Source organism: Juglans microcarpa x Juglans regia, chromosome 3D, assembly GCF_004785595.1.
Source record: "Juglans microcarpa x Juglans regia isolate MS1-56 chromosome 3D, Jm3101_v1.0, whole genome shotgun sequence".
In the NCBI taxonomy this organism is placed as follows: Eukaryota; Viridiplantae; Streptophyta; class Magnoliopsida; order Fagales; family Juglandaceae; genus Juglans; species Juglans microcarpa x Juglans regia.
This window is the reverse complement of record NC_054598.1, coordinates 21,935,991-22,008,079: the sequence shown is the minus strand read 5'-3', so window position 1 is coordinate 22,008,079 and position 72,089 is coordinate 21,935,991. Positions and strand designations below refer to the sequence as shown.

The 72,089-nt window shown below is 37.1% G+C and overlaps 1 protein-coding gene across 1 annotated transcript; it reads right to left on the bottom strand.

Annotated features, from left to right (window-relative positions):
* Nucleotides 1-11,975: 11,975 nt before the first annotated feature.
* Nucleotides 11,976-44,412, bottom strand: LOC121254542 (myosin-1-like). The gene is made up of 24 exons (XM_041154627.1): nt 44,018-44,412; nt 42,773-43,157; nt 37,943-38,044; nt 37,720-37,863; nt 37,464-37,614; nt 37,318-37,345; nt 34,165-34,330; nt 33,882-33,945; nt 33,742-33,755; nt 33,577-33,661; nt 33,110-33,213; nt 32,793-32,931; nt 30,364-30,482; nt 29,509-29,661; nt 29,321-29,410; nt 28,905-28,982; nt 18,500-18,658; nt 17,935-18,141; nt 16,179-16,384; nt 15,927-16,062; nt 15,386-15,515; nt 15,133-15,279; nt 13,441-13,508; nt 11,976-12,996 (listed from the first exon to the last, which is right to left on the bottom strand). Exons 2-24 carry the CDS (start codon nt 43,151-43,153, stop codon nt 12,343-12,345), a joined length of 3,525 nt encoding a protein of 1,174 aa, XP_041010561.1. The 5' UTR covers nt 43,154-43,157; nt 44,018-44,412; the 3' UTR covers nt 11,976-12,342.
* Nucleotides 44,413-72,089: the final 27,677 nt, after the last annotated feature.

Genomic DNA, 72,089 nt, shown 5'->3' with positions numbered 1-72,089 from the left:
ATCTCACCGGGCCTAAGAAGGGCGACTAAGAGGACAATAAGCAAAGGCCCAGCCCAAAATAGGTAGACTCTTCGGCCTAACCAGTGGGCAGGCTCTTCTAGACGCTACCTGCATGAGGGAACGTGCTGTAAGGGGATGAGACTTGCCGACCTGGAGACCCCTCTAATAGTGTCCAACTCTTGATTGTTTGTCCGCTTAATGGGCGGAAAGTACGAAGAACCCTCGATCCTCTAACATGGGAGGCATCAACAGCTCACCAAGGGCACCAGCGGGGTGAGGCAAATAGGGGAACCACGCCTCATTTATGGCACCACTACCCGAGCTAAACGCCACATTAATGACACCATCATAAAGCCACACCGCATTAAAGAACTTTGACAAAAGGAATAGTATGAAGGGCACAGACTCCAGGGGCTGACACGATCTATACCCCCAAACTCCTGGTATAAATAACATATCCCAGGTATGAGAAACTCTCTCTGATTCCTAGAATTTCTCACTTATTTACAAACTTCCAAGAGAATTTATTGATTTTGTCATTAGAGACTCCTCGACCCCAAGGCCACCGTCTCCCAGTTGCCTTCTTCTCTATTTCCGCAGGTCCAAGTTCTGAAGACCTTTGCAACACTTTCTATAATGGAGCCTCGGTTAATACTTTGATGAAGTAAGCCTTGAAGTATGGCCTCAATATGCGAGCGGCCGTTACTAGAGCAAAGGCCATCATGTCTATTCGTCGATAGCGAGTCTTGGCTCCCCTCAAAGTTCAACTCATATAATATACTAACTTTTGGACATTTTCTTCTTCTTTTACCAACGCTACTGATATTGCAACCGGGGAAACCAATAGAAACAAGTCTAATGTTTCCCCTAGTCTACCTTGACTAAGTGATTGAGCCATAATATTGTAATCGTTTTGCACTTTAATTCACGCCAATCACATTTTTCTCACTAGTAATTGATGAAATTACGTCGTGGAAAATCAACTTGAACTAAATTGCACCTTGTGGCAAAAGCATGTTTAAATTTGCATCCCACGAGACTACTGTGTTTTCTCTTGATTTTCTAATTTGTTGGAGTTTGAACTAGTTGTAAAATGCTTAGCACTTTTGTGATCTTAAAACTCAGTTTAGTTTTTTCTTCACATTTAAGTGGCAGAAAATTTCCTCCAAGCCCAAAAACAGCCATTCAAGTCCAATTAGTAGCAGCCTATCACTCCTCAACAAAATGCATTATATCCTTCTGCACTCTACGTCTTAAAACTCAGCAGTTTCCTCCAACAAACCGCATGATGCAGTTCCAACAAGATCTCAGGAAAATTGGGAATCAGACTCAATCAGTCGATCAACTGCCCAAGCTCAAGCATGAGTAGAGGTCAAGAATCCAGACCAGCAGCAAATACAAAGAAGCCACGGGTCCCAAATGGTTGGAAGGAATCCTGGCGAGTGGGAGAAAAGGAAATCAGAAGGGAAAAATTGGGTCAGCTCTTTTTGGTTCGCAGACTGCTCCCAATCGAACTCTCAAACACCCAAAATTCTTCACCATTCCCGTCTTTATAGTTTGGGCTCGAATCCAAATACCTGTTGGCTGGATTCGAGACCCACTATTGCGTCTTGAGCAATTTATCATTTCTAATTCAACAACTTTGAAATTCTGTGTTTTTTTTCACTTTCATTGTGTTTATGATTGTGATTCTGTTGAGACTTGTTTTAAGATTCATTGGTTTCATCCTTCTACACTTATTATTGGTTGTAATTCCTGATTAGAGTAATGTTGTTGGGAAGTTTTGAATCTCCATGGAATGGAGACTAAGTGGTTTACAAGTTACACACAAGGTGTTTGATAAAATGCCTCTTTGAGCATAGTCATTATAAGTTTCGGTTTATTGTCTGGAATCGTTGGATTAGATGAAATTGATGATTGTGGTTTAGCTTCTTAAGCAAGGATAACCATAATTTATTTAATGCACGTCAATGAATTCATTCAATTTATGGAAAAGAGTGATGTTGGTGCCAAGGTGCATTGGAGTGATAATTTCTTGTCTGTTAACTAGTTGTTTTCCATCTCTAAATTAAGTTCATCTTCATATTCTCATTTAGATTTTCTTTAACATACTTAATGCTCATTTCACTATTTCATACAAACAAACAAACAAAAAAGAACAAAAACATTTTCGGATTATGTCAAAAAGCCAATTTTCATTGTGAATGTCATTATAAATAGTTATAGGATATAACCTTCCTTTATTTTCGATGGTAATCAAATTTGGGATTTAAGCAAACCGTTCCTTGAGGAAATGACTTAGGACTTCCCTAATATTACTTGGCGTAACTCTTATATTTGGGAGTGATTTTCTAAACATTTTTAGAGTGAACCACTAAGGTGGTAGGTTAGATAGGTACTCCTTCAGCTTTTTACATGCTTGGTCGCACTCGTCATTCCAGGTTTGAATTTTCAGCAATACCTTAAAGGAAGGAAAGCATCTATCAGTTGACTTCGACATGAATCTATTAAGTGCTGCTATTTGCCGGATCATTTTTTGTATTTCATTTATATTCCGAGGCAGAGCTATGTCGATTATGGCCTTACTCTTTTCTAGATTGGCCTTTGTTCCTCTTTCTAAGACCATGAAATTGAGGAACTTGCCCTAATCCATGCCAAATGCACACTTTGTTGAGTTAAGCTTCATTTTATATTGCCACAGGATGCAGAAAACTTCCCATAGATCTGCTACATGTCGCTCAAGTTCCTTTGCTCTTAACAAGCAAGTCACCTACATAGACTTCCATATTCTAGCTAATTTGAACATGCAATTTACTAGCCTTTGGTATGTTGCACTAAAATTCTTTAGTCCGAAGGGCATCACTTGGTAGCAATCGGCCTTGGCCTGTTATGAAAGAATTCTTCTCTTGGTCGGCTTGGCTTATCCTAACTTGGTTATATTCGGAGTAGGCACTCATGAAGCTCAACATTTAATGGCCTGTTGTTGAATCTACAATCAGATCTATACAAGGTGGAGGAAAACTATCCTTCGAGCACGCTTTATTCAAGTTAGTGAAATCGACGCACATTATCCACTTGTTGTTCGATTTCTAGATCGGGACCACATTGGAGAGCCATTACAGGTGATGAGCTTCCCTAATGAACCCCACAATTAAGAGACGTTTCACCTCTTCTGCTATCGTTGTGTACTTTTTCATGCTAAAACTCCTTCGTTTTTGTCGGACTTTCTTCAATTGTTGTCTACTTCAGGCTTAATTTTGGTCTTGATCCTCACCATTGCTTCTAGGTGATCTTCGTCCAAGGTGATGTGTTTGAGAGGCTTGTCGACCTTGCCCTGCTTCATATTTCACTCATCCCAAGACTCAAGTTCACGCTCGATGAGCGTAGGGGGTTATGGTGGTGACTATTCATCAGGTTTGGATGACTTTGTTATCCGTACGTCTTTCTCCCCATTCTTGAGCTCTTGTACATAACACTCTCATGTCAATACCTATTCACCACGTACTTCTCTAACGCTTGCCTTCATTGGCAATTTTATCTTCAAGTGGCATGTGGAGATTACAGCCTTCGAGTTGTTCAAAGTTGGATGCCTAATTATTTTATTGTATAAAGAACAGGTCTTAACCACCGAGAAGTTTTTCATGGTGGTTGTTATGCATAGGTTTGCTCTGGCAAACACAGGTAGTGTGATGGAGCCCACATGTTGCATTGTTTCTCCTGAGAATCCCTTCAATGTCTATCCCCTCCCCCTCCCCCCCCCCCCCAATCTTAAAAAATGCATCACAGAAAAGGATTTCGGCCGAGCTCCCATTATCTATCATTATTCTCCTAGTGGTGAAGTTGGCAACCAACATTGTTACCACTAGTGCATCGTCATGCAAGTATGTTACTCTTTCACAGTCATCATCGTTAAAGGAGATGGCAACGGCTTTCTGGGTTTTTGCATGCTTCGTCGGTCTTCCAACGTTGAAGATTTCTTCATACCTCGCTTTTCAATCATGTGCTTTCCTGCCGGAAGATGTTGAACCACATTCAGCGAATCACCCTGGGATTGTTCGGATTTCTCCGAGGGGTGCGTTGTTCCATTTGGACTTTGGCTAGGTTTCAGAGTTCCCTCACATTGTCCTCCTTCTCTTTAGGCTTTCACTCCTACAGGATCCCTAACCTTATTCTTGCCCTCTTTTTGTTGTCAGCTTTAAGGGCAAGGAATGTTGAGCGACTAATTGCTCCAGCTTCCCATTCCCCTACATAGCCTCAATTCTTCTTTTTAGGAAGTGTCAATCTTTAGTTCGATGCCCCTCTATATTATGATATGCGCAATAGCGGTGAGTTCTCTAGCCATGATCACCATCACTTAAAGTCCATTCCTCACTCTGCACGCTCATGCTCAATACGTAGTCCTAGTGCATTGATTTCTTGAGGGCCTACCTCCATCCCTCCTTTTGTCGTATTGGCCTTTCCACACCTTCTACTCTTTTTCACTGCTTTTTCCATTGGTCGGTTTTTTGCTTACTCTAGTTTTGATTTCCTTGGGGCGATTAAGGTCTAGAAAGTGTCTTCAGCATTGACAAAATCAACTACTCAATCTATAAACTCATGTAATGTTGAAGGAGTTTTCCTCGCCAATTCCTTTATGAAAGGATTTATGGCCCAGATGCCTTCAAAAAGCAATGTTAACGTGATCTTTTCATCCTGATCATTTGTCGTCATTTGCTTTTTATTGAATCTTGTTAGGTATGCCTTTAGACTCTCATCCTCCCATTGTTTGACGGTGAGTAGGTATGCAATTGGTTGCCTCCTTCTCTTAGCCATGAATTATGTTAAGAACTGTCTTCCAAATTCCTCAAAGTTGTCTATGGAGCTCAGTTGTAGAACTTCAAACCACTCTCATGATGCTCCCTTTAGGGTTAAGGGGAAAGCTCGACATGAAATTTTCCCTAGAAAACCATGGAGTGTCATGTGAGCCTTGAATATCTCCAAATGCTCCACTGGATCCTTAGATCCGTTGTACATTTCGACTTGTGAAACTTTGAACTTTGGCGGGAGTGTCCCCGCCATTATTTTCACACTATAAGGCAAATCTGTACTTTTGTGCAGTTGATCAACGGATGAGGATGCACGTAACCTTTTAGCCATCTCCTCGTATTTATCCATGAGATTGCGTAAATCATTATGCATCTTCTTCTTTTCTTCGTCATTGAAGGTTGGTATGCCTACGCTTTGCGACTACGATTCGGTCTGCTCAATATGGCTTGGTACAGTGTCTTCCTCGGAATCAACGTTTTTTGTTTTAGAGCCTCATTCTCTCGTTGGAGGCTCTTCATCTCCAAAGCCATTTTCCTCAGCCGTTCTTCCATTTTTGCAAATCTTCCCTCCATGCTATCATTCGTTCATTTGCTTGTTGAAGTGGCTTATTGATCTTGGGTTGCTTGAGAACGTGTTGTTGCAGGCATAAGAAAAGCACATTGAATTCTCATAATCCCATAGGTGGCACCAACTATTGTGGACATGTTTCGTACTCCTACTAATGCCTCCAACAACCTACACCAAGAAGATAAGAGAGGCTAGGTGTGGTGAAAAATACCACTGATGCCTAAGTCAGAATAGAGTATATAAAGTATTTTGGTTCTGAGATCGTTAAGAAGTAACCTATGGAATGTGCTTTGACCTCTATTTATATAGTTTGAGTGTTCAATTAGTATGGTTTGTCTTATGGCTTGATTCTCCCTAATCATTGCTGGATTGCAGACTGTTAGGGCTTCAAGTCCGCTACCGTGCTAAAAGGAATTGATATACTTGGAAAATGTCATGGGCGAGTATCACACTAGAGATCATTAATTTACTTCTTTCCCATTATGTCGTTAAACCACTATTAATAACACTTCGATTCGAATTCCATATTAGCATGTTTTGGTGGTCATTGCATTCGTTTCTACTGAGCAGGCTTTTGGCTCTGGGTTCATGGGCCCTTGTGACATGGGATTTGGCCCATTTCCTTTGAGGGAATATTTGACCTAGCAAATATTATCCAAAATCATTCACTAAACCTTGACAGGCCTTAAAATAAACATTTGGGCCTATGGGCTTAATAAAAAATATCTAGCCAACCTCAATAAGTTAATAGCTCGTAGGCTTATCCAATATGGTCCATTAAACATAATTTTGGACCAATAAAATTATCATTATTCAATCTCTACTCATATTGGATTGGATCGTTACATCATATTTATTATTGTTGGATTTGTAATATTGATTTTATTATAGGTTAAAATCTTAAAAATGTTGATATTTTTTGTTAGAATGTAATTTTATTGTTTTTAAGACATCGTAGCTACTAATAAATATAGATTTTAACTTTTATGTGAGATTATATTAACCAAGTCAAATGAATTATGCGGGTTAGTTCAACCCGTTTAAATGATACAGGTTTAAATGAGTTGTGTCGTGTTAACTCGCTTCTAATTCATTATTGAATGGGTCAAAATGGATGACACGACACGACCCATTATTTAAATGGGTCGTATTAGGGTTTGAATGTCTAACTCATTTAGCTTAATGGGTCGTGTTCGGATTGACCCATATAATCGGATGTCCATGACTTGACACAACACGAACACAATCCACAAACACATATTGCCACCCCTACATAGAATCTATTCACAACTAAAGGAAGTGTTAATCATATGTGCACCATTCATATACAATGCATCATATACAATGCATTCACTACTCCTCCATATCAACATCTACTCTTAGAATTTGTGTTCCCTAAAATTTTCTAAAACTTAGAACTATTTGAAGAGATAGACACATAACGCATTTTTGTTTATGAGCACTCTTATCACATTTAAAGTATTATAATCTCTCCCACCAAACATTATACTACAAAAGAATTAACTGAATCATAAGTAAAACTACTTGAAAGACATATAACTAGTTCAACTTAGGCAGACTAGGCGGCCCCCATATCCTGTTCCCCAACCCATTTGCCCGCCCTGCTTGGGGCCAAGCAAGCAATCCATATATTTCATGTGAGCAAGCGGGCAAACCACTTATTTCATTTTATATGCAAGGTTGGGACTGGATAGAGACTCCACCAGCCCAGATTTTCACCCGCGCACCCGATTTATCATATAAAAGGAAAAACCCTAATTTCATCTGTGGATTTGAAGATTGGATCTATCGGTATGGTAGTTGAGAATAGGTTTGGGTTTCATTTGATGAATTACAAGCCATCCGCCAGCCCTATGTGGGGTGCTCGACCCCCACCTGTGATTTGGTAGGAGTCGCGACACCAGGGTGATGGCCATTTGGGTCACACACTCCATCACCAAGTGCAAGTGTGTGCGGACATGCAAATTATGTAAAGTTTATAAACGCAGCGAGAAATATTAAAAAAATATATAAAAAAAAAAAAAAAAAAGGCCTAAAACTAGTACTAGAAAATTTAAAATACAACCCAAATAAGAAATCTTCCATAAGGCTATTACAATCATCCAGCTGGTCAAAATAAGAAAAGAAATAGTCCATCCACTACAACAAAAATGAACCTAGGTCATCACTCCTCAGGTGGGATCGATCCATCATGCTCAACTTGTCCTCTGCATCAAAACCTACAGTTCTATAAAACAGAACCGTAGGTGGAAATATCACAATGAGATTTCGCAATCTCAGCAAATAAACCCACAGATCAACAACCAAGAATTTCAAACATGGAAGCATACAAACAAAACATGTGTTGCAGTCATAAGTGACTTTCCCAAAATACCCATATAGAGAAATACAAGAATAAATCATGCAATAACAACCACTCACTCCAAAAACTCCATTTATACCCAATTTACAACCATTTATTACAGTGTGCACCATGGACTCCCCTCGGGACCATCTGCACACTCTGACTCCCTTCGTCACACCACAGGTAACGACCACGCGTGTGACTTCGTAACAAGCGATGCCCAGCTCGGCACCCGGTGTGTACGTAATCAAGCATCCTCTAACCCCCACCAGCAGAAGGGCCACAGAGTCGTACCGAGAGCATTATCATCTTGGCTGAGCCTACTCTCGCCCGGCGACAGCCCAAAGGATGTTACTGAGTTTTACACACTCCAGAGTGACCAAAGAAGCTCCACCGAGATAATGCCCCATCTCAGCTTGGGGTCGTGATACGCACGCACCCACACAAAAATTAATTTTCAATGATACCAAAAGCCTAGTGTCAGATTACACCACATACCACATACCATAGAACATAGCACAATTGAATAATTCATGCAATTTAATGACATGCATTAAATAAAATGAAATTATGTAACAAGCAGTCATTTGATGGCATGGCATAGCACAAAACAGTCAACCACCAACAGCACAAAAGTCACAATCACAACAATTTCACAAATCCCAACCACCGTGTTTCCCAACTCTCCATCCGGCCATTGGCCCACATTTATGACAACAACTACAACATTAATATCCCAACACTTCACAGGGCCCCAGGTCACTTTTTAGGCGAGGTGTGGCGGTTGGCAGCAGAGCAAATCCCAAAGTGGAATTCTGGACTCAGGTTGGTGTGGATCTGAGGGGGAAAAAGGCCTAGCATAGGGGAAGGGATCGAACGACCACTGCAAAGCTGCCGAGGGAAAAAGTTGCCTAAACCTACAAGAAAGCAAAACAGAGGGAGAGGAAGAAGATGAGATGAGATTTGAGAGAGTGTGAGGAGGCTTGGGATGATTTTCGAAAGGGGGAGGTCTGACCTATTTATAAGCCGTGGAGTGGGGCTCGGGGGACGCAGTCGTGGCTGTGATTGGTGGTGTGGGACGGTGGGGGCTTCGTGAGCGTCGCACACATGGCATGCAATGAGTGGTGGGCAGCAACAGCGAGCAGCTGCTATGGCCAAGGCTTCACGAGGTGCCAGACGAGGAGGCGCGCGGATTGGGCAAGATTTAGGGTGAAGGCAGACGGGGAGGATGGTTGTTGCACGGGAACCACGTGGCGAAGGCGGGGTGGTGACAGAGGAGGTGCTGCAGGTCACGGGCCGCGGGAAAAGGAGGGAAGAAGAAGAAAAGAAAGAAGAAAGAAGAACGGTAAGAGGGTGTGCGACACTGAGGGAGAAGAAGGGGAGGAAAAGAAAACTTTAGGGTTTTTCTTCCTATGCCAAAACGACACCGTATAGGAGGGGAGGGGGAAAAATTCACCTTCTAAGCTAATCAAAACGACGCCGTTTAGGAAAAAGAAGGGTTGGGCTTGTTTCCAGATTTTGGGCTCTCATGCACACAGGCTGGGCCCTCCAAATGTACCCATGTAACACCATAACAAAAACCTACTTATACAACCACTTGGGCTCAGATTTTCTCTTAAAGAAAAAAGCCTACATACACAAATTAACTTGGGGCTTCACACCCTATGATCGGACGGGGAAACCCTCATGTGCAAGACGATGCGAGGTAGTGAGATTGGTAAGTGTTCCTTGCCCAAGGATGGGAGTAGCCCTAGTTCAGATGCCCACCCGCATAGGATGGGAGTAGCCCTAGTTCAACTTAATAAACATTCGACCTGAGTTTTGATATCCATGAATACTTTCATTGTTCATTTCATAAACCTGAGTAAAATCAAAAAGACACGCTAGCATGTAAAGAATTGAATATTACAACTATAGTTTTCCAGAAATAGAGAAATATCGTAATCTAGCCAGTTAGGAAATAGTATTCTAATGTTAAACCTGAGTAAAATCTACTTGGGCAATCCATATAATAAAATCGAGATAAAATATATGATGGGAGAAAATCCATATAATAGTATTCTTCTATCTTCAAACTAATACCGAATTTGCAACGTGCATTTAAATTACAAATGTTGAAGGCGGTGGCCTCCACACGTTGCCACAATCCTTGACAGTCGTCTACCGGTGATTCGGCTCATCTCTTATTTGCTATATTCCTATGGTTTTGCTTCTCCTAATCAAGAATCGTGAGAAAGAGGTAGTGGAAGTCTCCTGCAGCCAGTCTAGACCAGAGAAATGCAGCACAAAACACTTCACTGCGTCTTTCAGTTGTAGTAATACAATCTGTTTTTTATACTATATCAAAATCACTTCAAACGGCTTCCCATTGTGAGAAATGGGTAGGGGTTAAGTCATTGGCTCCAGATGTCTCTTTTTTTTATTTCTTTTGTTATACTTGCTGGTTTGAGATGAATGTTGGGGCCTCCCACCTTGTTGATTGTGGTATCATGTAACTGTTAAATATATCTATAATATGCTTGTCTAGAAAAAAAAATACAAGAGTTGAAAGTTTGAACCCAAAACTACCAAAATATTACAATTTTTTTTAGTACCACCGCGAATATATTTTAGTAAAATTAAACAATATTGGTGCACTTAAAAAAAAAATGTTGGCATAGATTTTTGGGATGCCTGTATGTGTAATACGCCAATTAAACCATATGGACTTATTAATTTTTTTTTTTTCAAAGAGTTGGCAAAAATGGCAACATATGCTTCCACTTCACTTACTTACGGTTTGCTTCTACCATCCACTATTCAAATAAATGATTTGTACTACTCTCAAATAAACAAATTTGGTATAAGTTTTTATAAAAAAAAAGTAGACCCTACCTTAAAATTGTAAAAAAAAAATTATTTTTTGTTAATGAAACCTATTTTTTACAAAAAGCTTGCGTGAATATACTATCAGAATATTATAACAATAAAGATTATATTATAACAATAAAGATTATATTATAATAATATTTTATTTAACTTTTAATAAAATATCTCATTTTATCTCATTTCATTTCATCTGAACTACTTAACCAAACGACACCAGTGACATTGCATGAATATACTATCAGAATTGAAGGGGGGAATAATCCGATCTTGGAGTCAAAGTACTATAGCATGCGTATCTTATATTTTTGTTAAAAAAAAATATTTTAACAAATGGGAGAAAGCATTTATAGGAGTTTGGGCCAAATTAAAATTTCTTGTAACAAGGATAATCATACCATTACACATTATTTACTATTACTTTACTATTTAAATATTTTTTTCTCTTTTTATTATTTGAATGCAAGGATATCTAATAAAGACGTGAAAAAGCTGATAGGATAACTTGACTCCACTTTACCATTTTCGTTCCTTCCTTTAAGCATTATTTCCTTTTTTATTTGTGGAAAGTACAAATAACTCAGCGTAAATGTCTGCATAATCTCGCACTCTATGCTTGGTAGCAGCTTAAACAAATCCCAAAATTTTAGAATCTTTGAAAGTTGGAATTCTAATATCTTGTCAATTTAAAACTGAATAGGAAGGGAATAAAATATCCCACACATAATGGGTTTTGAGGCACAGATCGAGGGAAACTCATCACCTGGACGAAAGTGATCAAGTAAAAAGAAGGGATAAAAGGTTGAGAAGAGGAAGGAGATGGTATATAAAGTAAGTGAGGAGCAGAAAATAAATGGGGATAGAAGAATGATTTATTGGGACTTTAACTTCTTCGGCTTCTTCAACCTCATGGTAAGAAGACCAACGATAACATTTTTTCACAAAAAGACAAAACTTCGATCTCTATTATACAATAAGGATTTGATATTATGAGAGATTGTAAAATAATCATAATATAGTAAATTCTCTCTCAAACGACCTGTGGACGTACGCATTATGCCGAACTATATAAATGTTTATGTTTTCCTCTATTTTATTTTTCTTACATTTATTTTATGTTCACTGTCATGAATGTACGCACGGATACCATACAATATCACCAGACCACTGTTGGAGGCTCCAAACCACACCAACCGAAGCTCGAATCGCCACAATGGTTAAGACTTGGCGTTTCAATGATGAATGAACTTATCTATTTAGGACTAATGCCTAACATTACACATGGTTAAGACTTGGTTTTTCTTTTGAAACGCTTACTACAGTTCATTCATCATTGCCAACCGTGATCAAGTTCAGTGATCTCCCCGGGAAATGCTTACACAAGTGGAACTCACCAACTATAATGTAAAACACCACAAATTCTATGACTATGGTAGACAACTTGGATTTCATTAGCATACCTCGAACTATATTCAAATTGATATACATAATTGAATTAGTAGGCTTTGTTGTACCAAATCGCTGGTAACACCAATACTCTTAACAATTACAACTCGTGATCATAAACATAAAAGAGCTACCAACATATGATGGGACAATAAAACCGCTAGAGTAACTGAGATTATCGTTGAGCAGTCGTTCCTCCCACACAACTTCCTCACATTGTAGACATTACCGTTGCGATTTCCAAAGATGGAAAACCAAAAGGGGCCAAAAATATTGACACGACTGTAATCCATCTAACTCATCCTCGAGCTGTTTCTCCTTCCCCACCATTTTCTTTTCACAACAGTACCATCTTCATTGCCAAGCTTATGTAAAATTACCTTTGTCTCTCGCAGTCTTGCTCCATAATCCTTTTTCCAAGCCTCGAACATCTGCCTCAACCGCCTAAGCTCGCGGTCTGGATTCAAACTTGCATCGACTTGACCAGATTTTACCTCCACCAAGAACTTGGCGTCATCACCAAATACTTGACTCCTCTGCTCAAATTCTTCGGCCAGCCGGTTTATTACACTCAAACCTGTACTCATTGGCCTCAAACCATTGCTCTCAGCTTGCTTATTATTACTTCCCATATCCGAGCTGTAGTCTCTGTCATCGCTTGCATTTACTGATGCATCAGAGTTTCTTTCAGAATCATCAATGGCTAGGCTCTTCTTTGCAATGGAGAGGCTAGATTGTAGGGACCTCATTTGTTTTTGCCACACTTCTTCCATGGATTTCATTTTCAGCTCATATTCAGACCAACGACTCTCATACTGCTGGAGACGTTGGTGGAGGATGTCATTCTCCTCTTCTTTTTCTCTTAGGGCTGCCTCAGCCTTAAGAACTCGGCGTTGTAATTCAGCAAGGAAAGAAGACTTCACCACCACCTCATCTGACTCGTTAGCCTGTTTGAAATTCACACTTGTGAACTATCTCCAATGAAGAGAACAAGCAAAATATCTTGTACTAAATTGGCACAACATCAAAAGACAAATTATCCATACAAGATTAGCAAAGATCTTTATGTGTACACTAGTAATTCCATATGATTTTCTTTCTTTTTGGTCACCAATTGACACGTGTAATGGGATCTTAATATTAAGCACTTCATTAGGGGATTAGCATTGTAGCATAAAAGGGAAAAAATAGTGGGAAATAAGTTGTCCAGAAATCATGCTTTTTGCAGGTAAAAAAAGAGTAGATAGTTTGGCAATGATAAGGTATGTACATTAATTTAAGAATGCATGGAAGCTGTGCATAGTTTGATACCGCCATAGTGATTAGAAGCAAACCAGTCCGCTAAAGTAGTATAATTCAGAAAAATAATCGAGTTACGGAGTATGGAGTACCTTCGTGCCCACAGATTTTAGCAGTCCTATATCTCCTGAGAATTTTCTGACCAGAAAGCCACGAACAACTGCCACATAGCACAAACAAAATCATGAAGAATGTAAGATAATATTGTAGATTATTCTTTCTTTGGATGAGTAATATTGTAGATGATTGACAGTTGAATTTAGAGCTACATACATCAAACTCAAGCCAGCTCAGGTTTAACAGGTTTTACTAGAGTCAACAAAACCAGTACTGCTAGCTCCAGTCGGTAACTTGATATATAATTAAGTAGCTTGGATCCCACTAGGGGTGTAGAAGAGAACAGATGGACCAACCGGTTCTCCATGAAACTGGTCAGGCATCGGTCTGTTTCTACTCAAAACGAAGTGGATTGTTAAGGTCCTCTATTTGAGAGGCCCAGTTCACCAAGACAGAACCAAAACACCCCTTCCATCAATATGTTTCAAATTCACTACTTTACCCCGCACAACACGTTAGCCCTTAAGGTTTTTTTTTTTTTTCCACCCATATCGTCTCATCTTTCTAGTCTTTTAAGTTTCGTCTCCAAGCATGCCAAACAATCCATTTAGTATTCCATTATGACAATGCAGACTACATTCTTCTCCTAGTATACGTGGATAATAATGTTATTATTGGCAACAATTCTGGGGGTATCACCAGATTGAAAACGTTAACATCAGTTTCAAAACAACGACTTGAATAAAAGTTTGATACTTTCTTGGTATTGAAGTCATTAGGTCTAAACAATTATACTAGTTTATCTTGGAGAACTATGCATTAGATTGTTAGAAGAATCAAGGTTGCTGATAGGCTTGACCCATTGATGTCCTATGGACCCAAATAAAAAACCCACGAAGATGAGGGAGAGTAATTTGGGAATCCTAATAGATATTATCAAACTATTTAGGAAGATCTTATCATCAGATCGGAAATCTAACATGCAATTAGGGTAGTAAAGTAATTCTTGGCTTCAACTCCTATATGATTAGTTTTTGCTAATCAATCCACTATTCATATCGCCTACAATCTTTTTATTTTATGAGGACCAGGGATATCGAGGTTGATTATCACTTCATTAAACATAGGATATTTAGTATTTACTAAGATATTTCTACACTATTTGTGAAGTATAAATATTAACTTGTACATATGTTCACAAGTTTTTGGGTCATCGTTGGTTAGATTTTATTTATATATATATATATATATATACCGATCAAAAAAAATATATATACACGTGTTCTCCAACTTGTGAGTGTGGAGAATGTAAGATGGATGACCTTATTGTAATAAAGTACACCTTAAGGGATACTTTTTTAATGACGGGGGAACCATCCCACGGCAGAGCCCTTACTCCTTAGGGCTCACCCATGGAACCTAAACCCCCAGGAAGACTAACACAACAACCCACTGCCATAGCCTCCCACTTAAATCGCAGTTTGATCATGGGGGAATCGAACTTGTGACATGGGGCTCATGCACACAAGTTCGCCCTTACCACTTGGACTACCCACGGGAGGGTTTAAAGGATACTACTCTAGTGTATAATTTACTTTATTTTGCAATCTATACAATTCAACCACAAGAGTTAGAAAGGTAACTGTTCCTCTCATTTGGTAAACCCTAAATCTCAATACCATACATCTAAGAATTTGTTTTGACAGTTAAAATTTAAAGATTCTTACCCGATTGTATCAGAAGTGATGCATCATGTATGCTCTTGAGTTTTCTCATTGCAATCCTGCCTTTAATCTGCTTTTGTATTATAATAGCAGCTCTGTGTTTCTGTAGCAATACTGCATATTCGCTTCTGGTTTTGTCTCCTCGAACAACTGCATGAATAGATGTTGCAATATTAATTCTCAAAAGCGCTTTTAAGCTTCTGCTTAATGGAATATGACATATTTCAGTGATGTAAGACTATGGAAAGGGCAATACATGACTGAAGAGTGACAATTCCTCTCCTGAGTTCCTTGAGGTGACGGCATGCTTGATACCCTCTGAAGCAGCTTTGAACCCGTAAAATGCCATGGAGGGTACGGTTTCTTGTATCCTCCAGGACCCCAATCTGTAGCATTATTCTCAACATTGTAGTACTAGTAAGAAATAGATAATTGGTTGCATTTTCACATCATGCCAACTTTGAAATCAACCTTCGTTACATGATAATGATTTTCAATTGATTGCAGTTGGCTACATGAATCATTTTGAGTTTTAAAATCAATTGAATGCAGAATGGAACAAATTGATAGCTTATAAGCACTTATTGTACATGTATAACTTCTTACCAATGGAAAACAGGATTTCAATAGCATTAACAACCTATATAACTGAATCATCCATGAATTACCACATTGACAATGCCATGCACCAACATCTGGGGGGGGGGGGGGGGGGGGCCCCAAAAATAAAACAAAAAAAAACTCAAAAAAAGATGAAAATAATTTACTTGAAAACCCAAATAAAACATTCAAGGTACCTGTCCAGTTCGAAAAAACAACTTTGTGTAGCCCACTTGATACATTTCAGGCAAGATATTGAACTGATGAAGAATTGCAACCGAAACACTTAGTGGATCCTGGAATGCAGCATTCTCCAGCAGAAGAAAACCATATCTGATGCAAGATTCAAACACCCCCACCCCCCCAACCAGAGAATAAATTAAGGAACCAATCATGAAATATATAAAAATTTCTAATCTGCAACTGAACATAAAAAGATTGTTCTTTACCTTCTGGCAAACTTCTGGTGGGACATTCTGGTGGGAAAGCCAGATCTTGATATGCGAACTACTTCTAGGACTCCACAACATCTTAACTGCTGCAGAACAAGACCTTGTTCATACAAGCCAGGAGACTGGAGGTTATTGGGCTTGATACAACGTATGAAATGAGGTGTGGTGCTCTCTAGGCGTTGCATCAGTTTGAATAATTGACCCTAAATACGAAAAAAACAAGTAAATAAAGGGAACACAGTTATCTTTCACCACAAATTGTAAGATTCAAAATCTCATAAGATTTCTTCTTGCAAGCCGGTGTGGAGGATATTGCAAATCATATCCTACCATATCAGCAGTGTGGATGGTGTATCTTTCACACCGGCTTGCAAATATGGCCATGTTTGGATAGTAAAAGTGTTTCATCTCAACTCATCTCATCATTACAACTTTTTCAAATTCTCACACAAAATATAAGAAACAATTCAATTTTTTCAAATCTCAAAACAATAATAATATTAAAAAATAATATTCTAACAATATTTTATTCAACTTCAAACTTTCATCTCAACTCACTATCCAAACAGCACCATACTTTTCTCATGTGGTATTCTTATCAAATGCTTCCAAACCTAAGACTACTGCACCCCTTACCACCCTAGCCAAGTCCCAGAAACTGCTATTCTGGTCAATTGAGTCAGGCACGTCAACATACAAATAGAATGACCCCAGAAAAACCCCTAAAAACAGCAGTGTCAACTACAGAATAATTCCACGTCAAGGTGACAAGGTTTTTTTCTTAACATGTCATAGAAAACTTTACTAGAAAAAGGAAAATCATACTTGCAAATAGCGTGTGCACAAAAGTATCTCCTAAAGACAAACTAAAGTTAAATGTCCTTAAGAAAAAAGGAAAGACAAATACTGCCAAAAGTAATCATCTAAAATACAAAGACCTTGAGAATAGACATTATGGTTCAATTGTGGGAACTAAAGCATCACAAAACTTCTTGTATTTTATCTCTGTGTGACAACATCTGGGAGAGGTGAAGGTCAAATACGAGAAGTTTACATCCTTATTCCAATTCTTCCTGTTCGGGCTTTTATAATTCATATACTTCCATAAACATCAACATGGCCATGCCACTTTTAGGGTAATTTGGACACAGTTGAGGGCTCTAAATTTGACAATGAGCCATTTGCTAATATACAGGAAAACGTGTGGGATTAAAATTAATGGACAAAAGCTTCATCCATGAGGCATTGGAAATTGCGTTTTCAAAGCCTAAAATTCCCAATCTTTCCACCAGATTTTTATAAAGGGAGGATATTTCAAAAGTGAGTACACAATCATACATGAAATCTTAACGAATCTATGATGGACAGTTCGAAGGACTTCTTAGAAAGAAACCAACATACTATGCCTTCGCTTGGGAAATAATGGACCATGACAGTAGAAATTTTTATTTTGTTCACCGCTTAATTTGTTGATGGTTAGTAGTTATTTCACTATGAGCTCATCTAGAAGTCACCAAAAAACTGTTTTCAGTATCATTGTACAAACTGGATTGTAACTGAACATTGTGAAGTAAAATTTTACAAACTCATCAATGTCAATATAATTGTAAAATTTTACAAACTCATCAATGTCAATATAATTAAGTTTAGCCTTTGCCACAAAAAATAAATATCTAAACAATTTCACCTGAGTTTGTTGAAATTTCCAATTCAAAATAAGATTAGCTATATACACTTCTGGAAAGTAGTGTACCTTAAATTTTGTCGCAACACTTAGCTTTTGGGAATCTGCTCCACCTGATTTATATGAAGGACCAGCTGCAGGTTTCTCAGATTGTGTAAGCATACTGGAGGCAAATGTCTGAGCAAGTTGGCAAGAGCATGATGACAAGAGTTGGATTGAATCTAGATGCAATAAATCCCTGTTCTTCTCCAGAAATCCAGTTGTGTCATACATTACCTGAGGGGGGAAGCAAGTTTAGCCATCTAATAGTCCACTAGCAAGAGAAAAAAATGAACCAAAAGAACCAAAGGTTTTTTTATCCAATTTATAATTGGCCTTCCTGTCCACATAGAAAATATTTGGTACTTGACATTTTTATAATGGCAATCTCAAGACAGGACCTATGCAATGGAAGTTGGGTTGAATGGAACACACTAGGCAAGTGATCTACAGCTCATTAAATGTATAAATCTCGATTGTGGGATCATCCAAGGATAAGCAGGTACCAAGCACTTGGGACATGACTGAATGAGTAAAATGAAGTTCCAATCTACTTATCAAAAAAATGAAGTACCAATCAAAGATAAGATAATACCTCCCCCGCATAGTGACAGACAGAAAAGGCTTTTCCTCGTTCTCCTCTGAAACAAGAATTAGAATTCAGATGCTGCTTAAGCTTATTGGCAAAGGTCAGATCAGTGCCATTTGGGAAAGTTGACTCCTCATCTAACAGGGATAATAACCCCAATGGTTTCTGCATATAAGTTAGAACAAGGTTCATGAAATTGCTATTTGTAAATCCAATTTGCCAATAATTAAAGGCATTAGTAACGATTAGCATATCTGTTATCATTATTGGATCGGATTATCTTCTCACCATAACATTATCTCAAACAACAGACAGGGAAAGAAGGAAAAACGCGAGCTCCTTAGATGTTTTGTCAAGCCAAGGTTAAACAAGTTCTGTTGGCTCAGTTCAAATTTTCAATTGCAGCCTCTCTTCAAGATTCCCAATGCACTAGGGAACTGGCTTTTTTTCTCAGTTCATAAATTCTTTTCCTTACAGAAAAAATAGGACAACAATGATCCTGATCTCTAAATTTACATAGGTTTTTATATTTATTCTTTTAGCATCTCAGAATAAAAAAATCCAACCAGCACTGTTCATAATGTTTTCTAAATCTAACAGATGTATTGCGAATCACCAAAGGAAAATACAGTTGTTTCAATATGACAGTTCAAGAAGATCTCTCTGTGAGCAAGACTTTCAACGGGTTTGACAAAGGCACTTGGATTATGCTTTATCAAGGCTTGTTATTAATGAATGTGATTAACAGAGTATTTACTTCAGCATAACTGATAAAAGATGTAGAAGTCTTTATGCCCATTTTATTGCCAAAACCTTATTCTAGAAAAGAACATTCTAGCAAGAACTAAATTACAGGGAAAATTACTGTACAGGTCCTTCAAGTTCGACTTATTGCTATAAGTCTTTAACAATTTTTTTATGACGAGGAATCTTGAAAATTGAGCAAATGCAACATGTTGATAATCCGGTTAAACCCCGGACCCATGTAACACGTCTCCATCACACATCAGGTAAATCATCAACTTTTCACCGATGAGATGTGGTCCCCAGAAATTGTTTGCACGTTTGAACCTTAGACCTAGAGGCAGCATACCATCATGACCTTACCACTTGAGTCAACCCCTAGGAGTTAAGCCTTTGCCAATTTTAAATTTAGTAAAACCATCATACGTAACCAAAATTAAGCAATCATCTGTCAAAACAAGAAAGACCACCGAGATCGATGGGACTTACTAGTATAATAAACAACATCATTACTTTTTCAAAGAAGGATAGAGTTTTCCTCCATACTAGGTTGGAGGAAATCCTTTTAAAAAAGCATGGGCTTGTCATATTTATAAATGGATTAGAGGAAAACTTTGACCTTCATAGAATATATTTCCCTCAAAGGTTAACGCCAGAAGGAAACTTTAGGGTTTTGAGGAGACCTCCCGCCAACGCCACAAAGGCCAACGGGCTCCGGTGACTCCTCTACGGGCACTCCTGCGTCGATCCTCCGACCGACAACCGGGATTCTCTCAGGAAACATTCTTTTGGTTTCATCGGAGCAAATATCGTACTTTCCTTACACTGGGACCCCTAACACCACCACAGACAAGACTGACGAGTTCCGACGACTCCTTTGAGGGCACTCTAGCGTCAATCCTCCCTCTGACGACCGGGATTTTCTCAGGAAACCTTCATTTAGTTTCGTCGACGTAGATCTGGTATCTCCCTTACATTAGGACCCCTGCCATCGCCACAGACAAGACCGACAGGCTCCGGCAACTCCTCTGAGGGCATTCTGGCATCGGTCCTCCCTCCGACGACCAAGATTTTCTTAGGAAACCTTTCTTTTGGTTTGTCGGTGCAAATCTGGTGTAAGCCTAAAAAACAACAACTCTACAATTTATTCCCATATAACGACGCAGGATGATCTTGTGATTTGGGATCAGAGGATGACAACGCAAGACGCAGAATCATCTCAAATGGAAGGTGAAAGGTGGTTAAAGATGGAATCAAAAACTTTCATTTTTACGAAAGAGGGAAGAAATAGCTTTCACATCTCTGAACGTAGCAAAAGGATGGCTAAGTTCATGTATCTATGTGGGTCGTCAGCTTCATGGGTTGCTAAGGGGATAGAGGATTGCATGGATTCTTCAAGGAGTTAAGGAAGGACAATGGAGTTCTCATCATTCAACACCATATTAACGAAAGGGGCAGGTTTCTGCAACTCTCAAAATTCAGAAATGGGAGGAAAGGTTTGTTGGTGATCCCTGAAGGCGCAAATGGCATCAGATGGTAAAGGTTTTGCGCATTCCATTCGAAGCGGCACTGGGTCCAAAGTCCCTGATGCAAATAGAGGGGTGTTTGTGGATGGAAAGACGGTGGGAAGGCCTTTCTAGGTCAAAGGTGTCTTGTACGCCTCGGTGTTGAGGTCACTGGCATGTATTCAAGCCGAGAGTAGCCCCACGGCGAAAGGAAAGGGTAAGACACTTGTAGGAGACAAAGGCTGTCAAGTGACATTGGGAGAAGTGGAGGGTAAGCACGCTCCTCGTGTGTTGCATGGTGAAATGGATACCTCTACTGGATGTTTTAGGGTGGGAGAAGGGGAGAGGGTCTTGTGGGCTCTCAGAGCTCAATTGACGGGAGTTATGGAGTATGTGATGATTAAAATGGATAAGGGGCTAGAGCTGGTTATGAGCTTGGGTGGTGGGCTAAAAACGGACAAGGGGGGGTTTGAAGGCCTCAAGTTCGCCAGCATAGGGCACCTTGACACCGTCACAGATAGGGTTCTCGGACACCGACATCACTATTTATGCTAATGTCACTCAGGTCATCAGCACGTTGTCGTCTGACTGCCCTCAGACACCAAATGCAAATGTGGTTGGTACTTTTTTCCAGGGTTCACTTTCAGTTGAAGATAGGGATCCTTCTAGGGTTTTTAGTACTTTGAAAGAAGCGGACGAGTCTCTCTCAAAAGATGAAAAGGGTGTAACAAAAGGTAGTGCTTCGCCACTTGTTTCAAGAGGCGGGGATGAGCCTAGTCCTATCTGTTCTATGCCTCTTGAAAGAGCAATAGGGTCTAACGAATTGGCATAGATAGGGTCATCAGGGGTGGCCACCTACAAGCAATGTTCTCGTCAATGGAACAACGACACCTACGCTGGAGGTGAAGTAACCTTCAATGGTGACAACAACAATGGACATCAACAATATCAATGCTGAGGAGATTCGGGATTTGAATGCAGGAGATGATGGGGAGGAAATTATGGGTTTGTCGTTGGTGCCTTGTGAGGAGGAATGTTTGGGGTCAGGAGTGCAGTTGGGAGCTATCTAGGGAAAATATTGTTCCCCTGGTATCTCTTCCTCTAATAAACAATATAGCGGGATTCTGCATGAGGTTAACAAGATTCAGCAATGTGTGGGGCTTTCATATGAGGGATGCGACAACCAATTTGCAGCACTACTCATTACGATTGAGGCAGGCCACTCGCTTGAAACCAAATCAAAATTTAAGAAAAGCAAGGAGTTAAAGCGTCTTTCTTGGACAATCAACTACGACACTAAGGGAGGTAGTTCGAGTCAAGGGAAGACTAAAGGGATGGCATTATGAAGCCGTCCTCGTAGAGGGAGTTTCGGGTTGGGGTTTTGGAGGTGTGTTTTGTTCCCATTTGGGCTTGGTGCATTTTGGGTAGATTTCTAATTTTCACGGACTTATTGGTCATTAGGGGCTCTCTAGTATGGGTTAGGTGTTCTTGTATACACCCAATCTACTTGTTTACTTCTAGTATGGAAGTTCTTACTTTATCTACTTACAATATGTGGTTTTGGTGAGAAATGGAAGAATTGGGTAGGATTTTGCATCTCAACAGTTCGCTTTTCTGTATTGGTGAATGGTTCACCAATGGGTTTTTTTGACTCCTCGCTTGGCTTGAAACAAGGAGATCCACTCTCTCCCTTACTCTTTTTATTTATCATGGAAGCACTCAGTCATATAATTGTGGGCCTCGTGGAAGGTGGGTTTCTTTATGGTTTTTCAGTGGGGAATGGTAATTATGGCTCTATTGATGTTTCTCATCTATTGTTTGCAAATGATACTCTCATCTTCTACGGAGCAAATCTCGAACATATCTAATCTGTGAAGACTCTACTTCTCTACTTCGAAGTTGTCTCAGGTTTGAAAGTTAACCTCTCAAAGTCTGAGCTGGTACCAATGGGGACTGTTCCCAAAGCAGCAGCAGCTCTAGCCTCCCTCATGGGATGTAAGGTATCTTTTCTACTCCTAAAGTATCTTGGCTTACCTTTGGGTGCTCCTTTTAAATCAGAGCAGATATGGAATGTAGTGATTGAGAAAGTGGAATGCAGACTGGCATCTTGGAAGAGGTTGTATTTGTCTAAAGGTGGTAGGCTCACCTTAATTAAAAGTACTCTTTCCAACTTACCCACCTATTTTTCGTCCTTGCTCCCACTACCAACAAAGGTTGCCAATAATATTGAGAAGCTACAACGCGATTTTTTGTAGAGTGGTTTGGGGGATGAGTTTGAGTTCCATTTGGTTAACTGGTCAATGATTTGTACTCCAATTTCTGGGGGTAGATTGGGGATTCGCAACTTGATGAAGTTCAACCTATTGGGCAAATGGTTGTGGCGGTATCAACACGAAAGCAGGGCCTTGTGGAAGACTGTTATAGATGCACAAGTTGGGGAGGCATGGGGTGGTTGGTGTTCGAATGAGGTGTGGCACATATGGGGTGGGTCTATAGAAATAGATAAGGAAAAGTTTGGAGTTCTTCCGGAGACATACACATTGTAGTGGATGACAGCTCTCGTTTCAGATTTTGGTATGACAGCTGGTAGTGGTGAACGAAGTCTTCAAGACACTTTCCCTGCCATATTTGGGCTTGCACGAGTGAAGGATGCAGCAATAGCGAACTACTTGCTTTTTTCTAGTGGCTCCCCTTAATGGAATATTGATTTCATTAGGGCAGCAGACTGGGAATTGGAGATCACAGAGTTCTATGCAGCACTGTATTCTATACGTATGACTGAGGGTACCATGGATCGAATGATTTGGAGCCCTTCCATGAAAGGTAAATTCACGGTCAGATCACTCCACCGAGTTTTAACGAGTCTAGGCATGCACACATTTCCATGGAAGAGCATTTGGCAAATGAAAGCTCTTTCCAAAGCAGCATTTTTCATTTCGACAGCAGCATTGGGTAAAATTATCACCATAGATAACTTAAGGAAACGTCGGATAATGGTCTTGGACTTGTGTTACATGTGTAAGAAAGAGGGTGAATCAGTAGACCATCTGTTTCTATGCTGCGAGGTGGCGAAGACCTTGTGGGACTATTTCTTTACAGGACTTGGGGTATCGTGGGTCATGCTTTTTCGATTGGTGGATTTTTTAGCTAGCTGGAGAGGTCTCTAAGGGAAATCACAAGTCGCAGCAATCTGGAAAATGGTCCCTATTTATATGTGTCGGTGTATATGGCTGGAACAAAATGATAGAAGCTTCAAAAACTGCGAGAAGACAGTGGAGGAGCTGAAAGCCTTTTTCTTTAAAACATTGTTCTCATGGGTGGGGCCATTGTTTGTAACGGATTAAGTGTCCATGACTTTTTACTATCAGCTGTAAACTCTAGTTAGGTTTTTCTCATGTATACTCCCCATATACTTGGGTTTTGCCTACTTTTATGAATAAAATACTTTGATTACCAATCAAAATATATATATATATATAATATTTTACTTATCAAAAAAAATATTCAATCTCCATTAGGAAAAATATCTTCACTTCATACCTCATAGTAACTGTTAGAGGACATGGTTGTAATTAGTATAGTTTATGAGTATACAATGGTCATTTGTATGTAGTATGTATAGGATGTTGAATGTTAATGAAAATATGAATTCATTCTCTCTGTCTATGTTCGACTACATGGTATCAGAGAAAAGTGTAGTCAGTTAGTGGTGGTTGTGCGACGGCGTTGTGGTATCACCGTCGTTGTCTGTGGTGGTTAGTGGTCGTTGTCCTCTACGTCGTTGGTGGCCGGTATCTGTTTCAAGGTTTTTCCGGTGACCTCAGGTGTCGTCTCCGATACTGGACACCAGAATCGAGATCGCCGGCGTTTTCTGTGCACACTGGTGTGTCTACCGTCGTCATCGGCTGCCGGAAGCCCTGTTTATCACCGGCGACGTCGACGTCTCGAAGTGTTTGGTGGCAGGTCTCTACTATCCTGTCCTCGACTTCGTCTGCCCCCAATCCGGTGTAAGATCTTATTTCTATCCAGGATAACGTATGTTTGGTAACACGTATACGGTAAACTTATTCCTGTTTAGGATAAGTTATCCTCGTTTGGGATAACCTATTCCAGTTTAGGGTTAATTTTTGAAGCCGGTACCGGTGATACTCGATACATACCGGTTCAGAACCGAAACAGAGCGGTTCAGACCCAATACAGGCCGATTCAGACCAGATACAGACCGGTTCAGAACCGATACTTGCTTATTTCGGCCGGTACAGGCTTGTTTCGACCAATACAGATCCGAAATTTGGGTTTTTAATCTGGGTTTCTACTTTTCCAGATTGTGTCTCCCAATTTTTCATCCATATTTCATATTTTGTGTGTATTCTTGACTCCAAGTTGAATTGTTGTGATACTTTTCTCCATGACAACTAAATTTGAGTCAATGTCTCTTGCACCAGACATTAGTATGTCTATGACTTCGGTTAAGTTGAATGGAAAAAACTATATGTTGTGGTCAAAATCTATTGAAATGTTTTTGAAAGGCAAGGGCCTTCGTTGTACTCACTTGATTGATCCAATGCCTGATTCCGCTAGTTCTACATTTGCTCAATGGGAGCAAGAAGATGCTCAAATATTGTCCCTAATGTTGACTAGTATTGAACCTAATATTTGCACCAACTTAATACATTTTGACACCGCTCCGCTCAAGAGGCGTGGAAGCATCTCAAACAGATATATTCGGGTGCTGGGAACATAACCCGTATTTATGAGTTGTGTCAGCAATTCTTTGAGTTGGAACAGGGTGCTTTGGGCCTAGAAGAATGTTATTCTCAAGTGATAAGCATATGTGAAGAGCTCAGAATTTATCAATCTATCACTTCTGATGTTTCAAGTATGCTAAAACAACGGGAAGATTTTAACGTTGTTTGGTTTCTTGTTGGCTTAAAACCTGAGTATGAGTCAGTGCGTTCTCAAATTACAACCATGTAATTTGAATGGCATTGTCGCCTTGGACACCCATCTCTTTCTCTTTTGAAACGTCAAGTTAGGAATCTTGAAAATGCTTCTTCTTTTCCTTGTGAAGCATGTCAGCTTAGCAAACACCATCGTGTGTCTTTTGTACCTCGAGTTGACAATCGAGCATCTAGTTCTTTTGAATTGGTTCACTCTGATATATGGGGACCAATCAACATTGTATCAAACAAGTTTCAGTATTTTGTTAAATTTGTTGATGACTATTCGCGTATGACATGGTTGTTTCTAATGAAGGCACGATCTGAACTTCTTTCCATATTCAAAGTGTTTCGGAAAGAAATTAAAACTCAATTAAGACAAAAAGTTCAAATTTTGCGTTCTGACAATGCTAGAGAATACAAATCTAGTGCCTTTGCTACTTACTTAAGTAATAAAGGAATTGTTCATCAAACTTCATGCTCTTATACACCCCAACAGAATGGGGTGGCTGAACGCAAAAATCACCATTTGTTAGATGTAACCAGAGCACTTTTATTGCACATGCATGTTCCTAAACGTTTTTGGAGTGATGGTATTCTTACTGCGTGTCACCTTATTAACCGTATGCCTTCATCAATCCTCGATGGTTTCTCTCCATTCTCCATCTTGTTCCCTTCGTCTCCACCTTTTTCTCTCCCTCCAAAAATCTTTGGGTGTGTTTGCTATGTTCATAACCTTGGCCTAGGTTTTGATAAGCTTGATCCACGTGCTACCAAGTGTTTCTTTGTTGGTTATTCCCGGACTCAAAAAGGATATCGCTGCTATAGTCCTGCTCTTAGACGTTACTTCACTAGTGCTAATGTCACCTTCTTTGAGTCCATACCCTATTTCTCAACAACATCTTCAGTTGTTGAGTGTGATCCTCTACCATTACCTACTCTTACCTTTTCTCCTGCACACTCACCCACTTTTACCCAATCCTCCTCAGTTCCTTCCCTTGTTCCTTTACAGGTGTACTCACGTCGCTTGTGGCCCCCGGCTCCCATGCCTCCACCAATCTTGTCTCTATCTTCAGATCCTGAGTTACCTAGTGCTTCAGACTCTCCACCTATTGCTCTCCGAAAAGGTACTCGTTCTTGTGTTACTCAACATCCGATTGCCCAATATGTCTCCTGTCATGCCTTATCTCCATCTTTTTCATGTTTTACTTCTCAACTTTCAAAACTTTCTGTTCCTACGACAGTTCATGATGCTTTATCTGATTCGGAATGGAGGACAGCTATGAAAATTGAAATGGATGCTCTTCACCATAATGGGACATGGAATCTTGTTCCTCTACCACCTAGTAAACACATTGTTGGTTGTAGATGGGTATATACAATCAAATTTCATCTTGATGGGTTTGTTGAACGTCTGAAAGCCCGCTTGGTTGCTAAGGGTTACACTCAAACTTATGGCGTTGATTATGATGAGACTTTTTCCCCAATTGCCAAAATTTCTTCTATTCGGGTATTAATCTCTCTTGCTGCTAACTTGGATTGGCCTTTATTTCAGTTGGATGTTAAAAATGCATTCCTACATGGAGACTTAAATGAGGAAGTGTATATGGAGCAACCACCTGGGTTTGTTGCTCAGGGGGAGTATCGAGGTACTGTGTGCAAGTTAAAAAAGGCATTATATGGTTTGAAACAATCTCCTCGAGCATGGTTTGGGAGGTTCTCTGATGTTGTATTAGCATTTGGTCTTTATAGATGCCAAACAGACCACTCGGTATTTCACCTACACAGTGATGCAGGTCATATCTTGTTGGTTGTATATGTTGATGACATTGTAATTAATGGGAGTGACTCAGCTGGAATTGCTAGGATGAAACAATTTTTACATGATCAGTTTCAGACAAAAGACTTGGGCAAACTTAGGTACTTTCTTGGAATTGAAGTCGGTAGATCTAAAAAAGGCATTAACCTATCTCAAAGAAAATATGTACTTGATCTTCTGGAAGAAACTGGCATGTTAGGTGCACGACCTATTGACACTCCTATGGACCCAAATCGTAAACTCTTGAAAGATGAAGGTGAGTTGTTTGGAGATCTAGGTCGGTATCAAAGACTTGTTGGAAAATTGAATTATCTTACTATCACTAGACCTGATATCTCTTTTGCAGTGAGTGTAGTGAGCCAATTTCTACAAACGCCCAAGGTCTCACATTGGGATGCTGTAATCCATATTCTTCGTCATCTTAAGCGAGCTCCTGGCCTTGGACTATTGTATAGACCAAATGGACACCTTAGAATTGAAGCTTTTTTAGATGCTGATTGGGCTGGATCTCCTTCAGATAGAAGATCGACTACTGGATATTGTACCTTTGTGGGAGGTAACTTGGTTACATGGAAGAGTAAGAAGCAAACAGTAGTAGCTCGGTCTAGTGCAGAAACCAAATACAGAGCAATGGCTCACACTACTAGTGAGCTGACATGGTTGCAACACTTTCTTCAAGAGATTGGGTTTCCAGCTCCTGTCCCTCTTCAATTACTTTGTGATAACCAAGTTGCAGTGCATATTGCGTCTAATCCTGTATTCCATGAGAGGACTAAACACATTGAGATTGATTGTCACTTCATTCAGGATAAGATACTAAGTGGTGACATTTCTACACCCTTTGTGAAGTCTGCTGATCAACTTGCAGATATGTTTACCAAACCATTGTGTTGTACTCGGTTAAAACTTATTTGTTCTAAGCTAGGTTTATATGATATATATGCCCCAGCTTGAGGGGGAGTGTTAGAGGACATGGTTGTAATTAGTATAGTTTATGAGTATACAATGGTCATTTGTATGTAGTATGTATAGGATGTTGAATGTTAATGAAAATATGAATTCATTCTCTCTGTCTATGTTTGACTACAGTAACCAATTAAAAACTCTTTTGAGCAGAAGACAATATGCAGATCTGTCAACTTCATATGTTGTATGAAGCGAACATATAATAAACTTAATTTTCTTTTTCTGTGTTTGCATGACAATGTATGATATGAGGACCAACTCACTATCCACCTACACGTTGCATAGGATTTTTAAAGCATGGACACCTTGACTTTCATAAAGAAAATAACATCTAGAGAACAGTAGTAGAAGATAAGTAGACATATGTATTAATTATCGTCAGTACTAAAAATCTTGAAGTAATGCATATACTAAACCTAAAGCATCAAGTTCTGTACCTTTTCAAAAAGACTAAGACAATCTTGATTGTCTTCAAAATCAACTTTTGTCCAGTCAATGCCATCCTGGATATATTCCTGGAAAAGAACATGGAGGGTCACTAGAAGCAAACGAGTTTACAATGTCAGTACAAAAGATTGTGAAACAAAAAAAAAAAATTCCTCATGTAGTGAAAAAATAGAAAAATCGTGATGGCTATTTGGTTTTAGACTAGGGTCTAACACTACATACTCAAGTTTGCTCGTGAAAATATTTGAAAGAGCTCATACCATATATGTGCGTGTGCATGCGTTGTGACAAGTGAAAGGGCTTATCCATGTTCCATGAAAACCAGCAGAATCAAGGATTGAACAAATCTGTTTGGTTTTATGCTCCATCCTTTATGTAGTTTTACAAAGAATATGCAAGACAATACCTCTTGTTCCAACTTGAACAGATGACGATTAAAGTGTTGCTGCAATCTCTCGTTTGCATAATTTATGCAGAACTGTTCAAAGCTATTCCTCTGCAGAAACAATTTATATAGCATAAATAATTACTACGAACCGGGAGGGGGGGGGGGGGAGAGAGAGAGAGAGAGAGAGAAACATAATTAAAACGTACATCAAATGATTCAAAGCCATAGATATCAAGAATGCCAATGGATCTGCCAGTACGCCTTTTGCCTACTGCAAGAGATTTGTTTATTTGTTCAACCAGCCACTCAAACAAACAAGCATAAATTGACTTTGCTAATGCATCTCTTGTGTCAATGGCCTGAAAAATAAAACATAATTTTTTAATCATCGGGAGAGAATTCACTAGGATCAGCCAGACTCGAAAAACAGTATAACATATAAATAAACTTCTAGATTGTCGAGTGTGGCCCAACTTAAGAAACAAGGAAATGCATATTGGCCTGAACCCTTGTCGGAAAGGTCCGGAAAGCCCTCGCTTTATTGATGGGAAAAGGCACATAAGAGAACAACCCACCGGAAGGGCATAACTCCAGAACACCAATCTCCCCCAGCATATGATATTTTCACAACGGGAATTTTTGTCTTCAAAATAAGAAAGTGTGTATGTTTGTGTGTGTGTGTGTGTGTGTGTGAGAGAGAGAGAGAGAGAGAGAGAGAGATTCACACTTCATACACATTTCGAACCATGCTCCCACCCAAGCATTATTCTCATCTATAAACAGGCAAGAATTTAACTTGACAACTAATCTTTCGATTCAATATTCAGCTTGATCAGTCTTTTCATAATGAGAGAGAACTGCAAAGTAATTTCCAAAATCCATTGAAAGAGGAATAATATGTAATGAAGATACAGCTACTTAATAGCATTAAATAGATGTGAAGTATGTTTAACGATCCAAAAACTCGCACTCATCTCTTCCGATATTTTTACCAAATACACAGCGTGAAAGATTTAACAATCTAACATTTAAATCTATATTCACAATGAAAGTCGTCTTACCTGTGATAGTGTTAGCTTTTGGACAATACTATCACTCCCAACCCTCATCTTGCGAGTTGACAAAGCTAACTTAAGCTCGCCAATGTCACATCCAATTAATTTAGCAGCATTATATAGACCTGAAAGTAAAACAATTGAACCTCACAATGACAACATATAAGTACAAGCAATAGAAAAAAAGAAGAAGAAGAAGAAGAAGAAGAAAGAGAGGAAGTTTAAGGTGCACATTGCAACTTCTCGTGGTTCAGGGTTTACATGGAAAACTTCAGACTACAAAGTGTAATTTCCCTAGAATTTAATGTTTGAAGAAGATGCAATTACTGGTATTATAGAACAAGAAAGTAAGGACACAAAGATCATTAAATACTTGTCTGACTTAGAAAACTAGTTCCAAGCACTATAGGATGCCAAAATGTAGCAGAATCAACAAGAAACTTTGAAAAAAGCAATTAAATGAAGCTTTGAAAGTCCTTTATTGTCCTATCATAGTCCCAAAAAAATTGAAAAATGCCAACACAAGTCATGTGCCTCAGACAACCAACACAAACTCCTAGGAATGTTGATGCAATAACTCAGCTAGTATGCGATAGCTACAAAATAGAATCAAGGAAGTGCCAAGTCAAATCACTATGCTTGATTGCTTGATTGCTTGTTAAGATGATGACTGCATAAAGAACCATCTTCATTAGCCCCCACGACAGCAATTCTTCTCCACAGAGGACCACTTGGAGGATCAGGGCTCCCTTGAGAGGAGCTTTCTTCATTTAAGTGGCTGCACTAGGGGGGATGCAATGTGATATAGTGGTGCTGTATGATGATATAGCGTTGCCATATATGCAAGAGGGCTATGCCATAGCTTTCCTTCTGCTAACTCATATAAAGGAAGCTTGCTGCTATGAGAAATTCGAGGATCATCTTTACTACATTGTGAGATAGCTAGCACATTATGAAAAGCTAGTTTTAGTCTTTTTGGGCAAATATGGATGATGTGGCATGCCTAGACCGGTGATTGATTTTATAGCACATTGGAAAGAACCATTTGACAATGACTACTGTGACATCATGTGGAGAATGATATCCATTCCTAATTTCTTTATTGTGATGCATGTGGAGCAAAATGCATGACCACACAGTTTTGAATAAAGCACAAGGATCATAGACCTCAAGGCTTTCTTTTCAGTTCTCCTTACCCTTGGAAGGCCACAAGCATAATCTCTCCAACTTTAGATTCCAAAATTGTTCTGATCTCTTTTCTATCTCTATTGGATGTATTTGATGTATACTCCCCATGTACTTCAATATTCCTTTGTTTACTTATTGATCATCAACAAAACTTATCTTACTTATCGGAAAGGTGCATCTCTGACATGAATGAGGTTTAGATCCTCCCAAAATGAGTAGGAGTTTTCCTGCCTTCCAAGCCCAATTCTAAAAATCTTTTCAGAAAATTACAACGACAAGAAACCAAGATCCATTAAAAAATTAATTTCTATAACCAAGCTATTTTGGTCTAGTAAAAAAGTAAAAATGCATCGAAGATCCACTTTTGGCAGGATGTGTGGTGTGATGACCAAACTCTGAAAGATGTTTTGCCTGAATTATTCACTTGCAACTCCTTTCAATGGTGCATCGATTTTGTCAGGGAGGCTAATACAGAAGGTGGATCTCTTCTTATCATTCCTTGACCTGTTGTATTCTAGGCAGGTAGAATGTAACTATGATGATAAAATGGTTTGGAGGCCACTCATGAACAGAATGTTCAAAATATAGTAATTTTACAGTGTGTTGCATGCCCAGCCTAGGGACCTTTTCCATGGAAGTTCATTTGGAGAAACAAGACCCCTCTTAGAGAAAAGTTTTTCACTTGGACAGCAGCTTTACTGCTTTAGGGAAGATTCTTACCCTAGAGAACATTAGAATGCAGGGAGTCATTATCATGAACCAATTATGTGCAAGAAAAACGAAGAATTGTAGATCCCCTTCTATTGCATTTCGAGGTTTCTCGCACCTATGGAATAAGGTTTTCATCCTGTTCAGGAATGATTGGGTTATGCCTGCTCGAGTGGTGGATCTTCTAGCATGTTGGAAACGCCAATTTGATAACCATCAATGTGTGTGTAGTTTTGAAGAGTATAAAGAGTTGGTGTCAGAGCTTAAGTCACCTTTTCTTAACACCTTTTATTGGATAGTGGTAAAAACCATATAGCTTTTCTGTTTCTTTTCAGGATTTGTTAGCACCATTACCTTTTCCTAGTTAGGAGGATCTCTTGTATATTTGTGCATAAGAATAACACCATTTTTGTGTTAATAAATTTTATCATAAAAAAAAAAAAAGTATCTCTTTCCAATATCTGTGTCATGTAACATCCTCATTGCAATAGATCACAATCTGAAAATATTTTTTTGCTTGAAATTCTAGAAGATCTTACCTTCATCTGCCACAGCTTCAACATGGTTTTCATTATCAATCACGGTAAATGAGATGTTTCCTAGCCACAAGACAGCAGCAAGCATTGCAAATACACTCTGTTGATCTTCTTTTTTAACATGGACAACATCCAGAGCTTCCTGGAAAATGGTAACAACCATATAAACTTCAGTTGCTCACCACTCGTAGGCTTCAAAGGACTATAAGTTTTTCCAATTTTTTTTTATAAGTAAAAGAGCTGAGTTTGAAATTTTTTTCATATGATGAAACTATATAAATATGAAATGTGCTTTTATTTCATGATAAGAGAAAAAGTACCACAACAATGCGAAATTGTTCAGTATCATTAACCCCAGTAATTGAATAACAATCACTTTGCCTCAGATATTTGTACTCGTCTGCACTCCTCAAGTTTATTTTCTCTGTTTCAAAATCAAAATGAACAAAGAAACAGATAAGGCAAGAGAACATATATTAAGTATAGCTATAGGTCTTTAAACTAATCCAAGCATAATGCCAGTCAAGGAAAATTTACATTTATAAAGCTTCTGAAGGCCTTTTAATGAAAAAAGGGTGAACCAATTTTATAAGATTTTTGACAGTATGTAATTTTAATTGGGACTTTGGATTTTTTTTTAATTCACAGATAAGTATTGACCATGACTTATCTAATATTAAGAATTTAGTGATATGCCTTTTTAAAAAATTTTCTATTGATTTGAGGTCAGGAGAAAGTGAACATATATTATTTTTCATAAAATAATGAAATAACTGGTGACAATTACCCCGTAGCGCAGCAGGAGCCCCAGCACAAAGCTGATAAAAGATATGGTACGATCTCTCTCCTTCAGTGCATTGGACCACTCTAGACTGTTTATATGGTAGTGTGAATACGTGAGTTAAATAAATCAAGTGGGCCGGAACAACAGACCAGTGGAATAAAGAATTACCTTTTCCAGCAAAACTGGGCACAATAGACAGAAGCACAATATAGATTCAAATTAAGGTCAGTTTCGCACTTAAGGGAGGTAAAAACCAATGAATTGGCTAAAAGTTTATCAAGGGACATTGGCAATACAAGTGAACTTACAAGTTTGAATATTGGCACCAGATATTTTTCCAGTTTCACTGAAGTGAATTTCAATCAGCTTTCCCTGTGACATTTTCACCAAGGTTATCAGCAGTTGCAGTATAAAAGGCCACGATTTTAACAATTTCACTTCTGCCATTCATGACTACTCTAACCCTAATTGAACTTTTTTTAAGTAATCGAAAATTTTATTAAAGAACTTAAAAGGGGTATGGCCCGAGTACAGAGAGCGAACCCTAATTGTACACCTTAAAGTAATTCAAGGGAAGAACAACGGACTTACAAAGCGACTTGAGTTGTCATTTCTCGATGTTTTCGCATTACCAAAAGCTTCTAAAATCGGATTAGTCTTAAGTATTTCATGTTCTATTCCACTTCCACCACCAAGGGCAGCCAAATATTGCATCGCAATCTTAGCCGTCTCAGTTTTCCCAGCTCCACTTTCACCACTGGACAATGAAATAAGCAATTATAACAAAGGAATACTATCTAAATATGGTAGTTGATTAAAACAGCACAAACTCATTGTTTGCCAATTGTATATTCGATTTCTAATTTTTTATCATGACAAATAGAAACACTACCGAAATTGCTAAGTTTTTCATCAGGGATTCAGAACAATAACAACAAAATTCACTGATCAAAAACACTTTCGAGCTAATGAGATCTTTTCATTGATGGTTTGCTGTGTTTGGAAGATTAAATCACTTCAACCCATCTCAAACCAATCATTGATGGGACTCACTACTTCTTCAATTTCCCATAAAAAGTTAAAACCCATCTTAACCCACTACATACAATCAAACACGTATCTCAACTTATTTACATTCAAACACATCTCAATGGGACCCACAAAATATTACTATTCCTAGATCAACTCAGATATCTAAGATCACCTCAACATCCAAACACAACCTAGTCTCTTTTGATCTTTTCATTGATGACTTGAGTCTCTTTTGATCAAACTTAGCTTAGGAATCATACTGTTCGGTATTATGAACATATGTTTTCTGAGCAGTTTGCTTGGAGACCCAAGCCAAAGGGATCGGTACTCAGTCCATAGAGTTAAAGATGGTCACATAGCTTGAGAGGCCATTTGAATCTCAAAGTGGTAAAAAGTATGTTCAGTGATAAAGCACCAGGTTTGGATGGTTTTACTGTGACTTTCTTTCAAGCTTGTTGGGATGTAATTTAAGAAGACATTATTTTGGGTAGTCCAAGAGTTTCATATAAATAGTAAATTTGAAAAATAAATCTCAAGGCTTCATAACCCTCATTTCTAAAAAGTTTGAGGCAGTGAATGGATAGTCAACGTAATTGCAAATGCCATTGTTAATTCATTGACTAGGAGTGTCAAGAAAATTATTTTGAAGCCACCAAACATGTTTGTCAGATATAAACAATTTGAGGTTTTGTGCCAATTGCTAATGAACATGCCTGGATAGTAGGCTCAGCTCAGGTGAGCAAGGGGTTGTTTCACAAATTAAATATTGGGATGGGTGAATTATTATGGATCCATCCCTCGAGGGAACCGAACATGATAATTTTTCTATAAAGACTAGAAAGAAAGTGCTATCCAAGATGGCCATTTTGCCCAAAACTGCATCAAGTAAATAATAAAGAAACTCCAAATTTACATTATATCCCCACAGTGTGCTTTTCTATGTTGTGAATGGCACTCCCACGAGCTTCCTAAACAGTTCATGTGATTTAAGACAGGGGCATCCATTATCTCTGTTACTTTCCATTATTGACTTAGAGACTCTCAGTAAAGTGTTATCAGTAACTATTTGATAGAGGTTCTCTCTGGCTTTTCTATGGGAGCTAGTAATCTTAGTGTGATTAACATTTCTAACTTTTGTTTGCAAATGATTTCTTAACTTTCTGGGGGACAAGCCTAGACCACCTCCACTCTTTGAGAACCCTGCTGTTTCTCGTTTAAAAGTAAGCTTGGTTAGAGTCAATGTTTGTTCTTGAGGGTAATGTTTCTACATGGATAGTCTAGCTAAAATATAGTGGGGCAAGGTATTCTCTTAACCCTATAAAATATCTTGATCTCCCTTTAGGAGCCTATTTCAAAGCCAAGTCAATTTGGGATGGTATGGTTAAGAAGACTAGTGTTCATTCACTAGTTGGAGGATGATATATTTGCCTAAAGGTGGTAAGATCACCCTCTCTAATTTTGCCCACATATTTCTTGTCCATGTTTTCCCTTCCCACCAGCGAGGCCAATCGAATAGATTACTTACAATGAGAATTTTTATGGGGTGGGAAACAGAATAGGTGAATGACTCAAATTTCACCAAGTAAACTGGTTCAGGGTGTGGTCTCTGATTTCTGAGGGAGGTTTGGGAGTTCAAAATTTGCTCTTGCTCAGTTGTGGCCTTCTAGGAAAGTGACTATGGCACTACCAACATGACATAGGAAATAGGAAAGCCATGGATTCTAAATTTGGTTGTCCTTGAGGTGGGCCACATGAGGTGAAGTTGTGTATGAGTATAAGAGATGATGGAATTTTTCTCTATTCATACGAAACTTGTGATGGGAAATGGCTCTATGAATAAATTATGGCATAAATTACGGTCAGTTGACAAGGCCCTCAGGGAAGCTTTTCTCTATTCATACCAAACTATTTTTACACGTGCAGAGGAGGCTTCAATGGCTAATTTTTGGAGTTATCCAGTCCTTCCCCTCAGTGGAATGTTATTAATGTCTGTGTAGATCATGATTGGGAGGTTGATGCCTTCACAGAGTTCTTCAATCTCTTGTACTCTATTAGATTATGTCTTTGGAGGTGCGGATAAGATTCTTTGGGCCTCTTCCAAGGAAATAAAATTTACTGTTTGATCCTTCTATAAGTTCCTTATACCTCAAGACAAGTAACTCCTTCCCTCAGAAGAGAAATTGATGGACTAAGGCACCTCTGAGAACAGTTTGTTTTGCTTGGACAGCCCTCCTTAGGGAATCACCACCCCTTACCTAAACCCAATAATAAAATAAAGGAAAAACGGTTTACCAAAATTAGAACTGATGTTTATACTTGTAATATTCCTTGATACAACAAACCCATGAAATTCTTACTTCCTTCAACTTCTTCTAAGTAATTGGCGACAACAACTTAATGGGAGATAAGCATAAGAGGTAGGTTCCATACAGTAGCAAATTAGAACACACACAATAGTATAAAGTAAATAGTGATACATATACCTTTTTGCCGATAAGTCATAGTAAGTTTTATTGATAGTTACATTAGGCATGGCCCAAGTATACAGGTCGCATACAAGAGCCTACACCTATAAGATTTTCAGCATTGAGCAAACATACGCATTGCAATCAAAGTAGCGATTTCCTGTTTAAACCAGTAACTGAAAGACCAGTTCATCTACACAGAGGAATGACTGAGAGAACATGAAAAAGTTAGTCAAAATTTACTGACCTTATAATGATAGATTGATTTACTTCATCTGGAAGAAATAGAAAGGAAAAAAAAAAAGAAGAGTAAGAATACCAAACACTAATGACAACTTGCAGAGGTCTCTAACTGCTGAAAACAAAATTTTGTAAATTCATAAGAAAAATTACCCCTTATCATTTCCCGCATAGCTGTGTCCGTAATGGCATACACATGTGGGCTCTCAATAGATTTGCACTTATATGCTTCAATGTAATCATTTCCATATAGAGGAACTTTCTTGAAGGGATTTATAGCAACCAAAACAGGACCTGCTTTCGTCTGAAAGCACAGAAATATAACCAGATTCCATCCGGTATAAGTAGAAAATTAGATGCACAAAAGCAAATATAAACACATTCAAAACATAAATATCTAGATACTTACATATATAATATCTCGATTGTACCTATGCTGAAGATTGTATAACACTGACGGTTCATTTAAATAACTTAGCTGCATGAGATCATCTACACCATCAAGTATATCAGGATTTGCTTGTACCAAGCTTTCAGTTTTTACATTTAAAACCTACAAAATAAAATATGAATTCAACATCTGATTGCAATACATAAATGCTATAACTCAAAATTCCCAACAGTGCTCTTACTCTCCCATCAGACATTGATACAACAGACTCGAGTGCAGAAGTTGATAAAATCTTCCCAAGCTCCCAATTCCCATTTGGAAGTTGAATCCAAGATTGAAGCTTCTGAAACGGAAAACTTCAAAAATCAGGTGATATATAGCAAATAGGACGTAAAAAAAATGTCAACACAAAAGGAGCATAATTTGGAACCATTATGCATCTCCTATTGCAGATTTTTTCAATTTAATTTCTACAGATGCAGTATTTTTAAATAATCATAAAAACTGCAAGATAACTTACCAACAGAACAAAACTACATATGCATTCAAGCGACACTGAGAAATGCACAAGGAATAGGTATCAGTGAAGAACCTACTTATATAGAATTCTCTGTTTTGAAACACTGTTGCATGTGAGATATACGAGCCATATTAACCTCTATTAAAGTCAGAATAAAAATAAGGATCTATAAAATTCTTCAACATATAAAAAAGTATAAATAAATCACCACTTTTTGATCTAAGTTTCAAGTTCAAGAAGAATTATAATCCAACATCTCAAAACTTGAGGGCAAGATTTTCTCTAACCAAGGAAGAACGACAAAGCCATGGAATAAAGGTCAAGTTGCTGCCTTTAGAGTGATTTTCAGTTTTGACAACTTAGAGTTTGCCATGCATTGAGCCATAATGTGATATCCATTTGAAGCAAGACCTATATGCTTTCAAAGATAATAATGTAAGTGTCTTAAGGCTAAAATAGTTTTTAAATTGAGTCATCAGTTTATGGGTAATGGGTATCTTTCTGTGCAAGGACAGATCGGAATTTCATACAATCCCTGCACGTAATTCTACTTTTAGGACTGTCTTCAACAATATTTTCTCTAGATTCCTTTCTAATAGTATTGGAGTCTTTAGTTAGACCTTTAGTTTATTGGTCAAATTAGGAATCCTAGTTATAGTAGAATATGTAAGAGACAATGATCTATATATTTTGGCTTCATTCGATTCAAAAAGTCAGACTTTGATCATAGAATATAGAGTTTTGAGTGTTTTTCTCATAGGTGGCCTAGTGAGGTCTTCTTTTACTGAATACGAGTACTGTTCATAAGTGCTACCCTGGACAGTCATGCTCGTTTCTTTTCTTTTCTATTACCCAACCCCAGATCAAGCCCCTCTTCTAACCCATCAGCATCCTAAGTCCCACATATTTTGGTACCAAAAAACCTGCAAAATTAGCCGTAAGTACCCAAACACATTCACTGTCCAGAATTCTCCAGGGACCTGTTTACTCCAAGAAACAATGATCTTACTGTTTCTTGGCTTTCTTCCCCATTGTTTCAAAACACAACTGAATCTTTTGGCCCTAACCCTTCCTTCTAAATTTCTGAAGCTTTGATCCCCAAATTCTCCTACCCTAAGCCCACCACAAGCACATACAGACAATTTCCATAAATCTGTCCAACATGACTAATAGGAACAATAACTCTTTTCCGTCGAGGTGTATTTGGAAGAGTATGGAACCTCAGAAAGCTGCTTTCTTTGTTTGAACTTTGGACAGCATCCCTCGAAAAGATCTTGACCAATGAAAACTTGAGAAAAAGTCGGATTATTGTAGTTGATTGGTCTAGGTGAATTGGTGGATCATATGCTGCCACGTAATTGCAAGGTTGCTAGGGTTTTAATGGGGCGACTTCTTCAATAGAGTTGGTCGTGCTTGGGAAATGCCCAGAGGGTGGTTGATCTTCCAGCTAGCTGGAGAGGTATTTATGGAAGTCCCCAAATTGCGGCATTGTGGAAGATGGTGCCCTTATGCTTTATATGTGGTGCATTTGGTGGGAGAGAAATGGCAAGAACCTATGCACCTCCAGGATTAGTCGAGACTTTATTCCAGACACCCAGTTTCAATCCAAAAAAAAAAAAAAAAGGAATTACAGGAGCTTCAAAGGTTGGGAATGCTCATTAGACGAAGTCAGAAATTTCTTTTCTAAAACATTGTTTCTTTGGGCTTTAGCTATTGATTTTAATGGAGTTGGTTTTCATCCTTGTATTCATCACTTCTCCTAATTAGATGTTCTCTTGTATACTTCCTGTGTGCTGGGACAACACCTCTTTCCTAAATCCAAAAAAAAAAAGGAATTACAGGAGCTTCAAAGGTTGGGAACGCTCATTAGACAAAGTCGGAAATTTCTTTTTCTTTTTTTTTTATTAGTAAGAAGAAAATTTATTCATGCGAATGAACTAGGCATAGCCCGTGTACACAAGAAGTATACAGAAGAAACACCTAGATACATTCTAAATTAAGGAAAGAAAGTCATGAACATTGTTTCCATCAAGTACAATAGCAGAGAACCAAAGCATTAAAGTGGGCATAAAAAAATTCTGAAGCTCCGCCATTGTGCGCTCCCTATTTTCAAAGCACCTCTCATTCATTTCCGGCCATGTACACCACATGATATACAACGGGATCATCTTCCACACTACCGCCACTTGAGAGCATCCTTGAAGCTCCTTCCAACAAGCTAATAAATCTACCACCCTCGAGGGCATTACCCAAGCAATATCCATTCTTCTAAAGATCTCATCCCATAACCCCCTTATAACCTCACAATGCAAAAGTAAGTGATCTACAAATTCTCCATGTTTTTTACACAAATAGCACCAATCCATCACAATAAGTCCCCTCTTTCTCAAATTGTCCATAGTCAAGATCTTCCCTAGGGCCGACACAAAGAAAGCTACTTTAGTAGGCACCCAGGACCTCCTTATCCTCTTCCATGGGAATGGAGCATTGCCTTGGGCTGATAAAATCTTGTAATATGTCCTGACTCTGCATTTTTTACTATCATTGGCCCTCCACTGCATCTTATCCTCTTGTGTCGTGGTATTTCCCAAGGAATAAAGCAACCTGAAAAAATTAGACACAGCGTGCAATTCCCAATCATGAATATCCCTATTAAAGAGGACATTCTACTGGTAAGAACCATGAGAGAATACCCGCATATCTGCCACCAAAGCCTCACTGTTCGCTGCAATACGATAGAGTGCTGGAAAAGCCCTGTGCAAAGTGCACTCTCCACACCAAACATCATGCCAAAACCTGATTCTGGACCCCTCTCCCACCACAAACCGTATATGGCTTTCGAAGGACTGCCAACCCTGCCTAATAAATTTCCATAAACCCACGCCATTCCCCCCCCCCCCCCTCACTACATTGGAGCACCATCCTCCCCACGCATTCCCGTGTCTAGAAACAATAATCTCCTTCCAAAGTCGGAAATTTCTTTTCTAAAACATTGTTTCTTTGGGCTTTAGCTATTGATTTTAATGGAGTTAGTTTTCATGAGTTCCTTGTATTCATCACTTCTCCTAATTAGATGTTCTCTTGTATACTTCTTGTGTGCTGGGACAACACCTCTCTCTATGATTTAGTAAAATTTGATTCCTACTAATAAAAATAATAACAATTCTTTGCACAACCCCAAGTGATATACAAGAGAAACAAGGGCCAATGAAGCAACTACAAGAACTTGTGTAGACCATGGAACTTTTATATTAGAAAGGCATACACATACAGAAGTTGTATTTTTCACAAATTATGTAACAGCTAGCATTTTTTTCTGACTCGTTAGTAACTCATGGGCACCAAATAACACAACATGATACCAATTCAACCAGGTGACCCAAAAAAGCACAAAGTCGCAAAATTGCAAAATCAAAGAATACATAAAATTAAAAACAACAAAAAAAAAAGGGCAGCCAATTAATTAGCGTAGCAACCAGGCAGAGCATTGCTTGTTTATCTTAAAAATGCAATACAGAACTGTTTACCTAACAGTCCACTGTTCCTGCAGAAAAAAAATATATAAACGAGTGTTGTTCCCATCTTGTTCTATAGACAAAGAAAGTTTCATTGTATCTAAAAGTTATGTATCTAACACTTGACATAAGTGTTTTTGCCCAAATTCAATCATGTGTCGATGATAAAAATGAAAACAGGAAACAAAGAAACCTGTGGAGCAAGCAGGTATGGCAGTAAAAAGGTTAAGTCCCACATTGAAAAGGTGTCACAAGTGTAAAGGGTTACTTAAGCTTTTAGATTCAGTAGCGCCCAATATGTTATAGTCTCAATGGAAAAATCCCAGAGATCTTTATCTCCCTAACAAAATCAGTGAGACTCTCAAGACAAATCTAAGGTAGGATGACAGAAGCGAAATGAACATTTGTATACAGACCTAATGCCCTTGCAGTACATCATAACATATTTGATCAAATGCAATAGTATACATAACCAAGATGTGCCAACTACAATTTCTACCGTGGTTTATACAAATATAGGAACTTATGTGTATATATATATATATATATATATAAGGTTTCTTCAAATTTTCCAACAACCCAACTGCTGCTTAGTTCCATAAGCACTAATGGGTAAGTAACCATTGTTCTTCATTCAAGGGGTGAGACTATTCACGTTCTGCCTTCTATGCTCAAGGAAAAAATCTAGAAATCTTACCTTCAAATGCAGAAGACTTATTTCCCCTAAAGCTTCTATTCTCAAACCAATGAAAAATAATGCAGTAAAAACGTTACAATCTTGAGCCACAAATGCATATTGTTCCCTTTTATATTTCAGTAGTGAGCTATTTTAGCATGGAAAAGCTCCTTATTGTTAGGCACGCATTGTATAGTATTATAGGCAAGCTACAGTAAATACAATACTAAACAGTTTGCCATGAAGACAGACGAAAAATGACAAGGATTTCTCTGACATCTGTTTAGAGAAATCAAAAGTTCAGTTCAAATGATCAAGCAAGCAAGACATAATTATGCCATGTATATAGCCAGAAAGTACCTTCTTTGCAGCATAGGAGGTGGTGTCACCCCACCTACGATCACTATGAGATGCAGATATTGAAGGCAAATGCGAAGCCACTGAATCCAAATCTTCATCACCCATCGAGGGCCTATATTCAACTGATACTGCATTCCCACCATATGGTGAATCCTCAATAAGCTGATCCATCTCACCGATAGAACCCTCAACTCCCTGAACAGCCCCATCCCCTGGATCACCATTCTCAGAAATAATAGATGAGATTACATGAATGTTTCCCAAATTCCCATCATCAGGTTTTTCAAGGCATTCAGAAGATGGAGAACCTGAGAACCGAAACTCCCCAGGCAATGATTTGATTGACAGGAAAGAAGGAGGGACCCGAGAATGCTGCGACATCTTCCTGAAATGTTTTCCAACCCAAAGGAACTCAAATTTTGTAGAGTATTGGCAGAAGCGGGATAAAAAAAGAGATCATAAAGCTTACTTTTAAACCAGAAAGGTCAATCAAACTTTAATAAGGTCCCACTAAGTGACTTATGAGATGAACATAGTGGCGGGGACCATCATTTAAGATACAGACTCTACCTCTAGTGCTCCTTACTTATCAGTCACCATTGACATTTTCTAAATCCCAAAAGATGCTAAAATATCAGTTACCTCAAACGGATACCAATTGCCGGCGATAGGATTCGGTCAAATACTGGATACCATACACTTTGAAATGGCTATGCAATAAGAAAAGATAAAGAAAATGAAAAAGAACAAAACCCCCAGAATCCTCGATCGGATTCTGACCCTTATCTAGGAACTCCTTAGCCAATTGAACCTGATAATCAAACTTCAATTTATTTGGCAATGCCCTTTTATACAAACAGATCTTTCCATTTTGGCTTCTTTTTTTTTTCTTTTTTTGTGCCTGTAAACAAGTGGGTAAATCAAAGAAAATAACTTTAGAGTTAAAGAAAAACTAGAGAATTCGAGTTACAAAGTTTTCATTATCGAGGAACCAAAAGAAAAGCCTCTCCAAGAAAACAAGTTCGTCAAACTAAAGAAAAAACCCACAATGTCCGGGCTCTTAATTACTCATCTTTTCCTTGCAGCCAAACTAGTAGTCATAATTAGAACTAGCACAACAAACAAAGACACCAGCCATAGAGCCCCGATAATGAGGTTCATTTCTTTTTCGTCATTTCTCTACAGCAGAACAGAGCCTAAAAGAAACAGAAATTCTGCTAAAACTTACACAGATCTTTTACTTACCTCAGAAAAGAAGTGAAGCCACTTCAGATTTTCAGTCAAGAGCCGACTAGAACTCCGATCGACAGCCAAAAAGAAACCCAGAAAGAACTTCTCAGAACTCAAGGAAACAAGTTCACAAAAAAAATGTGAACTTCGAAAGAAGTTCGACAAAGAACGTGGGAACGAAACAAGTTCTCAAGGCGAAATCTTGAAAGTGTACAGAGGATTACGAAGAACAATCAAGATGGGTCGTGGGGACGGTTGGATTTCGAAAAGATGCGGGAAGGAAACAGAGAGAAAATCCCAGGTGCGTGGTTGTGTGGGTATGGAGAGGAAGCAGCTTTCCTCTCTGATTTGCTCTATTTTTCTCTCTGCTTTAAACATACATGCATATACATACAGAAATTACAAACTACTGATTTTGAACTTTTTTTTTTTATATATATATAACTCATTTTAATTTGTGCGCCATTCAAATTTTTCGATTCCTCACGACCAACCGAATTTATATTAAAACATGAATATTTTAAAAATCTAAACCCGTGGGAGCTTGGGCTTGTTGACGATATTACCCTTGTTATGTTGGCATATTATTTGACACGTATAAAAAATTGCATAAATTTAATCTTAGAAACTTACATAATTTAATATAATACGTTACATTATAAAATAATACGTTACATTATTTATTTATAAATTTACTTTTATAATATTTTGTTATAAATAAAAATTTTCTTATGCTTTCATATATTTTATATTAAAATCGAGATTGAATGTCTAATGACCTAAATCTATATGTTCTTTTTTCTATTTTAATTTTGCTTTAGCTTTAAAACTAAACAAATCGTCACGTTCCAAATATATATTTTGTCCTTAAGTTTTAGGTCTGGTTTGTTTTCACAATTCATCTCATCTAATCTAATCATAACAATTTTTTAAAATTATCGTTTAAAATAAAATAAATAATTCAAGTTTTAAAATCTCAAAACAAAAATAATATTAAAAAAAAATATTCTAACAATATTTTATTCAATTTTTAACTTTCATCTCAGCTCATATCATTTATAAAAACAAACGAGATCATATTACCTTATTAAGTTTCTTGAAATTGAAATTATCATTTTTAGACATCTAAATTTTTCATTGCATTGAAAATAATCCTCGAGTTTGAATGCATAATCAAGTTAACGATTGGGCTTGACGAAATTGGAAAAAGTGAGTGAGGCAACGTAGCCAAAATATAAAAAGGCTTTGGAGGGAGTACCAAGTTTGAAAAAAATCAAAGCACTGGATAGTCATTGGCCCACCGCAGACGAGGAACACGTGGGAGCTAGAGCATGCGATTACGCCACGCCATTGGAAAAAAAGCCCGGCCTGCATAAGGTGTAACACACTCATCTGTCTCTCTCCGCCTGTCATATCAGTGAGGTTACAATCAGATGTTTGGGTCTCATCATTCCCCACCTTACACCTGCCAATCAGAAGTGCGCTGTATAGGTTGAAGCAATAATTACGGTACCCCTCCTCTCCATAAAATCAGAAATGTTGCATCCGGGGTAGGTAAAGAATTTAGCACCACATTTAACTTCAAAACGGTTGTAATGCAATCAAAAAGTTCATATTAATTAATTAAATAAATTAAATTTATATTTTATTTTAGCTTCTACAATCAAATTACATTAGTTAACTTAATTTTTATTTTTCTTTTTTTTATTTTGGTTGAAGTACGGGAGAGGGAAGTAAAATGTCATTGCCCACATGTCATTAGTTTATAGGTCTATACATCAGCTATTATTTATTTTCATATCTTATATCTATAATTTTTTTTATAAGTTGTGGAACTATTTTTTATAAGATGTGTGAGTATTTTTTATAGAATTTGAGGCATAGGGTAGTGAACAATGATTGATAAAAATAATTTTTCTTAATTTATATAACAAAATTTAATTGAAAACTTGTATATATAGTGTTTTTACAATATTTATTTGAGAAATATTTGGTTTGTATTGAGAGTAAATCAATATGGTCTTATGTGGTATATCATATTAAAAAATGTTTTAAACTACATGGTTTGACATATCGTGAAAGAAATTAACATGGCTTGACATATGACATTAAGGCCACATTTGGATAGTAAGATAAGACGAGATGGTTTTAGAAGAAAGTTGAATAAAATATTATTATAATATTATTTTGTAATATTATTATTGTTTTGAGATTTAAAAAAGTTGAATTATTTATTATATTTTGTGTGAAAATATAAAAAATTTATAATGATAATATGAGATGAAACTGTTTCTGTATCTAAACCAGGACTAAATCACATTATTTTGTAGATTTTCTTTTGTAAAAAATTTTGTATAGATCTGGCACTTCTCAACTTATTACCTAAAAACTTATATTATTAAAAGCAAATTAAACTTTGTAAATAATTTGTAATCACTAATCAATTGAAGTGAAAATGAATTTGTTGATCATATCAATTCAATCTCATGATTTAATTTGTGAATAAGTCATAAGATATGAAATGCATACATACATATATGTATATATAAACTGTATATGGAGATTTATAAAAAGTTAAAATTTGTAGATGAAGTCATAAGATATAATATTAATAATTATATTTCGTTAGATTAAATAGCCTTTGAACAAGTTCAAACTCATTCAAGAAATTAATAAGCTATTTATAAATACAAAATAGAAGAAAACTGCTAGATCTACAAATAATCTTAGGCTATGTTTGGTTGCCAAAGTGAGTTCGATCCATTTCAAACTAATCATTGATGTGACTCACTACTTTTTCAACTTCACATAAAAAAAAATTAAGAGTGATGCTACTCAGAATAGCACCGCTCCAAATGACTGCTAGGCCAAATTGGCCATTTTTTTCATATTTTTTTATCATTTTAAAACATTTTTAAAAAATATAAAAAAAAATATCAATACATTAATAGTCACTTTCTTAATTATCAAGTAAAGAAAAAAATTAAAAAAAAATTAAAATAGATGAGGTGTCAAAATGAGGGGGCAAGTTGAGTGGGCAAAGTAGCATTTTTGAAAAACTAAACTCATATCAACTCGTTTCATACATTCAAACATATATTTCAACTTATTTATATTCAAACACATCTCAACGAGACTAACAAAATACTACTACTCATATATCAACTCACCTCGTATAAGATCACCTCAATATGTAAACGCAATCATATCTAATATCATGACACATCAATTTATAAATTTATTTTTATAAAATCTTTTATAAATCTAACACTTCTCAAAATATAATTCATAGATAAGTCCGAGTTAGAATTAAATTCAAATACAAATTAAAAGAAGGTATTTTAATACTCGACTAGTGCCATTAAACGTTAAAATTTGTGATGCTTTGAAATGCTGTGATATATCCACCAATTCGGGAAAGAAGGCAGAAAGCCGTAATTTGTTAACGCATCTTTTTCCAACGGCTCAAAATCAAGTTAAAAAGAAAAGGGAGACAGGTCCAATAACAAAAGTTAGAGACTGATTACCTGCCCCAAGTTAATGATTCCCAAAATAATTAAGCCTTGTGTCTCATGAGTTTTTCGCTGTATATCTTCTAATCTTTCATATTTATAGTAAAGAGTAAATTCTTTTTTACACTTTATGAGTACTGTTATTTTAAAGTTTCTATATTTCATACTGCTTGCATGATATAATTTGATTTAGAAAATAAATTTTAAAATTTAAATGTTACAATTTAAGTGACATAATGGTGTACTCTACGCACCAACTTCAGAATAGAATAGCTCTTTCTAATTTTTTAGAAACTACTAATGGATAGACAAAGTTGATTTTTTAAATATTAATTGATTAGAGCGCAAAATAGAATAGTATTTATTTAATTTTCTTCATTTGGTGGACAATTTTTTTTAAGAAAAATTGTCATTATTCATTCATCAGAAACTTACATCCATGATTGGATATATTTTGAGATGTCCTCATATCAAACATGACATCATAAACCAAAATAATACATTTGGAGCTCCACCAGTATATTATTTTCTTCTGTGACTGGTCTGATCTTCACTATTGCTGATACTCTCTACAGACAAATATCTAACAGACAATACTATCTGCCTAAATAGAGACTCAAACTCACCCTTCATAGAAATATATGACTCAACCTCTACAAACAAACATCCTAAAGAAGATTTTTTTTTTATATAATTTTAATTAACAATAAGGAAACCAAAAAAGAAAGATAAATGCGAAAAAAGACGAATTACAATTTGGACCACACGAGATGATTTTTGCAAAATCATTACATTCTTTCGAACGATTTTCCAGCTGTGAATTTGCCCACCTGTGAATTTGCTTGTGCCACAAGTGTCTCTCAGGATTTGCCGAAAAGCTGTAAATTTGTCTATTTCGACTTTGAAGAAAGAAAAATAAAACTAAGTAAAAGAAATATCGATAGACAAGGTGGGTGAATGAAAGAATGAGTGAATGAGGGGAAGAAGGAGGAGGAAGCCGAGGCCTCCTCCCCCTCATGTGAAAATCATATCTGAAACCCTTAGTTTTTTAGGAAAAAGATAGGGGAAGAAGGAGGCACTTTCCTTTTGGTGGACAATTGAACCTTAGAAGAGATATTAAAAAATTTTAATAGATTAAATATTAAAATAATCTTTATAGTTTGCCTAAAATCTAAACTTTTTACACCATGTGCTTTCGATTTTAATCAAAATCACTACTTCATTATCACAATATTAGTATTGTTACATCAACACCAATTAGGGGTGAAAATTGACAGATGCGCTTTAGAAGAACCAACTACTTTTATACATGTTTAAAACGGGCCAAAACTGGCCGGTTAAGGGGGAGGAAGCCGGCGAGGTTTTGACATGATTTCAGTCGGTCTTCGACATCACAATGAGATGGAAACTCAAAGAGAGAGAGAGAGGTGCGTGGCAGACGGCGGAGCGCTGTGCTGCTACGTGCGAGAGGAGAGAGAGAGAGAGTTTGAGAGATGAGAATTGGGAGAAGAATAAAGGATGAGATATTAAATCCTAAATCCAAATGTTTCATTCTAATTTGTTTTTCTAAATGGTACCTATAAAACGACGTCGTTTTACCTAAGATATATATATATATATTATATTGGCCAGTTCAGCGGTTTGCCAGCTGACATTTGATTCATCAATTTCCTACCGTCGAACAACCGGTTCTTTGTTGGTTTTATCCTATTCCAAACTCCGGTAGCCGGTTCCATTGATTTCTATAGAGCGCTAATAACAATGACTAAGAGTCATGTATTATTTAAAAAGAATAAAAAACAAATAAAGAAAGAAAGCGGGGAGACTAAACTATGAGAGAGAGAGAGAGAGAGAGAGAGAGAGAGAGAGAAAGAGAGAGAATTTGGGCCTTTTTGGGATTTTTTCCAATCGGAGGGAGAGAGCGGCGACATCAAGATGAAGAAAGGGCCGGGAGAACCAAGAGATGAAAGAGAGATGCGAGAGAGAGGGAGAACCGAGAGATGAGAGTGAGATGCAAGAGAGACAGCCGGACAGTGGCCACTACCCACTAGCCGGAGGGAGAATGGAGAAACGTTTGAGAAATGAAAGAGTCTGAGAGAGAAACGACATTGGAGAAATAAAGGAGGGGCCCTAATCCAAAACAATACCGTTTAGTGTATTAAGTCAAACGACATTGTTTCAAATATTATTTTTTGTAAGAGATTGTTATAAAATGATGCCGTTTAAGTTAAATAGTGTTGTTTCATGTTAGAATTAAATAATAAAAAAATTATATAATATATTGGTCAGTTTAGGATTTGAATACAATTCACCAATTTTAACACATGGCAAATGCAAACTACAAATGTTATTCAAGTATTTATTTGGCGTGCTTGCAACAATGCTTTACTCACAAAGCAAAATTTATACAAGAGGGAGATTGCAGAGGAACCTTTATGTCCAATCTGTCAACATGCAGAAGAAACTCCAAGTCATGTTCTGTGGACTTGTTCATCTGCACAGGATGTATAGATGTTAGGAAGCACAAAATTACAGAAAGCTACTATTACTCATGAAGAGTTTGGAGATATTTTTATGCATATGCTTCAGAGGATTGGTGCAACTAAAATATGTTTGTTTGCAGAAATTGTCAGAATGTTGTGGACAAGAAGAAACAAGATGCTTTTTGAAGACAGTTTTCTAGCCCCTTTAATATTGACTTTAATATTGATGAAGAGAGCAACACAGGCATACCATGACTTTCAACAGTTGCAACATCAACAACTCAACTGTAGAAGTCAAGGCATATTGGATCAAATAGACTATACTCATTGGCATCCTCCCGAGCCAGATTGGGTTAAAATAAATTGGGATATAGCAATTAAAGATAGAGGGCATAGAATTAGAGTTGGGGTTGTTGTTAGAGACTCAGAGGGGGATTTACTGGCTTCATGCATGCAACCTTTACAATTCTGTTCACAACCTATTATAGCAGAAGCTAGAGCCTTAATATCTACTGTAAAGCTTGGTAAAGAACTCAATTTGCAGAATGTAGTTTTTGAATGAGACTCACTACAGGTGGTAAATGTAGTAAAACAACATGTGAAGGAAAATGAGATGCTTCAATGTCTTATACATGATGTTCATTCTCTCTTAACAGATACAAGATGGGAGATAAGACATGTAAAGAGGAGTGTAAATCAGGTGGCTCACAAGTTAACACAACAACCACTTTATCAAAATTGTGAGATTATTGACGTTGATTTCATCAACCCAAGTATAAGTGCTCAAGTTAATAAATAAATAAAAAAAAAACACAGTTCAAACCGAAATCAAACTGACGCCAATTTGTATACATTTGAACTGTTGACCGACCGATTCTCCATCAATTTCAATTGGTTCCAAAATCTAGCAATAAATCCTATATATCGGCGACTGTCGGTTCGGTCAACTTCTGTTCACCCCTGACTCTCAAAGAATAAAATAACTCGTATGGTAAATGGGTGAGCCGTCCAAACATTCACCTTCTTTCCTGTTCCAAAATTATGGGAAGTCGTACGTTGTCAAATTATTATCCGCACGTACACATTTTGGCAATTATGATACGAAACCACACTCTGCAAATTCGTCCCATGAACAATATATGCATGCCAACTACTCTTGTTTTTTTTTTTCCATATATATATGTATATATGTATATAGTTCCTTGTTTTTATTAAAATGAAAACATGACATTATAAATGCAGGGTCAGAACAATAGATCATCCATTATCCACCAAAAGTACAGTGAGGATAAATATGATCATGATATGGTAATGCTTATAATTTCTCAATAGAAGGAGGAAGCCCACCTACCTAGCTAACAAAGTTATGAATTCCTAACCGTACCTATTAAAAAGATTGAGCAAATAAATTACTATAACTCCTTGAAATTACTCGTGCAAGGAAGCACTTTTCAAAGAAAAATGATAATTAGCACTACAAGAAAACTGCTTATTTATGGTTAGTTAATTCCAGTGAAATGACTATTTACAGTCAAAATGAGTCTGTTTTGATCACAAATGATCTTTTCGCCGTAATTAAATAGTCACAAAAATCCATTTTTCTTGTAACATAGGATAAAAACTATTGACTTTGATCAAAGTACCGTTGGGGATTTATAAGAAATAGCTTTGGATGGATTGGGTGGGTATATATATATATATATATATATATATATATATATATTGCATGATATTGCACTCTTGCGAAGCATCAAAGGAATTAAAGGAGGATTTGATGTAGCAACAGCTAGCTAGCTCCGAATATTAATGGTACACCAAAATATGCTTATTGTTTTCCTCATCCACACCTCTAGCTATATATATATATATATATAGAGAGAGAGAGAGAGAGAGGGGGGGGGCCTCCTTAGAAAATTAACCCATTTTTTTAGAGAAAAAAACCCCACATGCATGAGCTTTATATTAATTTATGCATATACGCCACCACATGATGAATGATGTGTAGGTCCTATTATGTGCCAATTTGATCGAACCGATCATGTGAAGCACATGAGTGTCTATTAATGGCATTTCTGTGCGTATGACTTTATGTGTTTGAACTTTTCTAATTGAATTGTTAATATAACCCTTATTGATCATCAAGATCATATATCGGTCGACGATGGTTTCATATATAAATGATACTAATGCACATCATGTACATTACAAGAAAAACGATTATTTGTGATGAAAATAAACTTATTTTAGTAGAAAATGATCATTTTTTTTGTAAATAACTGACCACATTTAAGTATTTTTTTCGTAATGACAATAAAATTAAACTAAAATTTTCTGAGGTGGCATTATGAATCAACTAGCTACACCATGTACACCAAATTAACTTGGATGGATGTCTCAAAGATATATATTGGAACAAACAGCTTTAAGTCAAGCTTGCTGTCTAAGATAAGTCGGGTCCAAGGTTTCATTATTATGTTAATTTTAAGAGACAAAAATCTTCCTCAAGAGACATATATAACACAGGACCCCAAGTTTCATATACAAGTCTTATTTAATTAGTTTAATAATTCTTTATTATTAGCTATAAGTGAGAATCATAACTAGCCACCTACTACTTATATGGAAGGAATTATATATGGTTATACATTCTTAGCCTAGATCATGGACTAAATTAATTATATCTTCCAAACTTCGTCAAAAGGCTAATCAAGTTTTAAAATGATATCCATACAATCATTTTCACGACCCTTTACACAATTATATATATATATATATATATATATATTTTTTTTTTTCACAATCATTAATCTTAATTTACACAACCATTTTTGAATATGAGTACTAATGATACCTACACAACGTACCATGTCTTAAAATTAGGATAGTTTTATAAAGTGACGTTACTTTTATAAGATATTTTACAAAAATACTCTTCATTTTAAGACACGATTGTTATGTAAAGAATTGTGAAAATAGTTGTATCATGTGTATCATGCGCTATAAATTAATAGTTGTATTAACGACATGTTTCTTTTCATCCCATTAATTTGGACAATCAATACAAGTAATATGTTCTTATTTTCTAGACATGCTTTTATCCTTCCATATATACATACACACACATATATATATATATATATATATATATATATTTTTACTTTGCATTTCAAACTACTAAAAACCTCAATTTGCACACTATAAATTATATATATATAATTTTTATTTTTGTTTTTGTTTTTGTTTTTGTTTTTACCTTATAAGCGTATAAAAAGCTGCTAACATATATGTAATAAGATTTTCATCCATTTTTAACGATGGGGTGGGTGTAAGATAAATTTGTTGGCAGTCTTTTTATGGAAAGCAAATTAAAATATGTAATAAAATGTGGGTGAAAATTAATGCAGTTTTTCCACCATGCATGAATTAAGTTTATGGCAAATGGCAGTACTACGAGTGGTTTCAACAGATCTGTTTATGGCGGTAGCGGTAAAGACGTTAATTCGCTAGTAGTACTGGTTGTTGCGACCATTATATATGGTGGCAATACTGTAATGGCAATACTCCATCTAAACTTTTAAACAAAATAATATATACATGGCATCGTCCCATTTGACAACCCTTTTTGGCAATTACTATCAACATTTTTTTTTTCAAATTTTTATATTTTATTTAGATGAAATGACTCGCTCTCTTTTTTTTTTTTCTTTTTTCTTTTTAATGTTTGCAAAAAATGATTGGATCGAAGAAAAAAATGAAAAAAAAATAAAAGAAAATAATTTTGTTAATAGTTGTAAAAAATGATTGCCATTAAACAATGTCGACTAGGTCCTGTTTGAATACAGAAACGATTTCATTTCATCATTACAATTTTTTCAAATTCTCATACAAAATATAATAAATAATTTAACTTTTTCAAATTCCAAAATAATAATAATATTAAAAAATAATATTTTATTTAACTTTCAACTAAAATCGTTTCATTTCATCTCACTATCCAAACGGAACCTTAAATTGTTCACCAAAACAACTTGTTCAGCTTACTTTTGTTTTATTTTTGTGTCAACAACCATATTATATATTAACTCATGTTTCAGTACCGTCTATTGATATTATATATTAACCATATTATATATTAAGGTCAACTACAAAATTAAGGCAACCTTAATAACAACAATAAATTGAGGCAATTTTTGTAGTTGTCAAATTAAAGCTAGCCGACCAATTTTCTCATAGCCTATAAACTCGATATATAAGAACTCAACACAAAATTAATAGGTTAGGGTTGGAAGATCTGATCCGCTTAACTATGTGAATCAGGTTATGCATGGTTAACTCATATTTGAACTAGACTTATTAACATTCAGATGAGTAATTAAGTGTAAAATATAATTAAGATGTTTTTGATAGATTTATAATAAGCAGTGCTATATATTAAAGTAACCAACTCATAACATTTATTAAAGAAAATCGTGATTGATTTCCATTGAGGTGACGATCGAATTAATTTAAATTGATTTTCACTTGAGTGATCATTGATATATAGAAATCATGTAAAATATGCCACATCCATCGGTGTAATTAGAGACGAGAAATTTAAGATAACAAGCCATATTAGGCCTTGTTTGGTTTGGTATATGAGATATCATATCTTCATTACAACTTTTTTAAATTCTTATACAAAAATATATAATAAACTAATTCCTTTCATGAACTAAGTTTTCATGATTCTTTTTCATTTTAATTTTATTATTATTATTATTTAACTTTTCTTAGATATGAGAAAGTCATGTTATTGTAGTGAAGTGTAAAGTTGAAGACAGTACATACAGATTATTTCCTAAAAGATAGAACAAAAAAAATCGATAAACAGACCCATGCATTAATTGACAAGTGATCAAGTCCTGATCATCATCTGATGAAAATGAAAAAAATTCAAGTCTTGATCCGACAACAGGAACAAAATCAAGGACCTTATGATCAATTTTCTATATATAATAATTAACCAACTTGTCAATAAATGAAATTAGGTGCATGCATGGCACGGCCATGCTTAGATTTTGACAACCCAACAAAGCAACTTAGGCTCAATTACACTGAATTTGATCACGAAATCTCTGGCCGATCGAAGAAGATATGTTCAAGAAGAATGAAAAGACAATGCCCAACATGCATGACGTATTGACCCATGTGTGTACCCATGACAGATAAAAGTTAAGTGATGAATGAAGGAAAAAAGGTGGCATGGTAACCACTTTCAATTATTAAAGGTCCAGCTTAGACTCTGATCCCCTCCCTTTCGTTTTTATCAGAAATTGGCTCAACTCAAGGCTGGAATGCTGAGAGAAGTCTACATCTTTCCAATGCCTTTTTTTTGAAGAAAAGCATCATCTAGAACAAACTACATGGATTGTGGGCTATGTACGTAGCTAATATTTAGAAGAGAAATGGGAAAAAGATATGTCGGAAACATGCACATACATTCATTCTGACCTTGCTAAAGTTGGTTTAGTGTAAAGCTGTTTTGTTATTGGATTGCGATCCCCCCCCCCCCCCCCCCCCCCCCCCCCCTCCCCCCCCCCCCCAATCCAACATATAAAGGAGAGGGGGACAGCTCCTGTGCGTTCAATCTCTTTATCTTCGATCCTCAGCTTTAGGCAGTTTCGAAACGCCTTTTTTAGGGTCTTCTTAAATATTTGCAGATGGGAATATTATTGAAAGAAAGTCTTGCTGGGGTAGGCTTGTATTCAGCACAGGCATGGACTTGAAAGGGGCCCAAAGCTCCTTTAGACATGAAAACTTTGCTCCGAATGTGTGTGCCGCTAATTTTACTTCTATGAACTCATGTAGTTGTTGCGACATGGGCTTCGATCGGTTCGAATGTGACAAACTTGCAAACATAATACTGCCAAGGCCCAAGAGGGACTTGAATTCTAGACATAATTTTTTTTTTTTTATCAAAAGGATTGCATGTCGTTTGGACACTCTATAACTGTAAATATCATTTTCCTTCTTTGTGACTGTCACCTCGAGCAAATTCCAAAATCCACCACCTGATTCCTTAGTCTTACAACTTCATTCTTTATTTTCTATTTCAGAATTTATAATAAAAAGGCCATTTTTTTATTGGCTTTGTGATTAAGTATTATATTCTAAAGTAAGATTTATAAGGTTTGATTGCAATTACTTCCAATGAGAGAACCACTCTCTCTCTCTCTCTCTCTCTCTCTCTCTCTCTCTTAAAAAAAGAAAGAAAGAAAGAAAGAAAGAAAGAAAGAATAAAATAATAAAGGGTAACTAGCTACAAGAAAAAGACGTTTATGTGGCCAAAACATATTGCGGTGAGCAACAATTGGACGGTAGAAGCCGTTTATCACTGTAGCCGTGTTTTTCTTCTGGAGAGGGAGAAAATCACAACTAAAAAGGACTATTTGCGGCGACAATATGTTGACGCAAATATAATCCTAGATTCAGCCTCGGCATATAGCACGTATAGGTCTTTGATGGTGACGTTTTCGCTGTATTTGCGGCGATTTTCAACCATCGCAAAATTTCAGATTAAAATCCTACGAAGTCCCCTTCTTTCTTTTTCCCCCTTGTTTCTTTTCCTTCTCCCGCTTTTTTCTTTTCCCCCAAATCGAGACTCCCTCTCTATCGTTTATGAGTTTGCTGCCGCCCTTCCCAAGCCATGCCTACTGCCGTGCCGTCGCCACCTCGCCGAGGAGGTGAGTCTCTCAATCCTCCATCTGTTTCTTTCTCTATCTTCGTCTATGTGTGCGCGCCTCTCTCTCTCTCTCTCTCTCTCTCTCTCTCTCCCCTTTATCTCTCTCTGTCAGTTTCTCCTATTTCGCCCTAATTATCTCTCTCTCGCGGTTCCATCGTTGTATGTGGGGGATCTCGACCAGATCGTGGACGAGGGGCTGTTGCTCAATGAATGGGTCTATGTTTTTCAATTTTTTCCCCTCCCATTTTAGGTATATGTATTGCAAGCATTTCATCTGAGTATAGTGCTAATGCCTTCATCTATGTTTGTTTTGATTTCGTAGATTTGGAGTTCCTGTGTTCTGTTTGGGTAAGTTTACTTTTTTTTGGATATTCTCCATGATTGATTGTGAATCTGTTACGAATTGATTGTGAATCTGTTACAAATGCAATGCTTTATCTACATGATGTATCCAAGTCATTCTATGTAGAAAAACGATAATGGTGTCTGTCAAGTAATTATTCATATTTATCACATTCCTCTGTTCTTCTGTTGTTTCAATTGTTTTGTAATATAAGTGTGGAAGTTGGAAAATTAAGAGTTTTCATGATTTTACTTTTGAGAAACCTTAGCTATAGAAAAAATTCAAATGTTTAATGTAAATTTGCTTTTGAGAGTGATGAGATACTTATAATTCAATGATCTTTCTGGTGGCCCAGAAAAAATGATCTTTGTGGTGACAAATCTTTGCTACTCTGGCTATTTTTTGTTTCAGATGAAATGCTTGCAGGAAATGCGCCTGAAGGAATTGGTCTCATAGGAAAGAAGCTTAAAAACAGAATTCAATGGAAGTAAGGGAATGTTTTCTTCTCTTTTCAAAGTTCTATGTTATATTTGTTATCCTAACTGCAAGAACTGATTATCGGCTGCATGTGAGAATTTACTTTGTTTGATGGATTATTTGATTAGAGGACTTGATGTCTAAAGGCTAGGGGAGGTTGATGATGTCGAGAGCTTGATGAAGGTTGTCGAGAGATTCATGTCGAGAATAAGATTTCTGCTCTGGTGCTCATGCTTTTGAGGATGTCGAGAGCTTTTAGTATATTCAGGTCCATGCCTTTTCTTTTCTCAAATTTTGTATACTTAATCTTTTTTCCTATGTGTTCTGAATTCCTCATGGTTGTTTGTAGTTGTATCATGATTGACCCTTTTATGGAGGTTTTTATTTTTATTTTATTTTATGCAAGTAAAATATGGGTACGAAATATTTTTCTACATCTCTCAAGTTTCTATTTTTTTCTTTATGCATTTTGCTCTTTGAATGGTCTTTAACATATTGCTTGGTTTATGTATAATATTAAATACGGCGACTGTTATTATTATTTTACTCTTATTTCTTTCTATTTCTTTTTTATTCTTTCTTTCCTTGTTTTTGTGTGTGCTTGTGTGGCTTTAGTAAGGGTTGACTTTAGTAATGATGTTTTCAAGTGATCTTCAAAACTCTCATCTCTGGCCTTGCATGCTTGGTCGAGGATAGAGTTTACTTGTTCTCTTGTTGCTAGATTTACTTGTTCAAAAATTGCTAGATATAGTGATCTTCAAAAATTGCTACATGTACTTGTTCTCTTATTGAACTACTAATTTCTACCTATTTGTTTTACCTGTCAATTTTTTAATTTTTTTTGAAATTTTTACTAGCTAGGTATTTTGATGCTGATAGTATCTCAATGAGTTGAATTCGTGTCATTCAAACTCTTTTTGGTTCTAATTGCCGTAGAATAATTCTAATAGCTCTCTTTAGAGGTTTTCTAGTAGCTCTCTTTCTAATAGCTCATAATTCTAATAGCTATCTTTCTGATCATGGATCATACTTGGTAGCTAGGTTGACTTGCTAGCTACCAGCTATGTAGTAAACATTTGACTTGTTTCTAGGCATCCTAATGTGCTAAACCTAATTCCACTTATCTCCAAACGTTCTAGGATTCGAGGATAGAGTTTACTTGTTCTCTTGTTGCTAGATTTACTTGTTCAAAAATTGCTAGATATAGTGATCTTCAAAAATTGCTACATTTACTTGTTCTCTTATTGAACTACTAATTTCTACCTATTTGTTTTACCTGTCAATTTTTTAATTTTTTTTGAAATTTTTACTAGCTAGGTATTTGGATGCTGATAGTATCTCAATGAGTTGAATTCGTGTCATTCATACTCTTTCTGGTTCTAATTGCCGTAGAATAATTCTAATAGCTCTCTTTAGAGGTTTTCTAGTAGCTCTCTTTCTAATAGCTCATAATTCTAATAGCTATCTTTCTGATCATGGATCATACTTGGTAGCTAGGTTGACTTGCTAGCTACCAGCTATGTAGTAAACATTTGACTTGTTTCTAGGCATCCTAATGTGCTAAACCTAATTCCACTTATCTCCAAACGTTCTAGGATTAATAAGTCTCTGAAAAGGTCATTTAGGGTCACTGACTTGAGCCATTAAGGCTGCTGCCTCATGTTTGGATCTGAATAGAATCTGGCTCTAACAGAGAGTTTTAGAGTCATATTATGTTCTTAGAAATTGTTCTAAAAAATTAAGGCATGTGTTAGAATCATCTCTCAATATGATTTTGCTGGTTTGGTATCTTGAGACTTTCATTTCACTTTTGTTTTCTCTTGTAATTCTTGTATAATTTTGATGATCTTGAGGATTTTGATGATCTTGAGGGCTCTGGTTTACACTCTGTAGTGTGTAATATATAGCAGAATAAGTTGGTTTTTTTAAATGTTTGTATCATTCAGTTTTTGTGTTGGAGCCTAAAGTTTTAAGTTTGTTTTGGTTGGACTCATTACATTCTCTCAGACTTGTTCATCCAATAATCATAAACAAGAGGTTTAACATCTGAAAAGACAATTACTTAGAGCCACCAAAGAAATAAATAAACTGGAGGTTAGTACATATCAGAACTTTGATGCTTTCTTTTTGGTTACTACACAATTTTTGGCTACAAAAATGTTTACATATTTTAAGTTGTTGTGGCTATATGTGAAACCCATATGTGCACATTATCCAAGATTGCATTTGGTGAATCTATTGCAAACATATTTCTGAGGATTTTTTGCCAATGATACAGGTGAAATCCATGTGTCATGTTTGCATCTTCAACTTTTATATGATGTTTACCTTTTAGGGACATTTATTTTTATTCTTTTGGTTAATTATTATTGTGGTTGGATTTTTATTGATTTTTCTTAAAATATAAAATTAGTGCATGGCTTGGATTTTGATGAATACGGTGTTCTGCATTTATATTTTTTTTGGGCATAATTGTTCTTTGCGACGAATCTTAATTCGCCGCAGATATTTTTTTAAATGTTTATCATTATTTGCGGCGAATACTACTCGCCGCAAATAGTTGTTTCTGGAGAACTAAGATGGCGCCAAAAATGCTTCTACCTTGCGTGAAAAGCTTATTTCCAAAGAAATGTTTTCATGAAAAAAGATATCCCATCCGACGAAATATGAAGGCCACCGTAATTGATCAACCTAGACGATTTATTCTCGGCCAATTTGCTGCGAACACATATCGATCGGATGAAGTCTTTTGTGGCGGAAAGTATGCCTTTTGCGGCGAATACTACTCACCGCAAAAGGCCAGATTTTTGGTTGTGACTCCCTCAAAGTCCATCACCATCTGCAGTTATTACCAACTATATATCAATTTTGACAATCTCCATTTGAACTACTAAAAATTTATAATTTTCTTCATTTTCTCTTGTTGATTTCTTTTTCTTCAATGGAAGAACTTTTCGAGCTGATTTGGATTCTGAGATGAGATGATATGATTTTAGATGAAAGATGAAAATTGAAAAAAATATTGTTAAAATATTATTTTTTAATATTATTATTGTTTTGAGATTTGAAAAGGTTGAATTGTTTATTATATTTTGTGTGAAAATTTAGAAAAATTGTAATGATGAAATGAGATGAGATGAAACACATTTCAAATCCAAACAAGACAGTTTATATTGGATGCAACTTTTTTTTTGGAAAATTTTAATTGATTGTTGTTCTTGTCTTTATATTTTTATTTTGGAAAGTGCTGATGTAAGGATTAGGTGTAAAATTCAATCCTAACACGCCACCTTAATATCTTAAGAAACTTACAATAACCTCAACTTCAACGAATTAGTTCTTCTAAAGGAAAGATCTAAAACCTTTCAATATTATAGGCATATGATCGGAATAAGCAATAATTCCATGATTTAAATAACCCAATGGGTAACAAGAATGCCACTTTAAGTTTGATAAAAATCTGTCCAGCCTTTCACTAATGCACTCTCCCATGTCTCTTCTGTTACACCAAGTGAAAGGATTGCCATTAAACCTATATCACGTAATTGACATTCTTCAATAACATATCTAAAAGCCTTCAGTTATCTGTCAGGTCTTGCTTTGCCCCCACTCTTTTCATTATTACTAAGAATTTCATTGAAATCTTCCAAAAGTAACCATCCTTTATTAGTAGGTACTTTTAGAGATCTTAGTAAAGTCCACGGCTCATGTCTCTTACTCACACATGGTTAACCATAAAGGCCAGTTATCCACCAAGGTTCCAATTCCTCACCTTCCTCAGTAACTTTAGCATGTCTATGAAACTTAGAAAAATTCTGGATTTCCACATTGAACTGCTTCTTCCAGTATAGGGCAATACCTCCACTCTTTCCTTCACAACTAACTACTAAACAACTATGAAACCCCAACTTATACTTCAACCTCTCCATTACTATTGCATGTAATCTTGTTTCTTGAAGAAAGAAGATCTCAGGAACTTCTTTTTTGACTAAGTTAGAAAGGGCTTGAATTCCCAGTGGGTTCCCAAGCCCACGGGAATTCCAACTTATGAAACTCATTGATCTCGGCAGGTCAATTGCACAACCATTGCCGATCCCAAAGTATTGTTACCCTTCCTATCATTCTCTCTCTTCTTAAGACAACAAGCTTTATTATTAAGTAGAGATGTGAATTTACCTCTCTTATTTCCAGAAGAAGTCGGATCTATTGGACTTGCAGTTAGCTCCTCCACTGCTCTTCTCTTTTTAGAAGACCCCTCTAATGGTATAGAAGAAGAAGAAGTCAACCTTGCTTTTTTCTTCCATGTACTCCTGCCTTGCTTCTGCAAAGAAAGTTGATGGGTTTCTTTGTTTACTCCATCTTGGACTTGAAAGATTGAAACCGTAGGATCATCTTGCACTATAGCAGGCCCATTGTGTATATCTGAAACATTAGTTGGCCCATCATCTGGCCCATCAGCAGGTCCATTTAGTACTTTAGTAACTGAATTTTCATGCACTTCCAGATTGCCTTCTGAATGTAAGTTATCCTCAGTAGTCGTTACAACATGATTGAAGGCATTTATACTATAACAGTCAGTAACAACTTCCCCATTTAAAATGTCTTTATCAGCTGCAAAACTGTTGGTAGAATCCAAGATTCCCCCTATCAATAGGCCTTGATGATGGGAAATCGTTGCTATTCCACCTCCTAGCACCACCATGCTCCGATCCTTTCCCGTCGACCACCAAGTTCTAGTCCATCTTATTGAAGCAACGACAAACTCTGTAGCCACAACGCACGATAATGAGCATGGCAAGGCTCACACCCAAGCTGTTGTACCAGACAACATAGACCACAGCCAGCCTGCAACAAACTCACGCACAACGGTTACAAAAGAGCATATCCCAAAAACATCTTCAAGAGAACCAATGGACAAGTGTCATAGGTCTAAAATATCATTTTCAATCCTTATGTAAATATGAACCGTTGATGTGTTTGTATTCTTTGGATAGTTCTCTGTTATAAATAGTACATAGATGTAATGAACAGTGAAGGAAAAATATAAGAAATACAAAGGAACTTCTTCCTCTCTGGTTGCGTCATTTCCTCAAGCACCTTGAGTGCATTATAGTTTATTCTTTACCTGTTCGTTAATGGTATCCAGAGCCCTCTAGGACTCGCGTCCCCCTTTCCATGGCCAACCCAGAATATTCTTCTTCTTCCTCTCCTCCGCCTTCCCCACCACTCTCCCTCAACCCCATCACCATTAATTCCTCTATCTATTTCATTACCATCAAGTTAACAATAGAGAACTACTTACTGTGGAAAGCACAGATTGAACCATTCTTGAAGGGACATCGTCTCTTCGGCTATGTGGATGGCTCCATCCCTGCGCCTCCCTCCACCATCAATGACCCTCCCAACCCCGCACACACCAACTGGGTCTTACAAGACCAGTTGATCATTTCGACTATAAATGCCTCTCTGTCTGAAAATATACTTGCCCAGGTTTTATCATGCACCACTTCCTTTGGTGTTTGGTCTACTCTTCAGACAATATTTTCCGCTCAATCCTCTGCCCATATAATGCAAACCCAATACCAGCTTGCTACCTTGAAAATGGGTTATGATTCCATCCCCACTTATTTCCAGAAGCAACCTCCCTATCCTCCACTCTTGTCGCTGCTGGCCACACACTCTCCAACTCTGAGTTCATTATTTACCTCTTAGCTGGCCTTGGAACTGATTTTGACTCCATTGTTACCTCCCTAACCACACGACCTGAACCCCTTACTCCTCCTCAGGTCTTCAGTTATCTCCTAAACCATGAAAGCCGAATTGCTCATCAAACTAATGCTCTGCTTTCAGGTACCTCTATTGCAGCAAACTCTACCCCTCAGCAGGCTTCTCTCAATACTGTTTCAAACCGAGGCAGGGGAAATCAATTCAGGGGTCGACGTGGACGTGGTGGGCAAAGTGGGGTCTTCAACCAGCCCTCCAACCGTCCATTTGATCGAACAATATGTCAAATATGCAACAAAGCTGGTCATTCAGCAGCATCGTGTTATCAATGTCTGAACCTTGAGCATCAAGCCCCTGCACCTACCTCATTTGCTGCTCATTATACCTTTCTGCCTTAGCAAGCTCTGAACCCCAATATGTGGTTCCCAGATACAGCGACGACGAATCACTTTACCAATGATTTCGCCAACCTCAATCTTGACTCTGCATCGTACCAAGGCTCTGACCAAGTCAACATCGGGGATGGTTCTACTCTTCCCATACACCATATTGGTTCAGCTCACTTTCCCTCTTCCTCTGGAAATTTTATTCTTAAACATCTCCTTCATGTGCCATCTATTACGCGTAATCTAATTTCTGTACGTCAGTTTTGCCTTGATAACTCTGTATTTTTTGAATTTCACTCTAATTCCTTTTTTGTGAAGGATTTACGCACCCGGGCAACACTCCTTCAGGGCAGCGTTAGGAATGGGTTGTATGAGCTCCCTACTGGTGTTTCGGTGAGACTCTCTCCTCAAGCAATGATCGGTGAACGAACCTCCACTCAAACATGGCATTCCCGTCTTGGTCATCCCAACCCTCGGACCACTACCTTCACCATAAAAATATTCAACCTTCCCCTCACCTCTCTCAATTGAATGTTCCCTTGTCACTCCTACCCTCAAGCCAAAACACATACGTTACCTCATCCGCATACTCCATCCCGCTCTACTAAGCTTTTTAGTCTTTTATTTTTAGATGTTTGGGGACTGACGCCTGTGCTGTCATCTCATGGTTGTCGTTTTTATTTATCTATCATTGACGATTATTTGAAATACATTTGGTTTTTTCCACTCTTAGCAAAATCAGATGTATCATCCATGTTTCTTGCATTTTACAAATATGTCACCAATTTCTTTTCCTCAAATATTGCTTCGGTGCAAATTGATGAAGGTGGCGAATTTCGACCCTTACACAAAAGTTTTCAAAATTATGGCATTCAACATCGTGTGACATGTCCCTACTCTCATGTCCAAAATGGCATGGTTGAGAGGCGACATCGTCACATTGTTGAAACCGGGTTTGCCATTTTAGCTCATTCTTTTACTCCGCAAAAATATTGGGCTGAAGCATTCTCAACCGCGGTGTTTCTCATAAATCGAATGCCTACGCCAACGCTTCAAAACAAATCCCCCTTTCAATTAATTTTTAATATACCACCTGACTATACCTTTTTACGCACTCTTGGATACCTTTGTTGGCCTAACTTAAGGACATTTAACCGTCACAAAATGGACTTGAGATCCAAGCCGTGTAACTTTTTGGGTTATAGTCCCGATCACAAAGGGTATTTCTATCTTCACATACCCACGGGCAGGATCTATATCTCCCGGGATGTCCAGTTTTATGAAGACACCTTCCCATTTGCCCCTCACAACTCACGGCCCACGCACCAGCCTTCTTCTCATGATAACTCTCTCATAGCTCCCTTACCAGGCCTTACTCTAAGCCCAGACCCACAAACCTCATCTTTGACCCCTCCACAAAACACACTAATTCACACACCCCTCAAGGTCTCTGCCCACTCTAGGTCTCAGCCCACTCTAAACCCAGGCCCACAAATCCAGCCCGTCGCAGCCATCTCTTCAGATAGGGCATCGTCTCCCTCTTCATCGCAGCCATCTCTATCGCACACGCCAACCCAGCCATCTCGATCGCACACACCTACGGCATCAACCCAGCCATCTCCTCCTATTCGGTAGCCATCTCCTTCGTTTGCCACTTCCCTTCCCGCGGCACCTCCTATTCACCCTATGGTTACGAGGTCTCGCAACAATGTCCATAGACCCCTCTGTCGCCTCTATGGCACCATCCCCTGGCCTACCCGAAACCCCTCCCTGCACCTCACTACTTCCGCTTCCTCCGTGGTTCCGGACGAACCTTCCTCCTTCACTGAGGCTGCAAAATTTCCCGAGTGGCGCGCTGCTATGGCCGTCGAGTTTGATGCCCTGCTCCTCACCCATACCTGGGATCTCATCTCGTATGACTCCCACCTCAATATCCTCGGCTGCAAGTGGGTCCTAAAGACCAAACGTCTTGCCGATGGAACTCTTGAATGGCGAAAAGCTCGCTTGGTTGCTAAAGGGTTCCATCAACAAGCGGGGGTCGACTTCACAGAGACCTACAGTCTCGTGGTCAAACCAGTGACCATTAGAACCATCCTATCCATTTCTGTCACCTTGTCTTGGCCTCTACACCAGTTGGATATTCAGAATGCCTTCCTACACGGTGACTTGGAGGAAGCTGTCTACATACAACAGCCGCCAGGGTTCGCAAATCCTGATCATCCCACACACATTTGCAAGCTACGTAAGTCCCTCTATGGCCTCAAACAAGCCCATTGGGCTTGGTTTTCAAAATTAAGCAACAAACTTTTGTCTCTTGGTTTTTTTGCCTCTAAGTCAGATTCTTGGTTGTTTATATTTTTCCATGGTTTTGATTTAATTTATGTTCTTGTTTATGTTGATGACATTGTTGTCACTGGCTCTAATAAACAACTGATATATGAATTTATCTCATCCATGAGCAATTCATTTCAAGTAAAAGATCTAGGTTGCTTGCACTATTTCCTAGGAATTGAGGTTATCTGAAACTCTGATGGTCTGTTCTTATCTTAGTGTAAATATATCTCAGATCTCCTCAAAAAAACCAACATGCATAATTCAAAGGCTGTCTCGACTCCTATGTCCACATCTGAAAAACTCACTACTCTTTATGGGTCTTCATTTGAAAACCCACAACTCTACCGTAGCACAGTAGAAGTCTTCAGTATTTATCTTTTACCCGCCCTGCCATATCATTTGCCGTTAGCAAAGTTTGCCAGTTCATGCATTGTCCTAGACTACCTCATTGGCAAGCCGTTAAACGCATACTTCGTTACTTACGATACACTCCTCACCATGGCCTTCACCTTTCATCCTCGTCTTCCTTTAATTTATCAGCCTTTTCTGATGCTGACTGGGCCGGTTGCCCAGATGATCGTTGATCCACTGGTGGATTCTGTGTATATCTTGGTTCACACCTTGTATCCTGGGGGTCCAAAAAGCAACCCATTATTGCTCGATCCTCGACTGAAGCTGAGTATAAAGCAGTAGCAAATACCACGTGTGAAGTATTATGGCTACAATCTCTTCTTGGTGAATTTGGAATTTTTTTGTCCATCCCTCCCATCTTATGGTGTGATAATCTAGGTGCCACTTACCTTTCTGTAAATCCTGTTTTGCACTCTCGCACCAAACACGTGGCCTTAGATTATCACTTTTTGCGTGAACGTGTGGCTGCCAAAACCTTTAAAGTTTCATTTGTTTCTACTAAAGATCAAATTGCAGATATTTTTACTAAGCCTCTCTCAAGTGCTCGGTTTTAGCTCCTTCGATCAAGCCTCACCATCTCTCCAGTGCCGCTTGACTCGTGGGGGGCTATTGAAGCAACGACAAACTCTGTAGCCACAACGCACAGTAATGTGCATGGCAAGGCTCACGCTCAAGCTACTGTACCAGACAGCACAGATCACAGCCAACCTGCAACAGACTCACGCACAATGATTACAAAAGAACATCTCCCAAAAACATCTTCAAGAGAACCAATGGACAAGTGTCCTAGGTCTAAAATATCATTTTCAATCCTCATGTAAATCTGAACCGTTGATGTGATTGTATTCTTTGTATAGTTCTCTGTTATAAATAGTACATAGATGTAATGAAAAGTGAAGGAAAAATATACGAAATACAAAGGAGCTTCTTCCTCTCTGGTTGCGTCATTTCCTCAAGCACCTTGAGTGCATTATAGTTTATTCTTTACCTGTTCGTTTACATCTCCACCCCTGTTCTCTTAGTCCGCTGATTGGAACTATCCTTATTATACTCCCACCTCCTCCTAGTATTAGGTTCTGCACGTAACCATGCTCCAAATTGTGGTGATGAATTCTTCTCTAACTGACAGCCTGCATTCTCATGAATAATTCTACCACTAGTAAAACAAAACTGAGGGAGCTTTTCATACTGCAAAAGACTCCAAATTTTTACTCCATGCATTGTAATAGTCCTGCCTCTTGCAAGAGGCTTTTTCAAATCTAACAGAATTTTGACTCTCACACTACTACCCCATCCTACATCATCTTCATCAATCTCCACCTCCACAACCATTCCTATTGTACTACCCAACTTCTCTCCACATTCTTTGTTCATCCCCAATAAAGGTAGATTATGAAATTGCACCCAAAAGGAAGCCAAATCAAACTTCATATCCTGTGCTGGTATGAAGCCAAATCAAGCTTCATATCCTATATTGGTATGAAGCCATCGAAAGTATTGATGACAAATAACTGACCATAAAAAAACCAAGGCCTACCACCTTCTACTATCTGTTTATCAGCATGATTAGCAAAAATCATGATGAATATATTTCGGCCAACCTCCCTCAAAACTGCAAGTTTACTAAAGTGCCAAATCATTGACATAATGGACTCCACATTTCCCATCTGTCTATCACTCCAAATTTTACCTATCAAACTGCGATCACCCTTTCTTTGCACCTCTGAAAACACAGCATCTTCAAGCACAATAGCATCACCTTCCTCCTCACTCAAGTGTAGATTACTGTATGTAAATTTTCCATCATACTCGACCAAAGACTACAAACGCCAGTGTTAAGACACTAAGGCTCACCACCACCTCTATTCTCTTCAAGCAAAGCTAGAGAGAAAACTAGAGAGGGGGACTTAATATATATATACACACACATATATGTATATATATAACCTAAATGCAGTAAATTCACCCTAAAAAGAACATGTGAAAAACTAGGTAAATCTAGGCACTCCCTCTTGATTTATATTTCCAGCATTTGACTTACTGTTTAACCATGAATAAGCATCCTCCACATCGCATCACTATACATGTGCTATTGTGTACCCTTCCGCTTGTACATGCAGTTAGCATCCAGAGTGGACGAAAGAAATGCATGAACAATATGCTGCTAAACATTAAGCATTAGATTCATCAAAAGCCAACGCATCTTCAAAATTTGAAGAAATGTAGATAAAATCATCTACATTTGCTTCATCAAAATGCAGAAGTTTGAAATTTGAGCTACAGTAATTTTAAGTACATATTCAAATTTGAAGATGTACTGTACATCATCAAAAGTAATATTTTATTATAGAAACTAGGACCAACTTCTTTCTTGCGTATAATAGTTTGTTCTTTAAACAATAATCCAATTAAATTCATATAAGGTTAATACTATAGGGTTGTAGCTACAATAATTTTTATTTGTTATAATAATATAATATAATATTATTAGCTAAAAAATATGGTGCTCCCATCTAATTTCAGGCCAGCAAAAAAGTTGCCGATACCATCTAGGATGCCTTCCATTTAATCTTTGATTATTAATCGTTAAGCTTTATTTGGATAGTGTAATTGCAAAATATGAAAAAAAATATATATTATTATTAAAAAAAATATTATATTATTATTTTGATGAATTTAATAACTAATTCAATGTGGAGTTATGGATATGAAGGTTTTGAAATTATGAAAAACATGTATTTTGCATCAAATTTTGAATATGACTTTGATAAAACCAATGCCAAGCGTCTTCCCATGGCTTTGAAAATGGCTTTGACTAATCCAATAGCAATTAGCATTGGCTTCATCAAAGCCATATTCAAAATTTGATGAAAAGTACATGTTTTCCATAATTTCAAAACCTCCCTATCTATAATCTCATATTGTATTAGTCAAAATAATAATATAATATTATTTTTTTAATAATAATATTTTTATTTTTTTATATTTTCACATATTTTTATTATTAATATTATGTTAATTAATAATAATATTTATTCCTTCACATATTTCAAAACTGAATATAAAAATGAAAGTGAAAGGCATTTGAGAGAAGTGAAAATCGTGGGAAATGAAAATTGAAAAGCAAAGTAATTGGGATAAATTTTATAATAAAATATGACTTTTGAAGATGAATAATATATCTTTAAATTTGAAGATATACTTAAAATTATTATAACTCATAGTTCAATCGTTTATTTTTTGAAAAATTTAATATAGATCATTTTATCTATATATATTTTTTTTAAATTTTGAAAATGCATTGACTTCTCAATGTCAATGCTCTAAAGTAATGAGTATTGTTCCCCATATATATATATATATAAATGAACAATGTTAAACTTTTACTGTGCGATTCTTTTCAGTTAATTATTGCCTCTCATATTAGATATATTATACTCTTTGTAAAAAGAAGTGAATCCCGTGATAACGACAGAAGTTGCCTCAATAATGTGCTAATTAATAATGTGTAAATTAAATGCCGGGTATTGGCCTATGCTACATATTCTCGTGAGTCACGACCTAACATGTGCTGAGAAAGGACCACAACCCACAAACAAACAATTGTACCTTCGTAATAATGCATGTCAACTAAGAAGTTATTGAAATAATGAGGTAAGGTGGTACGAGTTTGAGTTGATTAAAATATTATTTTTTAATGAATAATATTATATATAATCTTTAAATAGAGATTATATTGTAAATTTAATTAATTTTATCTTTAATTTTTTTTAAAATTATAATAATATTCTTATTAAAATAGTATTTTTTTTTATTTAATGAAAGATTTGTATATATAATCTTTATTTAGAGACTGTAAATATAATTTTTTTAAATATTATTATTATTTTAAGATTTAAGAAAATTGAAATATTTATTTTATTTTATTTTATATAAAAATTTAAAAAAATTATAATAATAAGATGAAATGAAATATATTGAAGTCGAAGGTTTTTCTTTTAACCTTTTGGCATACTCTATTTCCTCCTCAATTGTTATTAATTGTCTTTGGGTTTTAGAGAGAGAGAGATATATATATAGATAGCAGTTCTTCTACGTACAGGCAAAATGGCGCACCAATCGCGTACCCAGTGCTGAGGTGGATTGTTTTACCAGATGCCCTTTTGAAAAACAAAAAGAAAAAAAAAAGAGAGAATAAAACACGATCGAAAGAGAGGAAGAACCATCGGCTTCACTGCTTTATCTCCCCTTCTCGTCTGGCTCTTCTCCCCTCTGCGTGTGAATCCACTCTTACAAAACAAATGTAATGGAGCACTGAGTGACCCACCCGCTGTAGTCTGTCTCTTCTCCCCTCTGCAAGCAAATATTCGAAAAAAAAAATTACGCGACCCACCTCTGCCCGCGTGCACCTTCGCCACTCAAGGGATCTCCTCTCCGCGCGACCCACCTCTGCTGCAGATTGGCCGGTGGGATTTGTTGGATCTGTGATTGCCCAGAAGTCCTAAATCTCTGTCAAGGTCAGTCCTCTGCTTACAAACTCATCGTAGCTTAAACTTCCATCATTTAACAGACATATATTTAAGATATTTTTCTATGCATTTAGCAGTACATACATTGAAGCTGTAGAAGTCGTGGTCAAGGTGCGTCCACTGATTGCTTGAGACCAAAGTTTCTCAACCCAGAATATACAATCTAGTAAATTTCTTATTGTACTGAGTAATGAATAGTTACATCAAATCTACAAGCTACACCTCATCGGTTGAGAATGTAATTCACATGACAAAAGAAAATAAGCTTTTTGCTATCAAGAACCTCTGAGTGACATATTATCAAACATCAGTTTTGCAGTTCTCTGAGAAGCACCAGATCGATTAAATCCTACAAATATCTATATCCAGAGTTCTTTAAATTAATCTAGTTTTTTTTTTTTATCTGTTGTTAGCTGCCCCAAAACACTACTAAAGTGTTGGACTTTAGTGGAAACCAGTTTGGCTTTGAGACTCAAGAAAGTGTAATTGATCTTGTTCAACTTGGTCACTTTATCTAAAGTTTTAGATTTTGTTACATGTGGATGAGTTTTTAACTGTTATATTATGTTCACAGATGCAACTTGGGGTGGAACCCAGCTGAATAGCTTGTCTGGGACACAACCGTGTCTATAAGTCAATGTACTCGGGGAAAATCTGATTGATGACTGAAACTACTAGCTGCAGTATAAATTTGATGTGGAAGTTTGTAAAATATTTGGACTAATTTGCATGTATGTGCATATATTGGCAACGTGTATGGCAGGTGAACTAATTTGTATTGAGTGCATGAACAAAGAGTAGTGTTATTTTCATAAGTGTATTTAGTGGGTAATTCAATTATCTTGTACACGAAATTACCTACTGAACTCATGGACGAAATTACCAACTGAATGGTATATGAAATGATGCTACAGGTCGTATTTTGCTGCTATGTGTCTCAAGATTGTGCTCATGGCCCGTTATTCATGAACTTTGCTTGTTCTATTCGGATTACTCTGCTTGTTCATGTACTCTGCTGGGTTCTTTTTGTAAATAAATAATTAGGATGTACAACTCAAGTGTAACCTCAATACCTTCTTTCATCAACTGGATTAAAATACAATTTCCACATACACATTTAATAATTCACAATGCATCGCTAATATGTGAACTTCTTCACACACAGTT

What these genes read in the sequence shown, in the direction of transcription:
- LOC121254542 (XM_041154627.1), bottom strand. Translation starts at nt 43,153, where the DNA reads ATGTCGCAGCATTCTCGGGTCCCTCCTTCTTTCCTGTCAATCAAATCA. An exon ending in CCTCCTATGCTGCAAAGAAG is followed by an intron (nt 38,045 to 42,772) that starts GTACTTTCTGGC and finishes TTTCCGTTTCAG; the next exon opens with AAGCTTCAATCTTGGATTCA. An exon ending in ACAATCGAGATATTATATAT is followed by an intron (nt 37,615 to 37,719) that starts GTAAGTATCTAG and finishes CTGTGCTTTCAG; the next exon opens with ACGAAAGCAGGTCCTGTTTT.